This window comes from Eriocheir sinensis, chromosome 34 (assembly GCF_024679095.1).
Source record: "Eriocheir sinensis breed Jianghai 21 chromosome 34, ASM2467909v1, whole genome shotgun sequence".
NCBI classification, from domain to species: Eukaryota; Metazoa; Arthropoda; class Malacostraca; order Decapoda; family Varunidae; genus Eriocheir; species Eriocheir sinensis.
Window position 1 is genome coordinate 2,951,006 of NC_066542.1, and position 72,089 is coordinate 3,023,094.

Sequence of the window (72,089 nt, forward strand, 5' to 3'; positions counted from 1 at the left end):
TCAGGACAGCATGTGGGTAGTTTTAAGCCACTCGGCGGTGACTGAAAAATCCGAGTGGTAGCGTGAGGATTCGAACCCGCGTCGCCCATCACGCGGCGAATGTGGGTCCAGTACGCTACCAGTTCGGCCACCGCCTACCCATGAACATTAACATACAACATGCAGCCGAGGAAGAGGTCAGTAAAGGCCAATATCCCGCGGCGAGTTCCAGGAAAACCGGTGCGGCGGCTCTATGGAAGGAGAAGAGAGGTGTAAAGAGAGTGGATGAATAAAGGAAAGGGAAGAGAAGGAAAAAGACAGAGGAGTAAACGACGTAATACGAAGAGCAAACAAGAGGAAGAGAAACAAGGAACATTAAGGTAGAAGACAAAGAGGAGATGTTTAGTGTTAAAGAAAAGACTGCTGAAAGAGATAATAAATTAGAAGACACTTGAAGAAAAAGAAATGCAAACAAAGAGATCGGGAAGAGGAAAGACAAAAGAAATGCTTATAAAAGAAAGAGAAGAAAGAGAGAGAGAGAGAGAGAGAGAGAGAACATAAGAACATAAGAACGTAGGAGTCTGCAAGAGGCCGGTAGGCCTGTACAAGGCAGCTCCTTTGAACCTCAGCTCCCGTGTATCCATCCCCACCTAATATCGCTGTCCATGAATTTATCTAATCTATTTTTGAATGTGACAATTGTATTGGCACTCACCACATGACTGCTAAGCCTATTCCACTCAACCACAACCCTATTAGTAAACCAATTTTTGCCTATGTCCCTGTTGAATCTGAATTTATCCAGTTTAAACCCATTACTTCGTGTCCTACCCGGTTATCTTACCAACAAAACCTTATGAATATCCCCCTTATTAAAGCCCTTCATCCATTTATAAACCTCTATCATGTCTCCACGCACCCTTCGCCTTTCTAGAGAATGCAAGTCTAACTGTTTGAGTTTTTCCTCGTATGGCAAGTTTCTCAACCCCAGAATCATCTTAGTCATCCTCCTCTGCACTGATTCTAGCATTTTGATATCCATTCTATCGTAACCGCATGGTCAAGATGAGGTCTAACTAATGCTAAATATAGTTTGAAGAAGACTTCGGCGCTTCTGTTGCTTACGCTCCTTGAAATAAATCCCAGTACCCTATTTGCTCGATTTCTAGCTTGAATGCATTGTGCCCTTGGACGGAGATCAGAGCTCACTAAGACCCCTAAATCTCTCTCGCACCCAGACCTGCTTATGGGAGTGTCATTTAAGCAATAGTTATGAGAGGGGTTGTTCCTACCTACACTCAGAATACTGCACTTCCCTACATTGAACTCCATCTGCCATTTATCCGCCTAGTTATACAATCTGTTTAGTTCATCCTGGAGAATACTAGCGTCCTGATCCGACTCAATTACTCTACTGATCTTGGTATCATCTACAAACTTACTGACATCACTACTAATTCCTGTATCTAAGTCGTTGATATAAATAATAAACAAAAGTGGACCTAATACCGAACCTTGTGGGACCCCACTCGTAACACATCCCCAATCAGATCTTTTACCATTGATTTGTACTCCTTGCTTCCTATTGCTAAGCCACGCCTTAACCCAGTTCAAAACTTTACCCTCTACTCCGTGAGCCTGTAATTTAAGCAACAGTCGTTGGTGAGGATCTTTGTCAAACGCTTTACTAAAATCAAGATAGATTACATCATAATTTTCATCTCTGTCTACCGCCTCAAATACTTTATTGTAGAAGGACAAGAGATTTGGTGAGGCATGACCTATCTTTAGTGAACCCATGCTGCGAGTCGTGAATTAAGCTATGTTTCTCTAGATGCTCCCGAATGTTCCTGGCTATTATGGACTCCAGCATCTTGCCTATAACCGATGTTAAGATAATTGGGCGATAGTTTGAAGCAGCTGACCTGTCCCCCTTTTTGAAAATCGGCGTTACATTAGCTGGGCACATAACCAGTATTTACCGACATCTTAAAGATGTCGGTTAGTGGGTCACTGAGTACATCACCTAATTCCTTTAATATCCTCGGAAATATCCCGTCAGCACCTGGCGACTTATTCTTCTTAAGCTTATCTATCTCATACTGAACTACCTGCCTGGTAATGATTATATCCCTCAATTTATCGCCATCCCCGCCCTCGTACACCTGAACCCTTTCCAGAAGAGTCGTTCGATCCTCTTGTGTGAATACTGAAAGGAAGTAGTCGTTCAGCAATGTGCTCATATTTTCGTAATTTTCCACTAGCTCCCCTGTGTTTGTTTTCAGCGGTCCAATTTTTCCCTTGTTTTTGTTCTATACATCTGAAAGAAGCCCTTAGGATTACTTTTCGCCTAATTTGCAACTTTGATCTCATAATTCCTTTTTGCTATCCTGCTGTTTTTCTTCACTAATCTAGATAGTTCGACGTACCGGCCCCTGAGATGTGTCTCACCATTCTTTATTTTCTGATAAATTCCCTTCTTTAACCCTATCTTGTGTTTTAGCGCACTTAGGGTCATTGTTTTCTTTCTAAGTATTCGCTGGGTATATGTTGTCCTTGCCCTTTGATATTACTCTAACTAAATTATTGTAAGACATTTCTACCTGGTTCTCTTGGCTCTCCAACCCACAGTTCTGGCCCTCATGAATCACTAAATTATCCCAGTTTACCCATTCAAGATGTCTTCGAATCCCATCTTAATTTTCTCTTTTAAAATCTAGCACTAACACTGGGTTTGGTTATCGGGTTACCGCCCAGTCTAAGCTAAAACGAACCGTTCTGTGGTCACTATGTCCTAACTCTCCGCCCACCTTCAGCTCATGTAGCAAGTTTCCATTATTAGTTAGGACTAAGTCTAATATGTTATCTCCTATGTTAGGCTCAGGAACTACCTGCTTAAGGAAATTATCTTGTATAACTTCAAGAAAATCCTCGGCTTCCGGTCTTCCCAGTCCATATTCCTATAATTAAAGTCTCCCATTACGCAGACATTTTTACTCCTACTCGGCCTGCCAATCTCCTGTAGTAATATACTCGTGTCCTGCCTGTTAAGGTTGGGTGGCCTGTACAGAACTCCTAGAGTTAGTTTTTCTTTCCCTTTGTAAACGTCCACCCAAACTGATTCTGAATCCATGTTAGTTTTGACTGAATTGTTAACTAAACATTTAAGTGAGTCTTTAACATATAGCGCAACTCCACCTCCCTTTCTGCCCCTTCTGTCTTTGTGAAACATCTGATAACCCGTTATTTCAAATTCCGATCTAAAATATCTATTGGCAGTGTCTATCCATGTCTCAGTGATCGCTATTATGTCTAAATTTTCTGAACAAGCTTCACCACTTAGTAAGTCTATCTTGTTTCTGAGGCTCCTGCTGTTAGTGTAGAAGATTCTTAGCCCGCCCTCTGTTACTCCCCTATAATTACTTCTAAGTTGCCTGGTTGTATTATGAGCTAGATGTCCTCTCTCATTACTCCTCCCCCCCTCGTCTATACTAAAAAATCCCTCAGGGCACTAAGTGCTCGCTCAAGGGAGTCTGAGAGAGCCTCAACACCCTTGAACGTCAAGTGTAACCCGTCACGGGGTAGAGGGCGTCGTTGCCAAAGAAGAGGTCCCAATTGTCGACGAACAGCCACCCATTGCGTTCGCAGTGCTCAGCAAGTCTGCTGTACACTGCTATCGCCCTGGACAGCCTTCCCTCGCCAACGCTCCTCCTTGGCAGTACGCCACACACTACTGGCGACCCACCAGCGTCTCTTATCCTACCTAACAATTCCTTAAAACGCCGGAGAAGGTCCTCGCTTGGCACACGGGAAACGTCGTTTCCGCCACAGCTGAGAAAGACAATGGGGTTCGATCCCTCGCTTGCCATACACGCCTCAATCCTGTCTGATATATGGTCCACCCCTGTCCCTGGAAAACACACCCTCGTCCTGTTCTTATCCTTGGAGTAAAAATACCTGTCAACATAACGCACCTGACTATCACCAATGACAAGCACCCGGTGACCAGGAGAGGGACCAGAAGGAGGGGTGGGTGAAGGGGGAAGGGGAGAACAGGAAGGGAGGGGAGGGACCTGCTGTGAAGAACGAGGAGAAGTTGTGGAAGAGGTAGAAGGTGGAGAGGAGGAAACATGGAAACATGGAAATGCAGGCAACAGAAAGCCTATTGGCTCATTACGAGGTTGCCCGCTTTGGTGATTTAATCTGCTCGACAGCCACTTGGGGCCTGGGGAGCAGATGAAAGCACCTCGACATTGAGGAGCAGATGAAAGCACCTCGATATTGAGGAGCAGGTGAAAACACCTCAATATTCATTTTACTCCCGACGCAGAGAGGTGACGGTCGATTCTATATTTGAAGGAGTTGATAGTATTCGCATTTACTACTTCTGAGGGAAGATTGTTCCAGTGACGGATGACTCGGTTTGAGAAGAAACTCCTTCCGATGTCTGTATTACATCGACTAGACTGAATGGGTAAACCGTTATTTCAAGTTCTTAAGTTGGTTTGCAGTTCAAAGAATTTGGAGTAATCGACGTTATTGAATTTTCTCAGATACTTGAAGACTTGAATCACATCCCCTCGTAGGCGTCTTTTCTCCAATGTAAAGAGATTGAGTCGCTTGAGTCGTTCCTCGTATGGTTGAGCCCTGAAGGTTGGTATCATCTTCGTGGCGCGTCGTTGAATCCTTTCCAGTAAACCAATGTCCTTTCTGTAACTAGGAGACCAGAACTGTACTGCATACTCGAGGTGCGGTCTTACCATGGAATTTTACAAAGTTAGCATCACCTCTGACGTTTTACACTCGAAGTTCCTCGCTATGAACCCGAGCATAGTGTTGGCTTTGTTGTATGCTTTTTTAAAGTGATTCGCGTGTTTCAGGTCACTGCTGATAGTGACTCCAAGATCCTTTTCCTCCTGCATCGCTTGCAGGAGTCTCCCATTCATGATGTATGTGTGGCTACTATTTCTGGACCCAATGTGCATGACTTTGCATTTGTCAACATTAAAGGACATTTGCCATTTTTCCGACCATTCGATAATGTGATTGAGGTCTTTCTGAATGGTTTCGCAGTCGGTCTTTGTGAGGGTCTTTCCCCCCACCTTGGTGTCATCAGCAAATTTCGATATTGTCGATTTCAGTCCTGGTTCGAGGTCATTGATATATATGAAGAGAATGGGTCCCAGCACTGACCCTTGAGGCACTCCACTAGTGACTGGAAGCCAATCTGAAGGCTGTCCGTTGAGTAGTACTCGTTGTTTTCTGTCGGTGAGCCAATCTCTTATCCACGCAATCATGCCCGCCGAGTGCGGTTTCTTAAGGAGTCGCTCGTGCGGTACCTTGTCGAAGGCTTTCTAAAAGTCCAGATATATAACATCACTGGGGATGTGGGCATCCCAGTTCTTATATATGCCTTGGAAGAAGTCTAATAAATTCGTTAGGCAGGAGCGCTTGTTTCTGAAGCCATGCTGGGTGTCGGAGATTACATTATTGTCTTCTAGAAACTTAACATGTTTGTCTCTAATAATCTTTTCGAATATTTTTCCTGCCACTGATGTCAAACTTATGGGCCTGTAGTTTAATGCAACGCTTTTGTCTCCTTTTTTGAAAATCGGTGTTACGTTCGCCATCTTCCAGTCTTCCGGGACCTTGTTCAATTGAACAGACTGGTTGAATATGTTAGTGAGTGGCTGAAGCATTTAATGTTTAAGCTCTTTTAATAACCGCGGGGACAACCGTCAGGTCCTGTTGACTTGTTCGTGTCGAGTTTATCCAAATACTTTTTCACTTCTTGGTCGCATATTGAGTCAGTTTTCAGGGGCGTGATTCCCCTCGGCGGGTTAGGGCTCTCGGGCATGGTTTCGATGTCCTCGACTGTGAATACGGATTCGAAGTTACTGTTGAGGATTCTGGCCATCTGTTTACTGTACTGAGTTACAGATCCAGTCTCGTCTGTCAGGGGACCAATATTGGATTTTACTTTCTTTTTCGATCTGATGTATGTGAAGAACTTTTTTGAGTTTGTCTTGATGTCACGCGCTATTTGTTTTTCGTAGTTGCGTTTACTACTCCGAATAAGGGTGCGACAAGCTCTGAGGCTGTTTTGGTACTGTGTACGGGCTTCGGCCGTGTCATTCTCTTTCATTAGTTTATAACATAGCTGGGCGTTATCGCGATAAGTTATCGCGATACTTTATCGCTGATAACGAAATCGGGTTATCGTCCATCCGCTACTTGTTTAAATATATATCGGTATCTTCGATACTTTTGTAACCAAAGTTGCGATAATCGCTACTTTTTTTCGCCTCTCAGAAAACAAACGTTGTCTCCTCCCTACTGCGCATGCGTGGCCCGGGCGCCCGGTGTTGTATGAAAAAACTTCGGGGTATGAAATATCTTCGGTGCAGAGCTTTCATACTTAGATCATCAACATTAAAACACTAGGTTATTTTTTAATGTTTGACTCAAAAACAATATATCAAAGAGAAAAATCATTTAACTTTGCCCCAAAAATTATTATTCACTGCCTCAAATTTGGTATTCCATATTCGTTTGTGAGCATGCCATGGTATTGAAGGCACCCGGTGTTATGTTATTTGGTGCTTTTGTTTACAAACACTTGTCTCTCGTGAACTACGCATGTTCAGACCAGTAAGCGTAGCCCTGTACAGTCTCACGAAGCTTTTTAACACATTAAGAGTTGCTGGAAGGCTGAATCAGACGTACAGTACCACCATCCTCGCTGTTTCTAGAACGACACTCTGTACATATAAATACAACTCTTACAGAGTGTCAGTCTAGAAACAGCGGGGATGGTGGTAGTGGTACTGTATGTCTCATTCAGCCTTCCAGCAACTCTTAATTACGGTTAAAAAGTTTTGTGAGACTGTACAGGTCTACGCTTGCTGATCTGAGCATGCACAGTTCACGAGAGACCAGTGTTTGTAAACAATTGACGGTGGGGACGCCAAATAACACAACACCGATTCAGGCGTTTCTAGTATTACCGTCCATAGGTACATGTCAACGTGTGGTTTTCAGGTTTTGTAAGTTTTCTAAAATACAGATAATTAAAATTTGAATTCATCTATGTTTTTTTATTTAAAATATCAATATAGCATTGTTTTCGCCTATCGGACTTATCGCTAGTTAGTATCGAAATTGTGGATTAATATCGGGTATCGGTTATCGGTTATCGCCTATATTTGTGATTCCAGTTAACGAATATCGGTTATCACTGATAAGGTTTTCCATTATTAGTTATCGGTTATCGGGAATAAGGTTTTCTGTTATCGTGCCCAGCTATGGTTTATAATTCCTTTTTTTTAAGTTTACCGCCCTTTTTATTTCTCTGGTCATCCACGGTGGATCTACGGCACCATTTACTCGCCTGGGTTTCGTAGGCACTGTAGCCTTTTCCACTCCCAAAAGCTTATCTTTGAAGTTGTTCCACACGTTGTCGATTGTATTGTCGGTTAGGTGAGGTTAGTCTCAGGTCGCAGAGGGAAGCAGCTCACGGGCTAGGTTGAAATTTGCTTTTTTGTAGTCTGGTATCACTGACGGATTGCCTACGAGTTTGTGACTTATGTTGACATTGAAACGGATTAAGTGGTGCTCGCAACCGTTAATTTTTTCACCAACTTCACAGTCGCGAATGAGGTCGGGGTCGCTTACTAATACCAGATCCACCAGATTGTTTTCTCTTGTTGGTTGAGTTACAACTTGAGTGAGGAACGAATCCTCCACCATTTCTATAAGCCTGTTACCCTCTTGATCTCTAGTCAATTGTCCCCATTCAATGTTAGGGCAATTAAAGTCCCCAATTATTATTGCTTCTTTACTTTGTGTTAAAGAGTGAAGCTCTTCGTATTGGGTAGTGTCGTCTGCTGCCTGTTGTTTTGGAGGCCTGTATACGGTCGCAAGTGCTAGTTTCTTATTATTCGCAGTTATTTCCACATCGACGGAATCGTAGTTCTCTGCGTCCTGTTTGTCTATTTTTATGGCAGGGAGCGTACTTTTTACGTAGCAAAATACTCCTCCTCCCTTCTTGTGCATTCGATTTTTTAGGAAGCTTTCGTACCCGGGAAATGACAGTTCAGATACTAAATGTGCAGAGTTGGCCCAAGTCTCTGTGATGGCTACCACATCTGGTTTCTCAGTTGCAATATACGCCCTAATTTCGTCCTTTTTGGGTAATAGACTGCGTGCATTTGTGTACAAAATGGAAATGACTCCTGGTTTGGCCGCGTCGTGTTGTATGAGTTCGCTTGTCGGAGACGTCGTTGGTTACAGTTTCTTGCAAGCCGCATCGACGTTGCGGTTCGGTTGATCAAGGGTTGCCTTTGCCTTGCCCTCGCCTGCAGTTTTTTGAATAGCTTTTCGAGAAGCTTTCAACTGCCTCGTTCAGGAGCCTTCCAAGCCGCGCCGAACCAACCTCGTTCAGGTGGAGTCCGTCCTCCCAAAACAAATCTGGGCGCTGGTTGAGGTGATGCCATGCGTTCGTGAACCCTACGCCTTCATCGTTACATAACTGCTTTAGACTAGTGTTGACGCCGTACGCTTTACTGTTGTTGAATCCGGCGAACGTACTGACTCTCGGTAGAATCCCAGAGACGATGATGTGAGGGGACTTGGTCTTGTATTTCCAAATGACTTGACGGTATTTTGATAACAGGTCCTGAGATTGAGTTGACTGAAGGTTGTTGGTTCCCGCATGGATCAGATACACTGTGTCGTCCTTCGCATTTACTGAGACTGCATCGACAGCTGATTCAATATCGTCCAGTTTGGTTCCGGGGATACAGAAACGCTGCCGTGTCAATGTATTCCGTCCGCAAAACTCCGTAAGTTGGCCTCTCACCACACTATCGCCAAATAAGTTGACACTAGTTGTCAGTTTGCCCATGCCAGGAAATAGCGTCTGGTTCGTACAAGTGACAGCTGGGAGAATGGTCTTGTGATTTCTTTTGGAAGGGCGCGAGGTGCAAGAGGGACCGCGGGCAAAGGTGGGTTTGGAAGTGGTGGTGGTGACAGTAGTGGGTGGTTGGGGAAGGGTGGAGGGTGAGGTGTGGATGGAGGAAGATGTGGTATCAGAAATGGAGGAGGAGGAGGTTGACCTCGTGTTTGAGTTCGTGTTGGAGGTGGAAGGGGAAGATGGATTGGTGATGAGGATAGGGGAGGAGTCTAGGGTGTTGGAGGGAGAGGAAGGGAGAGTGGGAAAAGAGGTAGTGGTACTGTGGATGGAGGTGGATGAGGTAGGAAGGAAGGTGGATGGGGTGGAAGGAATGGTAAGGGTGGAGGCTAGTTCAGGCGTGGCAGAGGAGTGGTGTGGCTCAGGCGAGGCAGAGGAGATCGTGTTGGAGGTGGAAGGGGAAGATGGAGTGGTGATGAGGATAGGGGAGGAGTCAAGGGTGGTGACGGGAGAAGGGGGAGTGGTACTGAGGATGGAGGTGGATGAGGTAGGAAGAGAGGTGGATGGAGCGGAAGGAATATTAAGGATGGAGGCGGGTTCAGGCGAGGCAGAGGAGGAGGAGAAGATACGTGATTGGGTCAGAACGTCAGAATATGAGTTTGAGGAGGAGGAAGCAGAAGTGGGAAGGGCGGGGAATTACGTCATAACTTCCCATATCAGTGCATTTGAGCGTTTCAGATCATCGTTTATTGAGCTAAGTGCTTGGAGGAGGAGGAGGATGTTGGGGAGGAGGAGGAGGATGTTGGGGAGGAGGAGGAGGATAGGGAGAAGGAGGAGGAGGAGAAGGAAGAGGAAAGAGGAGGAGGAGAAAGGGGGGTTGAGGGGGTGGAGGGAAGAACGGACGAGGAGAGGGAGGAGAAAGAGGGAGAGGAGGAGAAGGAGGAGGAGGAAGGGGGGAGGGAAGAGGAGAGAGGGGGGACGGAAGAGGAAGGCGAGGAGGAGGAGGAGGAGGAGAAGGAAGTGGGAGAGGAAGAGGAGGATGTTGGGGAGGAGGAAGGGGAGGGAAGAGGAGAGAGGGGGGACGGAAGAGGAAGGCGAGGAGGAGGAGGAGGAGGAGAAGGAAGTGGGCGAGGAAGAGGAGGATGTTGGGGAGGAGGAGGATGTGGAGGAGGAGGAGGAGGAGTAGGAAGAGGAAGGAGGAGGAGAAAGGGAGGCGAGGGGGAGGGAAGAACGGACGAGGAGAGGGAGGAAGAGGGGGAAAGGGAAGGTGAGGAACAGGTGTGGGAGGAAGGGACGAACGAGGAGGCGGAGGACGAGGAGGAGAAAAAGGGAGAGGAGGAGAAGGAGGAGGAGGAGGAGGGGAGGTGGGAAGAGGGGAGAGGGGTGACGGAAGAGGAAGACAGGGAGGAGGAGGAGGAGGAGGAGGTGGAGGAGGAGGAGGAGGAGGAGAAGGAGGGGTGGGAAGAGGGGAGAGTGGAAAAAGTCGAGGAGGAGGATGGGAGGGGCTGCTGTGTGGAAGAAGAGAATACCAAAGCCGGTGATGGAGGGGAGGAGGACGAGGAAGTAGAGGAAGGGGATGAGGAGGAGGCGAGGCTTGTTGCTGCTGTACTAACTAATAAGTCTACCTGGGCGGCGAGAGTCGTAACCCTATTCTGTAACTCTATGATCCTCTGATCATCCTTCTGAGTCTTAACGCAGAACGTACAAACGTCCTTGGAAAGAAAGTACTGCTTGGCCATGCGTAGGCCACACCCGGAACAGCGCTTGAGGGACGGCATGGTGAAGATATGGGAGAGGCAAGACGAAAATAATTTGGCGCGTTAGGACAATAACAAAAGTCCGCAGCTGCGGTGAGGTCGTCAGGTCAAATCTCTTGGGAAAAACGTGTATCTAGGAAGACAAACCAGCAGCTGCTGTCAGGTCGCAGTCAGGTCAACTCCCCGGGGAAAAGGGTGTGGCTAGGAAAAAAGGCGCGGTTATTTCTACCCACCAAGACAAAACACGTGCCTATAATATTATACTGAGAAATCACTTACGTAAATAAGATATTAACTGTGTTCACCTGGTTTGCGTGGAAAGGTGAATTATCTAGTGTTTTGTGTGGACTTAGAAATTAACGTAGTTTGGTGCGCCTGATTCACGTGTTCCTATTATCACAAAACAGTAAAGTATCCTAATAGTAGAAGGAAAAGAAAACACAAAACCAATATAAAACCGTGTAGCACTGAGTTCGCGTGAAAGAGTGTTGAAGTTGGTGTAGGTGTGGGAAGCTTAATACACGTGGCCTAAAAGTAACTGTGGATCACTGTCTAACTAGGTAAATACTAAATCAGAACACTTAGCGGTCTGTAGTATGCAGATAGTGGTAGTCCTCCTGATTGTGTAGTCCTCCAGCACAGCACAGGATCCCAAGCACAGAACGCCTCAAAGCACAAAACAAAAGCAGAGGAAAAAGTCTAGTTGGCACCACACAGCAGCGGAGCAAAAAGTCAACGTCCTAACCTTAGGAAGGTCAACGTGAGACTGAGGAAGGTCAACGAGAGAGAGAGAGAGTTTTTTTTTTTAAATATTTGACTTTAATCTTTTACTTAAAAATAAATGCAGACTCAGATCAATGTATAAACTGAATATAGGAGTTATGTAATGATAACGGTTGCTTTATCCTATCCAGGAAAGTTTTCGTATCATTCTTTAGTATAATATTCATATGTAGTGCAAGAAAAAGCTACGCGTGTTACGGCAGCAAGCGAACAGGCGAGCTGAGATCGGCGAGCTGGCAGGTGACTCCCTCCTCAGGTGCGTCTTATTTAACCAGCGGAATCCGTAGGTAGGCGAGCGATGATTTGCCTCCACGATAACGTGCTGCCGAGGCGAGGCTGTGTGAGGACAGATTAGGCTTTGTATTATACGTGTGTTTGTGTGTGTGTGTGTGTGTGTGTGTGTGTGTGTGTGTGTGTGTGTGTGTGTGTTTGTGTGTGGAGGATTTACATTTTACTCAAGTCTTCGAGTCTAAGATATACTTGTGCCATTATATTTGAAAGCCCACCAGATTCCATTTCTATAATAAGTGTCGCCACCTATGTATAAACATTATTGCCATTTACAATACCTTGCCACCCCCAACACAACCTCTATCACCCGCACCAGGACAGAGCCACATAAGGTTTTAATAATTTTCACGACACTCTCTTTATCAATGTATTGGAGTATTATTCTTCACAATCCAGGCGGAAATGTTTAGCACGCTCACAGATCAAGTAACAACAAGTAACATATGGTAAACAACTCAACCAGAGAAATAACTCCACACGAGCCTGTTTAATTTGCTAAGATATGGACTACGTTGATGCGAAGGTGTCATACGGTGTATCAGGGGTGAGAGTTTACCAGGCAAGAACAAATGGGGAGCCATTAACGCAATGAACGATCTAAATAAACCTAACAGATAAAAAGAGCAGACAACACAAAATTAACGCTACCGTAACCTCAATACCAGAGGAGAGGTATAATTGGTAAGGGCGGTTTATGTGAGGCAGATGTGTATAAACTGTTTATATAAAGCAACATCTAACAAATTCTGTTATCAGTACAATGAAACACCAATACAATGCACTTACCGTTGGATGGTACACCGCTGGTACCTCTTACTCTTTCACCCAGTTTCCCTCTGGTCATCGAGACTGAAAATTAGGCGAGATCACGAACAAAACTTGACAGAAAATAACTTATTTCTGCATTTAATTTCCTTCCACACATCCCTCCCCCACCAATTCAATTAGGTTTGTTAATTCATGATGTAACAATAATATAATGTCGCTCTACTGGCATGACCTTCCACAAAGGGAGTGCACACGAAATTTTTGAAGTACTCATGAATAATATGTGTAGCTGGTTAAACAATATTCCGTTCCGCCTATGTAATCATTTTATCAATTATGTTTTTTGTGTATTTACGGACAAGGTGGAGAACTCGAACTCGTATGCCCCGCGTGCCAGGATGACGGTGAACCTTTTGGCAGATACAAAGGTGGATGGGTCGTCTACAAGTTGCATGAATGTGTAGCCAATGTTCTTCAGCGCAGGACCTCCCCCCGACACACACACTTCTTCATACTCTCAGTGACCACATAGAAAGCCTTCCCAACACGGCAGCCAATCACAAAACACTATACATTCACGGTTAGGAGACTCACCTCACCTCCCATCAGGACTCAAAGGCTGCTTACCGTAAAAGACGCGGCGGTTGGAAGTCTGCGGCATAAAGCAGCATCCAGCCGTGTGTCCCTTGCTGTGTGTGTGCGTGTGCGTGCGTGCGTGCGTGCGTGCGTGCGTGTGTGTGTGTGTGTGTGTGTAATTCACCTCTTGGTTTGCTGCGGGTCTCTCGAGAGACAGCCAGCCGTTCCCCTACGGGAAGCATAGCTTATAGTACCGACCTTTGGGTAGGATTGAGACCACTCACACACAACACACCGCAACAACGAGGTCACAACTCCTCACCTTACGTCGCGTTCCTACTCACTGCTAGGTGAACAGGGGCTACACGTGAAAGAAAATACACCCAACTTATCTTCACCCAGCCGGGGAATCGAATCCCACTCCTTCTGGTTGTGAGGCAGACGCTCTATCCACTGAGCTACCGTGCCGTGTATGTGTGTGTGTGTGTGTGTGTACGCGCCCTCACCAGCAGCTGGCTCACCTTCGTCACAATGAAGCACCTGCCGTCCGTCACTTCGCGCCAAGCCTTGCTCATACATATACAGCAGGTGAATGTTGAGATGTTGGCTTCCCCATCCCTCACTTCCGCCCTCAGCCACCCCCTTCCCCTCATTCTCCTCTCTCTCAGTCCTCATTCTTCTCCTCCTCCGTCTACTTCGCTTCCTTCTCTACTTCTCCTCCTCTTCATTCTCGTACTTAATGCTTCAAGTTTTATGTATTTCCTTTATCAGTTTTCTTTATTTTTTTGTATCTTATTCATCCCCTTTTGTGTAGTATTGAATTTACAGCACTGACAGAGCCATCCCTTCTTATTTTCTTCTTCTTCGTGTTCGTCTTCTTCTTCCTCTTCTTCTTCTTCTTCTTCTTCTTCTTCTTCTTCTTTTCTTCTTCTTTTCTTTTTCTTCTTTTGTTTTTGTTTTTCTTTTCTTCTTTTTCTTTTCTTCTTTTTTTCTTTTCTTCTTCTCTTCTTTTTTCTTTTTCTTCTTCTTTTTCTTTTTCTTTTTCTTCTTCACTCTTATTCACTTTCGTCTCTTCTCTCCCTTCCGTTGCCCATCGTCCTTACCTCGACCCCTGCTTCACTTCGTAAGGATACAGCGTCGTGCTGCGGGACTGTGTTTGATTTGTTTGTGTTTAGAGAGCTAATCTAAACTACAGTGCCCGCTCTGTGAGGTGGTTTGTGGGTGTCGCTTCAGTGACCTGGTGCTGCGTGGGAACAAAGGATGCCCAAAGTTAGGGTTACCGTCTAGTCGGTGTAGTTTATGTCCTACTGTTCAAGCTGCTAAGTTTCTCCTGTATAATGTGAGCAGCTTCCCTTAATCTTGTGGTGAATGGCTGTACCCTAATCATACGGTGCTGTGCTTCTGTGTTATACGTCTACAGGTAATTTCTGTCCGGTAACGAATCATTGTTTTGCAGTATCCGTAGTTGTAATATTCTCATGTGTGATGCCAAGTTTAGTTTGAGGCGTTCTGTAAAGTGCCACATGTTCAGAAATATAGGGGCTGCTTTCGCCTTCCTCTCCTCTCCTTTCTTCTCATTTTCTCCATTCCTTTTCAGGCTCTCCTCCATCCCTCCTTCCTCAACTCCTTTTTCGCAATCCTTTCCTCCATTTCCAATTCCTTCTGCCCCGATCCCGCCCTTTCCTCTCCTCCGTTCCCCTCCTGTTCCTTCTCCCTTCCCTGTCCGTCTCATCCCTCAGAACCCAACCCCTTACTTCGCTTACCTCCCTTCCCTTCCCCTCCCCTTACTCTAATCTTCAGTCGATACAAACTGCTCAGTTTATTAATCCTCCCGTGAGCTCTTATCATTTTCTCTCGCCATATTATCCTTGGCACTTCCGTCTCCGCCTTCCACAGTACGTCTAAGCGGAGACGATTAATGAGTTCTAGTGGATCTCAGCAGCGATGTAGGTGGGTTTTTTATAGCGGAAATTTAAGTATAGCGGATTTTTATTTTTTTTTGTACTTAAGCTGCATCCTTTAGTATAAATAAATGATAAGGGGAGGAAGAGAGACCAAGAATAGTGAGCAGAGGTTTCCGCACAGCTCTGTTCTTGGACTCGCGGTGTTTTATAAAGAGGATTCGTTTTCCTTAACATCTTTACAAAGGGCAATATGTAAAGTACTTCCCATTAGATCAAAGGTGCTGCTTGATAGACTTACACTGATGTTAGCACAAGGGTTTCATCACGAAAGGGTGAGTGATGAAACATATGCTTCGTAGTTCAGTGTGTTTAACTTACCTCCTATGTTTGAAGCTGTCAGTGAGTGTACTATAAAACCCAGTAACAAGAACGATTTTAATTTCTCAAAGTAAATGTTAAACGAAAAGTAAACGTAATGATACCACAACAATCAGCAACGCGACCAGTTATTTGCCTTTGATCCAAACGTATGCAGACCTACCACAGATGAGGTTCGTAAAAATGTCCTGTGATTGTTCCAATTTTTTATTTATATCGTGACACGGAAAGGGTTTTCTTTGAAATACAACTGAACTAGACTTTGCACTCGACCCATCAGGTGACTTATATTTTGGCAAGTGGCCCATTGAAGGAGGCAGCGGACAAGCTACGGGCTGTCCTACCGGCTTCCTCTGGCGAACAGTGTCTGTTAGTGAGCCAACTTCTAATTGAGAGAATTGCCCGGCCCCCCTAAAGGACGGAGGCGGTTGTAGCTCTATAGTGTCTGGTAGTGGCTCCACCTCACTGCTTGGTGCGGGTGGGGGCTGAAGTTCCCTCAGAGATACTTGGAGTTCTTCAGAAACTCTGGCCTGTGCGGGCGTTGTCTTGTAACCTTTGAATGCTGGAGCCCCATGCTCTGAACATGGTGGTCTGGGGGCAACACTCGAACCCTCCGCCTGGCGGTGGGAGTCGACAAAGCCAAGTCGTGACTGAGCCTCAGCACTCGCTCCCGCGGCCTGAGATACGGGACAAGATCCATGATGATGAAGAATCCCACTGGGCTCCTGAGGCTGACGGCCAACATAGGGCTGATAAAGCCTAGGATCCAGGCAGTGGGGTTGGGGCTGGGGCTGGGGCTCAGTGCATATGGCCTGAAGAAGAGGCTGGGTGCTAGATGATCGGAAATGCAAGTGGCCGCAGGGCGAGTGCGGTTTTGGCAGTGTGATGGGCGTCTGTGATGGAAGCTGCGTCCCCTCCGTGCACGGCATTCGATGGTTGACCGGGGAGAGACTGCTGAAGATTGGCGTGGCTTGCAGGTCCCACGGAGATGACCCTGACGATGAGCGCATCAGGCGAAGCTCTTCTGTGGTTATCGAAGACTGTAGAGGAAGTCTGAGCTCCCCTGATGAGGAGCCAAGCGGCCACGTGCCAGTGCCAGGAAGTAGCCTCAGCTCTGTGCCTGAATAAGACAACTGTCTCACATCCGCTGACGTCAGCAGCTGCCTAAAGTCTCTGGAGAAGATGAGAGGGTGTAGCTCTTCCGCCGAAGCCGTCTGGTGCCGCAGGTCCGCCGAGGAGGAGGGTGAAAGCTGTCGCGGGTTCCGAAGCAAATAAGGGATGCGCTGAATCATACCGTCGGGAGTCGCTACCACCTGGGACACCTGACACGCTGGCAGCTGTAAGTCGAGTGGAGAGGATGATAATTGGTGGATGTGCCTCTTTACCCGCGGGAGGGAGTTCCTGGACGCTGGCGGCAGGGCGGCGGCCGCCCGGCCCGCCGCGGTCAGGTCCGTGAAGGTAGAATCAGAGTCCGAGTCGGCCGTCTCTTCACTGTCCCCGAAAGCACTGTTCTGTGGAATAACAGAAGCAACCGTTAATGCCATTTGAAATATTTACATTTAGAATGATTGTATAAGTGTAAGGCTTTTGTGATGGGACTCACTTCACATAATTATACACGCCATATCAGTGCATCGAAACAAACAAGATATTGACCTATTCCGAGGAATTAATATTTTTTTCAAATATTCATTCCGAGATTCGAACCCTGGCCCCTGAAACGGGAAGGCAGACACTCTAGCGCCGAGCCAATGGGACCCCGCAGCCAGTGGCCTTTCAGAGTCTTTCCGTGTCTCGGATCATCACACTATTTTCCCTCCTCCATTTAGATAAATTTATGTGTGTATAATTGAGATCCTCATCTTACATTATATACTTATCTGAGAGACTAGGCCACTCACTTCCCTGTTCCCAACACAGGGGAAGCCAGCCAGGGAAGGAAAGGATCCTACCGCTGCCACCAGTTTGACGGAACTCGCTTCCCATCATTACATACGACATCTCAATGTCACGACACACGAAAAATTGATCTGTTCGGTAGAATAAATCATTTTTCACAAACATCAACTCAGGATTCGAACCCGGGCTCTTGAGACGGGAATCAGATACTTTAGCGTCGAGTCAAAGGGATTCCCGTGCCTTTAAGACTTATGAAGATTTTCTGCGTCACGGGCTATCATTCTTTCACTTAACAAAGAAGCAAATTTAACACCAACACACCACAGGGAGACGTGTCCATCCCCAGTCCTCACCCGCCTTACCTGTCTGTGGAGGCAGACCCCGCGGGGGAAGGACGTGTGTGTGTTGCCTTGGTTGTTGTCGTGGCTCCCTGCCACGGCCTGCCCTTGCTCTCCTTGATGCATGGTAGCCTGCGCAACGGTGAGAGTGGTGGAGGGCGTGGTCTGCTGGGTGGGGTCTGAGTTGGGCAGGACATCCAGACTGTCGGTAGGGCGACACAGGGAAGACACCACGTCAGGGTCGTAGGTGTCGGGATCAGGGACGGTGATTGTATTAGTGGTGGTGGTGGTGGTGTCGGTAGTGGCGGTGGGCGTCATGATGACAGTGTGGACGTGCGTGGGCGGCGGTGGACGCCTCATTTGTCTGGCCACGATCACGCCCGTGATAAGGATGAGGAGCAGCACTGCGCCCACCCCCACCAGGACCCCCAGCAGCGGCGGCACGCCCAGAATGCCCACTTGAGTCTGACAGGAAAACACACTTTAAATCTTCGCCGAACAAAACTTTTTCACCCAAAGCTGCCGGGCAAAACTTATTTAATTAACGAGGCGAATGTGTTGCCTGTGCTGCCAAAGTAATTGCCTGCGCCACCGCCTCGCTTGTCGCCTTTAGAGTGCATGATGATGCCATAAATATGCCCTAATAGCCATAGCAATTATTTTATTATTATTATTATTATTATTATTATTATTATTATTATTATTATTATTATATTACTCTTATTATTATTGGCAGTAGTAGTGGTAGTAGTGGTGGTGGTAGTAGTAGTAGTAGTAGTAGTAGTAGTAGTAGTAGTAGTAGTAGTAGTGGTAATAGTAGTAGTAGTAGTAGTAGAAGTAGTAGTAGTAGTAGTAGTAGTAGTAGTAGTAGTAGTACTGCTACTACTACTAGAACTACAAGATTTCCCTTCTTCTCTTCCCCCTGCCCTGCCCCTCTTCATCCCTTCCCCCCTCCCCCCCTCACCTCTGACGGCGTGTTGCTTGATGCTGGCGGTGTGTACCTCAAAGCGCAAGGCGTCGCTGCGGCCCCGTGTGTTATGAGCCGCCACCCGCAGCGTGACGCCCACCCCCGGCCGCAGCCCCGCCACCACCCACTCCGGGAACATGCTGCGGCGGGGGTTCGGTGAAGAGAAGGGAGAAATATACACGTGTTGGGCATTGGATAAAGTTTGTGTAAAAAAAAGGCATTCCGAGTATCTGCCCTAAAAATAATTAGTTTTTTTTTTCATCGCCAATGAGTTATTACATACTTCGTTGTCATCTTTTTGTGTACATTTCAAGTTCAACAAGTGCTGGAGAGTCAAGAATGGACGGTAAGATTTTCTGAGAAGCAAATTTGGTAGAATTAAAGAAAGCCGCTCTGTAGTTTTACATGATAACTACTTTTTTCCTCATTTAGTGACTTTTACCTGTTTTCGTCCGAATAAACATTTTTTCATGGAAAGTTACCGGAACAATACCAAATAATAGTGACCCAAATATATGACCTGAAATGAACAAACAATCCCTGGAAATGACCCTTCCCATGCTGTGATCGCCTGAAGAGTGTCGTGCTCACCTGGTCATGTTGGCGACTAGCTCGTTGTCCTGCCACGTCTCCAACGTGAAGTGCTGCGGGAGGCCGCCGTCAAAGCCCTCGAAGCAGGTGACCGTGAGGGCGTCGGTGGCGGGGCGGGCGTGCACCGTGCTGGGGTCTGCCGGGGACACGGAGCAGTTTGTGGGCGTGTCTGGCGGCCCCGCGGGCACCAAGGTCACCACGCAGGCTTCGCGCTGCTGCCCCACGCTGTTGGCGGCGCGGCAGAGGAAGCGTCCGTAGTCCTCGGGCGTGATGGGCATGACGATGATGCTGGAGGACAAGCCATCCACCCGCACGTCGTCGTCGGGCAGCTCCTCCACCGTGCCGTCCGCTCGCTTCTTGACCCACGACCACGTGACGTCCTCCGCAGGCTCCGCCTCCACCAGGCACTTGATGGACGCCGTGGAGCCGCGGGCCGCCCCCTGGGTCCTCTCCCGCCCCGTCCCGGCGCACACCGGAGCGTCTGGGGCAGCGGGGAGAGAGTTATGATAACGGGGACCTGCGTCATTGTTTATCGCTGTTGTTGTTACCGTTTGTGTTTGGTCGGTGTCGAGAATTTGTGTGTTTGAGCCGTAGATTGTCTTCTTTACGTTTCTTCCTGCGTGCATTCCCAAATGAGTTTGTGAAGGAACTTGGAGAGAGAGAGAGAGAGAGAGAGATTTGATTTGATTAATTTATTACGCCGTGAGCGTCAAACAAGTATACAAAAGTTGTGGTATACAGTAATTTGGAGGCAGGACACAAGATTATTGGTAAATGGACAAAATATAGATGCGAAAGTTACATTGGAAATAAGATATCCAATAGGTAGCACACACACACACACACACACACACACACACACACACACACACACACACACACACACACACACACACACACACACACACACACATATACCCCCACACACACAAAAACATAGAAACAAAGTCCTTCAGTACCCACCAAAGTGAGGATATTGCACAAGAATCTCGTCCAAATTGTCATCTTTTAACAAATATTTACAAATAGCAATCAAATCTTGGCCCCGCGGCATCAGGTGTCGAACAGCTGTACAATCTAAGCAGTAGTGGCTGATGGTGTTGGCTGCCGGAAGGTCACATAGTCTGCACGAGGAGTGGTGGGGCACATCCACCGCCTGTGACACCTGCCACAACGGTCGGTACCCCAGCCTCAGTCTGGCACTCACTACATTATGGCGTCGCACCATGAGGCCGAGGCGACGGTACTTGTGGGGACAGTTGACAAAATTTTCAAAGTGTCGTATAGAAACACTGTCACCTCGTTCAGCGTTTCTTCGTTCCACTACTAAGGCCTGTGAAGCAGTGTTCAATACACGTCTATAGCATTGAAGAGAGAGTGGGGCAGGCGCATTAGGATCGCGTAAGGCACAAGCAGCCTTTGCCAGGCTGTCTGCAGTTTCATTTCCAGCGAGTCCAACATGAGAGGGTATCCACACAAAAACTATCACAAGAGAATAATCGCGGGCCATGGCTAACTGATAAAGTATCCTATTCACTACACTGAGGCACACGGGTCGCGGAGAGGAGAGCGCATGAAGCGCCGACTTGGAGTCGCAGGCAATCACACCATTCAGTCTTTCCTGAATAAGAAGAGTCACGGCATCCAGGAGGCCATTAAGCTCACAATAGGTAGAACTAGACGCATTGGCGAGTCTGCGGCCGGCCCACCTGCCACCTCCTGGCGGGCCAATGGTGGGAGAGAACACGGCACGCTGCACTCCCATCTGGCTGCACGGATCCGTCAACGTAGAGATGAGGAGCAGAAGGAACAGTATTGGCCACACTGGCGATCGTCTCCAGGGCCAATTGTTTCTGCAGGGCCGGAAGATCAGCTTTTGAGGCAGGAGTGTAGGAGACAACTGGTAGAGGCACACGCCAAGGCGGGAGAGTTGGGCCGACGTCTGCAGCAGGAACATTAATGTTGAGCCTGATTAGCGTGGCACACACCCTCTTGATGAGGTTGCGGCCACCCGGTCGAATCAGGTGTCCTGGTGCGTTCGGGACCAATGCTGCTCTGATGACGTTGGAGTAGTGAGGTGCAAGGTGGGGAAAGCGCAGACACTTTACGGTGAAGTAGGTGGCATTAGTGTAGATTCGGTCCACAAGGGGTGTCAGGTTGAGCTCAGACTGCATGTTGACAACCCTGGTAGAGACTGAGCAACCGAGAATAAATCTCATGACCCTGTTTTGGAATCTTTCAAGTGGCTCAAGTGATGATGGTGGAAGCTGACATAACGCAGGAGAAAGGTAGTCAACAACAGAGCGCAGGAACAGTGTGTAGATGGTCTTGGCTATATGAATGGAGATTCCAGTGGCATTGTTAGCAAGCCATTTAACGGGAGCGAAGCGCTGCTGCAGCTTGTATAGGAGGTCTTGAACGATGGGGTGGATGCGTTGCCGCGCAGGTATGGCTGGGGTTATCCTAACAGGTGCCCCCAGGTAGAGGTACTGCGTGCAGCGAGGGACAACTCTACCTCCCAATGTAAAATCTGGAAGTGCTCTTGGGATACGATATGAGAAGATTCTGCTCTTCTCTGGAGATATGACAAGTCCACATGTAGTAGATGCATCATTGAAACTGTTAAGGAGGAGCTGGAGATCTTGTGGAGAGGATGAGTGAATGCAAAAGTCATCGGCATAACAGGTCACTGTAGTTCCCGGGATGTTAGGCAGCAGAGAGAGGACGCGGTGCATAAGAACATTAAACAAAAATGGACTGAGAACACCTCCTTGGGGAGTGCCCAATTCGTAGCCGCAAGGTGTGCTGCACTCTCCTTTGAAAAGGACTCGAGCAGTTCTGGTGCAGAGGTACCCTCGGATCCACTTCAGCAAACGTCCTTTCACGCCAAAGTCAACAAGTTGATCAAGGATGATTTCTCGGTTTGCAATATCAAATGCACTCTTCAGATCCAGGAATGCAACAACACTGGTGGAGGAGAGGCGGGAGTAAAGCTCTAGGAGGCAGTGGTGAGTCCCTCTCTGCGGCAGGAAACCATAGAGTCTGTTAGAGAGGTTGGGCTGGAGACGGTGCATTAGACGGGCGAGGAAGATACGCTCAAGCACCTTGCTGAAGCACGACGTCAGTGAGATAGGACGGAACTTGTCAGTGCCAGGCTTGGGGATGGGTACAATGATACTGGAAGTCCACGCTGGAGGCACGTGTCCTCTAAGAAAGCAGAGATTGTAGAGGCGAAGAAGAGGGTTGCCAGGGACCTGCTGGAGAAGACGCAGAACAGCGTATGTGATGCCATCCTCCCCCGGGGCTGTTGACTTGCCTTTCAGGAGGGCACGCCGGAGCTCATCGTCGGTGATTGGAACATCATCATCTTCATCTGTGCGCAACAGTGCATCCATCAGGCGTAGGGAACGAAGGCAGGCTCCAGTGGCGAGAGCGTCCCGAACAGGCGCAGGGAGGCTGGTGGTTCTTGACTGTTCGGACCAAGCTTCATTAAGGGACCGAGCATACTCAGCTGGGGAGTGGTGGAGAGCAGTGGGGGCTTTCTTCTTGACGAGCTTATTGATGAGGTGCCACATGGAACCCACGCTAGTGAGGTGATTTAAGCTGCTGGTGAGTGACTGCCATGAATCTCGCTGAACACACTGTTGTAAGGCCACAAAGTCGTCTCTGGAGCGCTGGTACTGATAAAGATGGTCAGGGTTGGGTGTCTTTGAAAGGCAAGGCCATCCTGCACTGCCATCTGTTCAGCCTGAAGTAATCGATCATTGAACGTCTTGGTGGCAACTCGGGGGCGGCTTTTAATGTGTGGTCTGGTGACATACTGGCTGTAGAAGTCATGCGTTGACCGTACAAGGGAAGAGTAGAGTTCATCAGGGGAGGCAAAGTTGAAGGTAGGAAGCAGGGCGGTCACGTAAGATATGTAAGTGGGACAGTATTTAGGGGGAATGGTGACGCGGGTACGAGTGTGTGGGACAGGTAGTGTGGACGGCAGTGAATAGTGAAATCTGAGGGCAACATGGTCTGAGAAAAGCACAGGGACAGATGAACACTTGACATGGGACGCCACAAGACCGGATGTGATGATGTAATCCAAGGTTCCCCCGTGTGAGTGGGTGGCCCCGCCAGTGTCCCAGCGGCTGAGTCGGTGTCTTCTGATGTAGTTGAGAAGGCGGGGCCCATTTCGATTCGGGACTGGGGAGGCGTCACCAAGGTCAGGGTGACGGGCATTAAAGTCGCCCATGTATATCATGCCGTGAGGCGATGGAGGCGGCAGGTCATCCAATAGTATAATTCCTGGGGCGGAGTACACATTACACAGGCGAAGCTTGCCACTCCCAAAAGTTATTTCCAGCAGTTGGTATGTCATGTCCGCACCCGCTGATGTTCGTATGAGTTTATGAGTGACAGAAGCGTGAACGTAGCTGATGAGTCCATTCCTTACCGGGTGGACATAGGGCACGTAACCAGTAAGCGGGGGAGCATTTCTATCACCCAGCAGAGGACCAACAAACGCTTCCTGAATAAAGATGACCGATGGATGATGTTGGTATACATAACCCTTCAGAGTAGCGAGCCTTGCCACGTTCCTGATGCCACGCGCATTCCAAGAGATGATTTCGAGATCCATTGTTCTATTGAGGTCTACTCTTAGGATGTCGGGAACCATGTATGGTGGGGGTGGTCAGGCGTGCCGCAGAGCGCTGTGCTCCACGTGAAGGAGGAGGAGGCTGCGCCTTCTCATCGGTCAGTCTCTCTACGGTATCAACGAGTGTGCCGACCCTCTCGGTGAGGGAGGTGACGTTGGCGATCAGGCTCGTGTGGGCATCAACAAGTGTGTCGAGCTTGGCTTCTGCGGCGGTGAATTTAGTTGCCAGTTCATCCAGTCGAGACTCGAGGGAATCAATCCGCGCTGTTACGCTGTTAACTTTCGATGTAAGGGAGGACACGGCGTCACGAAGGGCAGCAACTTGGGCATGGTGTGCGGTCGAGGCTGAGGCGCTTGTAGCAGCAGCGGGAGCAGAGCGGACCAACGGTGGCGGGGGAGCGGGAGGGGAGGCAGGGCTGACTCGGCGCTTCGCACATCCATGCCACACATTCACCCCCTTTTCATGGCACCGAGGACATTCCCAGTGAGCGGTGTCGGGCGCGGACTGCATGGGTGACTCATTGGTGGCTGATGACGCAGAAGAGGGTGGCGGCGGAGGGGCACTGTGAGGGCAGGTGCGCGTATCGTGGGCTTGAGCACACCAAGCACATTTCTTGGATGAAGAGCAGTAGCGGGAGATATGGCCAATCCCCCAGCATCTGTAACACGTTGGTTTATCATTTTCCAGTCTGCGAAGCTCACAGGCAGGAAGGAAGGGTAAAAAACTGAACTCAACGGAGGACGGAGGAGGGGAAGGCAGACTCCAGGTGGCCACGATACGGTTGATGGGCTCCCCATTTACATGGAATCGTCGAGTAGAATGGACTCCGATCAGTTCCTTGGCCAGCGATGGTGCGACTCCAACCGGATACCTTGTGACAAGGTAGCTAGGATATTTCCTTGGCCTTTCAGGGGAGTCCTGCATGTCAAGCTTTAGGGACAGAAACTCTCCAGCCACGACTCGCCCTATGATGTCCTCGCGCTTCCTTGAGATGTAGACGAAGCGCGACGTCACAGCAGACATTTTCACCTCAGCCAGACAACGATCTAACTGGAAGACTTTGTTGAGTTCTGACAACCACCGTAGTTTCGTTTCCACCGACGGGTTGCCTGGGAAAACGAGCTTTGCATAGTCTGCTCGCGGCGCAAACGCTGGTTGGACAGGGGCAGGTGTACTGGGAGGTGGTGGCGGCAGGGAAGAAGGGGTTAAGGGGCCAAGGGATGGGTGTGGCGGGCCCTTAGCAGGGGGGAGTGCAGCGGCCGCCTCGCGCGTGTCAGAAGTGGATGGTTGACCTGCAGGCGATAGTAAGGTAGGTGACTGATGCGCAGGGTGCATCTCGTTGTGTTTCAGAGTCTTGAGGGCTGGGGGGTTCAGTGAGTCGGTACTGGTGTCGGACGAGGAGTCGACACGGCGCTTATTGGCGACGGCAGTAAGAGGGGCGTGAGATTGGCTCGGGCTCGTGGGGGTGGATGACGTAGCGGCAGCCTGATGGTGGTCTAAGGGTGGCCAGTGACGTTCGGCGTTGACATGGGCCATACTCTCGTCGTCGTCACTGAGAGCAAGGTCCATTTCTAGCTGGGTCAGCGTCGCAGGTCCCGTATACTCCATGGTGGGGCGTGGGTAGCGACGTCACCAGCAATGAGGCAGGGACAGCGTTGCCATGACGACGTGACGTCACACTACCCTTACTGCGCATGCGCAGTGGCCAAAGGACCGGCCAGGAGGGGCCTAGGACTTAGCGTGTGAAATATAGGCCAATCTACAGGCTATGTCCAGACCCACTACATCCAACAACGTAACGTACAAGCTCTCTGGGTCCTACTGGAGTTCTGGGCTTGAGCTTGGCAGGGGCAGGGCACCAGGTCCTCCAGAAAAGGCACAAAAAGCAGGAGAAGGCACAGAGGCTCGTAAACAAAAGCCCTCTGGCGGAGATCTGAGAGAGAGAGAGAGAGAGAGAGAGAGAGAGAGAGAGAGAGAGAGAGAGAGAGAGAGAGAGAGAGAGAGAGAGAGAGAGACTATATTACGAAGATGATTGCAGTGGTGCTGGAATGTAGTTAGGGTATCTTTCAATGCCATATTCATTACACGTGTGATTTAACTCAAAGTTGCGGTGCATTCTCGACTGCTACAAGGTTGGAACGCTAAGTATGACACTATTTGGTTTACCTTTGTTCCTGCCATCTTAGGTTGGGCGTTATCACCCCTCAAAAAAATAATTAGTGTCATTTTAAGTCGTAAAATTAATAAGGTGAAGTCAAAAGTAACAACCATCTCGTCATTAATGGTCGGTGAAGCGAACCATGAGTCAAGGTGCCTCGTATAAACAACTCTTCACCCTCCTCCCTCCCTCCCTTCCTCTCCTCATTTCAGGACAAACAGTTACCAGTAACATCCTGCTTCTCGGTCATGTATATCTATATAATGTACTCGACTGTGATACATAATAATACATGATCAAAGACCACACGAATCAAATTTGCTGGGTCTCATGTCGTTACTAGATCGCAGTTTAATTCATATCTTCTGAAACATTTATTCCGTCTTCACTAGGGGGTTAAAGTTTTCAGATGTTGCCACAGTCACCTTTATTTTGGTGTCCACTATTCAAGAAAGTTAATGCCGTGTGCTTATCACGATATTCAATCCATAAATATTCCATATCCAAAGAAGGCCTCGGGTAACTTTATTCCACGGTGGGAGGGTTCACCCGTCAGGCTAGCAGGAAACCTACCGGCGGGGCGCGCGGGAGCCCGGCAGTGTGAGTGAGCACATTAGCTATAGTCTCGGCGGAGGTGTGCGTAGTGACCTGTGTTGTACATTCCCGTGCCGTGTGTCCCTTTATTACGTACTGTAACAAGAGTGTGTGTCCTGTCCGTGTGTCGCGAGTAACCTGCAGTTAGGCACAACGACGGAGGGTCAGCCGGAGAGGCCGAACACCGATGGTTGGTTAGTGCCCACGTGTGTTTGTCTCTCGTAGCAGCAGGGGCGACTAGTGATGTTTCAGGGATGCGAGTGTGACAGGATAGTCTTAGTACAGCCTTTAGTGTGCATCAGTATGTGTAGTTTGGCTTACAGAACTAGGGAGCGCAACTGTAATGAGCCAGTTTTGAAATATCTCTAATTTTAATTTTGAATGCATCACACAACTATAAGGTATTTAGTATCTACGTTTTTGATGTGTCATAGCTGTTATAGCATCATGTAACATTATCTTCCCTCATATCATGCAGAGGTATGAAAAAAATGAACCGTAGTTACGCGACATGAGGGTCTTGGGCACGAATTTGGTAGTGGCGTTGGCGGTGGGACAGTTTCGAGTCACCCTTTGCTGAATAATACGGACGGCAGCGGGGAACAAACGAAGCATGGAATAAAGCGAGTATCTTTTGCTGTAAAACATATTCATTTTAAAGCACCGAGGACCAACTGTAACTCACAAGAAAGACTAAGACACAAAGATAGACAGACAGGTGAGACCAGCACTTACGTTTAATGGACAGAATGACGGCATTGCTCGTGTTCTGCCCCTCGTGGTTGGTGGCCCCGCACGTGTAGGTCCCCGCGTGTTCCCGCCTCAGGTGCTGCAGGACGAGGCTCTGTCTGCTCACGATCACGCCCGAGGTCTGGTTGTGCGCCACCACCGAGCCCTGCACACCAAGGGAAGGGAGTCCGCGGGGTGAGTGAGGTAACGCGTCAGGGGAGGAAGAGACGTATGAACATGAAAAGTGTTTGTTCGTAACCTGAATTTGTTCGCTGAAATATGTGAAGGCTGCGTGGAAGGGAAGGGGAGAGGAAAAGAGAAAAGAAAGGGAGGAGGAGGAGGACGATGACAAAGTAAAGTAGATCATTATCTGACCTACAACCCTTTGTGAGATGAGGGGAGGGATGGGAGGAAGAGGAAACGATAGAAGTAAAAGAATGGAAAGAACGATGCAGGACGAAGAAGTGAAATGAAAGTGAACGTGAGCAATACAACTGACGTCTTAACATTACAGATGTAGGAGTTATCGCTGTCGCAGAAGCGGGAACACAGGATAGTTGTTAGCCTCACGAGAGAGAGAGAGAGAGAGAGAGAGAGAGAGAGAGAGAGAGAGAGAGAGAGAGAGAGAGAGAGAGAGAGAGAGAGATTATTATTGTTGGTGTTCTTGCTGTTGTTGGTAATTGTCTACATTTTCTTCTAATTCCTATGTATTTTCACTACTAACCCCATTATTACAATTACTCTATTACCACCATTGTAATTATTGTTATTGTTCCCCTTGTATTTTAGTGCTCGTAAGCGTTCCTTCTTCACCCTACTGAGACGAGGTTGAGCATTTGAGAAAGGGAATCGTGTCACAGTTTCGTTAATTAGCGCGGTGAGAGGAGACGATAATGCCGGGTTCTTATCGAGAGAGAGAGAGAGAGAGAGAGAGAGAGAGAGAGAGAGAGAGAGAGAGAGAGAGAGAGAGAGAGAGAGAGAGAGAGAGAGAGAGAGAGAGAGAGAGAGAGAGAGAGAGAGAGAGAGAGAGAGAGAGAGAGAGAGAGAGAGAGAGAGAGAGAGAGAGAGAGAGAGAGAGAGAGGGGAGAAAGAAAATGAGGAAGGAAGAAAGCGGGATGCATGGAAAAATATAAGAAAAGGAAGGGAAAGTAAAAGCAAGCAAGGAACGAAGGAAAGAATTAAGGAAAGGCGGATGTAAGAGACGAAAGAAGGAAAGACGGAGAAAAGAAAGAAACGGAAAGAAAGAACACTGAAGCGACCGTTCTACAGAGGGGCAGAGCATCATAAATATCTATGAAAAATTTAGACGCAGCGACGAAAGGGGCAGCAGGCGGAAGCTGAACCCTGGACGACAAACTTAGATGAGAGAACAAAACTTGGCCACGTACCTCAACGTTACTATAACAAGATACAGCGGGCCACTAACATGAAATTAGGGGCGAGAGATGGGAATAGGGAAGCTGATTGCAGAAGAAAGGAAGGCAGGAAGGAATGGCAAATATGTGAGGAAAGGGCAGGGTGAAGAGTAGGAGTGAGACGAAGAGGAGGAGGAAGATAAGAAGAATGGAAGAAATGACAGAGGTGACAGTAAAAGGGAAGGATGGCGGAAAGGAACTTGAGGAAGAGGAGGAGAATAGAAGGAAGCAACGTAAGGTAATGAGGTGGGTGTCTTAAGTGGCCGCGAAGGTGATGTAAAGTGACCGTGGAGCGTAGTGTGTTAAGGAGACTTTTGATCACAGTAAGGAAGAAGCCATTAGAAATTGATTGACGGGCAGGTAAAGAGAAAGACGCCAAGGATGTTTATGAAGACAGTGAGGAGGAGGAGGAGGAGGAGGAGGAAGAGAAGGAGGATAGAAGTTTGAGAAAGGAGAAGCGGAACTTATTAAAAACGAATGAAAGAAGAACTAAGATTAAATTTTGATAAGTGAGAGAAAGGTGTAATTACGAAGCCTTAAAATGAGAAGTGAAGACTAAAAAGCAAAAAGATGCAAGAGACGAAAGCCTGCACGAGAAGGAAAAGTGAGTGAGGGAACGTCAAGGTGTTAGCGGGACGCATATTTACGAAATGTTGTTGGGATTTTGTCGCGCGGAGGCTAGCCCCACCCCCTGCAGTGACGTCACGCTTTGATACCTCCTGATTGGCTGCTGCCTCCCTCCCTCTCTGCCTTGCTCTCTCTCTCTCTCTCTCTCTCTCTCTCTCTCTCTCTCTCTCTCTCTCTCTCTCTCTCTCTCTCTCTCTCTCTCTCTCTCTCTCTCTCTCTCTCTCTCTCTCTCTCTCTCTCTCTCTCTCTCTCTCTCTCTCTCTCTCTTAGAGACAAAATTGTGAGTTACCTTGAAAGCCACTCATTAATTGGAGACTCACAACATGGCTTCCGAAACAAAAGATCCTGCCTATCAAATCTATTAACCTTTTATAACGACCTCTTCACTGTTTATGACGTAACCAAATCACTGGACGTAGTCTATCTTGATTTCCAGAAAGCGTTTGATAAAGTCCCGCATCATAAATTACTTTACAAATTAAAGCAAATAAGTATTGACGGTCAAATAAACCAATGGATCGCGAATTGGTTGAGTAACAGACAACAAAGAGTAGTGATTGGCGGATTTAACTCAGAGTGGGCGGCGGTCACTAGTGGCGTCCCTCAGGGCTCGGTTCTTGGCCCAGTGCTCTTCATTATTTACATCAACGACGTGGATGTTGGACTCAATAACCGCATTAGTAAATTTGCAGACGACACCAAGATTGGTAACTCGGTTCTCACTGACGAAGACAGGCAAAGCCTCCAAGAGGATTTGCACAAAATTTCAGCTTGGTCGGATAGATGGGAGATGCCCTTTAACGTAGACAAGTGCCAGGTCCTTCAAGTTGGAACGAGGAATAAGTTCGATTACGAAATGCGCGGCGTTGAACTCAAAAGCGTTCAATGCGTCAAGGACTTGGGGGTCAAAATCGCGTCAAACCTCAAATTCTCACAGCAATGCATCGATGCAGCAAATAAAGCGAACAGAATCTTGGGCTTCATTAAAAGAAACTTTTTATTTAAGAATAAAGATGTAATACTCCCGCTCTACAACAGTTTAGTCAGACCCCACTTGGAATATGCGGTACAGTTTTGGTCTCCCCACCATGCAAAGGATATTGCTAAATTAGAAGGTGTTCAGCGTCGGGCAACGAAAATGATCCCTTCCTTGCGCAACAAATCATACGAAGAAAGGCTTTCTACCCTTAACATGTTCTCTCTTGAGAAACGTCGCCTCCGAGGAAAACTGATCGAATGTTTTAAAATACTTAATGGTTTCACGAATGTAGACAGATCAACATTGTTTATGATCGATGACACTTTGCGCACGAGGAACAATGGCGTAAAACTCAGATGTAGACAAGTAAATTCAAACTGCACCAAATTTTTCTTCACCAACGTTGTAGTGCGAGAATGGAATAAGCTCCCACCATCAGTGATCCAGTGTAACACGATTGACTCCTTCAAAAATAAGCTCGACCGTCACTTCCTTCAACTTAATATCAACTAGAGTAGAAATGCAACGTTTTGGAGTCTTCTGATTAATGTAAAATCACTTAGGTTTAAGGACAGACCACCAAGTCTGGACCATGGGGTCTGTGTGGTCTGATTTTCTATGTAAATCTATGTAAATCTCTCTCTCTCTCTCTCTCTCTCTCTCTCTCTCTCTCTCTCTCTCTCTCTCTCTCTCTCTCTCTCTCTCTCTCTCTCTCTCTCTCTCTCTCTCTCTCTCTCTCTTCAGAGTCAGCGCCCTGCCCTCACTCCGAGAGGTCAAACCGCACGCGCTCCCACTTCTGTGACCTCTCTCGCTTGCGACTCCACCCTCGTGTGCTGTACTGCACTGTACTTTAGATCTTGCTGTGCTGTGAGTCGTGTGCTATTTCGCGTTGTGCTGCGTACTGCTTATTGTCAACCGAGTTAGCTGCCTGCAGAGGTGTGCTGTTTGCTGTGCGACCATGTGCTTCGCTGGACAGGATTAAGTGTTGCCCCTATTTTTACTACTTTTCTCTGCCTGTATCTACCCTCTCGCCGTAGCGCCCTGTAAAACATATATACACAAAACACAGTGTTACACTCTTTCCGCCACATTCTTTATATATTTTCAGATTCTACTACTACGCCACTCCCTCAGAGGTGTGCAGAGTTACCTGACCTGACTTGACCAGAGTATTCCCCCGAGACATACTAATCCTCTTAATTACTTTCTCACCTGCGTCTCTCCCCCTCTCGTCCCTCGCGTTTCGCTCCTCCTCCTCTCTCGCCCCCCTCTCTCGCCTCCCCTCTCCATTGCCCCCCACCTCTCTCTCTCTCTCTCTCTCTCTCTCTCTCTCTCTCTCTCTCTCTCTCTCTCTCTCTCTCTCTCTCTCTCTCTCTCTCTCTCATAACTACCCCCCACCTGCCCCTCTCTATCTCTCCTTCCTCACTCCCTATCTCGTTCCCACCCTCTCTCTCTCCCTCCCTTTCCTTCGCCCTCTTCCTCCCTCCATCCCCATCTCCCTCCTACGCCTTCCCATCTCTCTCTCTCTCTCTCTCTCTCTCTCTCTCTCTCTCTCTCTCTCTCTCTCTCTCTCTCTCTCTCTCTCTCTCTCTCTCTCTCTCTCTCACACACACACACATTTCTTCTCGCTTATTCACGCGCGCGTCCCTCTGCCCTACGAAAAAGAAAAAGAAAAGCAAATATATAAATAAACACTACTCACTTGCTCTCTCCTCCTTACCAAGATGGCGCTAAAGAAATGCTCGACTTGCACAGGAAACTTCTCTGGTCATTTCTTCTCAGGACACTGCAAGATCTGCCTGTTGACACAGCAGATGGAAACGAGACTCCTTCAACAGGACGAAAGGCTGACGGCTGGCGAGAAGATCACCGAACTAACAAGTACTGTTGATACCTTGCAGGAGTTTATCCAGGCCAACATCGTCGCCCCTGCTGCAAGTGACGCCTTATCACCCTCCGCACCTGCACTCGATGCCCAGCCACCTTCCGAAGAAGACACGTCACAGGGGACCGGTAGAGCTGACGCTGAATGCTTCACCCCCGTGAGAGGAGGAGCCAGACCCGCCCCTAGAGCCATTTATCCTACTCATTGCTACAACAGATTTGCCATACTGGAGGAGGAGGACGAGGAACAGAGCACCTTCTTTGTCGGTGACTCTATGATTCGCCATCAGGTGGTTGAATTATGTGGCAGAGTCCCCCGTCGTAGGCGTAATTACTGTTATCCTGGAGCTGGTGTTGACGACATCACAGCTGCCCTGGACGAGGTCTCCGCTGTGGCCTCTAATGACTCACTCTTTGTTCTCCACACAGGTACAAACGACATCACCACGACCCGGTCTGAGGAACTGCTGGACAAGTACCGTAGGCTCATCCAGCAGTATAAGTCTAAATCCCCTAATATTTTGATTTCAGGAATTCTACCACGGACGTGGGATGAGGGCGACTTCTACAGTAAGGCCTTCAGCCTCAACAACCGCCTGCAGACTCTCTGCGGAGAGCTTGACGTCGAGTTCTTTAACGCCTGGAACCATTTCTACGGCCAGAGTAAACTTTTCCATAGGGACGGCATACACCTGTCCCCCATCGGAGTAGCCAGATTCGGAAGGCTCCTCAACGACGCCGTACGTAACGCCCGAACAAGAAAAAACGACTCTCAGCCACGTCCTTCCATTCCGCCCGTGTAAATAGACACCATACACCACAACAAACTCGTAACACTGAACCCTCCAGTACCACCACCTCTATTACCAAGCCTCAATATAACCTAAGAGTCCTTAGTTTCAATGCGCGTAGCCTAAGAGACAAGTTTGATGAACTGCGATGTCTTGCTCTGACAGAAAACTTTGACGTAATTGCTATAACCGAAACATTTATCGACACCACTAATATTGATTTAAGTTCCGAACACAACATAGATGGCTACAGACTCTTCAACAATGATCGTGTAAACCGTAGAGGTGGCGGTGTCGCCCTTTTTGTCAAAAGCTATTTACAACCCACTGACAAAACACCAAGAAACAGTAACGTTGAACATTTGTGCGTGCGAGTAAACACTGTAAAGGTCAATTTAAATATATCTGTCACTTACAGGCCTCCGGGGCAATCACTCGATGCCGATCTTGAAATGTACAGCGTCTAGGCAGTCGCTTAATAACAACGACTCACTGATACTAGGAGACTTTAACCTCTCCCATATCGACTGGGCGACACTGTCGGGTACAGAAGGTGAGTCCCACAGAATGATCGAATTTTTAGAGGAAAATTATCTAAGCCAAATGGTTTCTGAACCAACTCGACAAAATAACATACTTGACCTTGTTATAGCGACCCAAGATAACCTAGTCAGTAATGTCACGGTAGGAGAACACCTCGGTTCCTGCGATCATAAACTAGTGCGCGTTGACATTAGAGCTCAAACATCGGTGACTGAAAATAAAGTAAAGGTGCCCAATTTCAAAAGAGCCAACTTCGTAGAAATCCGACGAAAACTAATAGATATGCAACTATCAGATGATGGCAATGTAGAGGACGCCTGGCTAAGCTTTAAAAATCACTTACTCACTCAGCAGGACACATTTGTCCCCTTGTGCGAGAAGCGACTTAACATTAATAAAAGCCCACCTTGGTTTAATAGCGAAATTAAACACTCAGTCAAGGAGAGAAAATTGTTTTACAGGTTAAAGAAAGAACAAAGCACGCCCGAAAACATTAGACTCTACAATGATGCCAGGCGACGAGTAAACAGATTAGTGCGTCAGGCAAAGCGTAGATATGAAGAAAATATTGCAGCCAACTGTAAAAATAATCCGAAATCCTTCTTCAGTTACATAAACAACAGAAAGGCGATCAGAAGTGGAAATGGACCCTTAACAAACAGCGACGGTGCACTAGTGACTGACAGCCAACACGTTGCAAACCTATTGAACAATTGCTTTTCCTCGGTGTTTAATAATAAGAGTCCTCCCACTACTACCACCAACACCAGTACTAATGTAAATCCCGAGCATACATTGCCTAACTTTGAAATAAATCCCGATGAAGTCCTTAAAGCCCTCAAATCACTTAAAACAAATAAAAGTCCTGGACCTGACAAAGTATATCCAACTCTGCTGAAAGAAACAAAGAGCGAAATCTCTCCTCCCTCACAACCGTATTCAATATGCCCTTGCGACAAGGCATCGTCCCTTCAGATTGGAAAAAGGCTAACGTGACACCGATTTTTAAGAAAGGAGACAAAAAAGTACCAGGTAATTACAGGCCCATTAGTCTAACTTCGGTTGTAGGTAAGCTACTTGAGGGCATAATTAGAGACAAAATTGTGAGTTACCTTGAAAGCCACTCATTAATTGGGGACTCACAACATGGCTTCCGAAACAAAAGATCCTGCCTATCAAACCTATTAACCTTTTATAACGACCTCTTCACTGTTTATGACGTAACCAAATCACTGGACGTAGTCTATCTTGATTTCCAGAAAGCGTTTGATAAAGTCCCGCATCATAAATTACTTTACAAATTAAAGCAAATAGGTATTGACGGTCAAGTAAACCAATGGATCGCGAATTGGTTGAGCAACAGACAACAAAGAGTAGTGATTGACGGATTTAACTCAGAGTGGGCGCCGGTCACTAGTGGCGTCCCTCAGGGCTCGGTTCTTGGCTCAGTGCTCTTCATTATTTACATCAACGACGTGGATGTTGGACTCAATAATCGCATTAGTAAATTTGCAGACGACACAAAGATTGGTAACTCGGTTCTCACTGACGAAGACAGGCAAAGCCTCCAAGAGGATTTGCACAAAATTTCAGCTTGGTCGGATAGATGGGAGATGCCCTTTAACGTAAGCAATTGCCAGGTCCTTCAAGTTGGAACGAGGAATAAGAAGTTCGATTACGAAATGCACGGCGTTAAACTCAAAAGCGTTCAATGCGTCAAGGACTTGGGGATCAAAATCGCGTCAAACCTCAAATTCTCACAGCAATGCATCGATGCAGCAAATAAAGCGAACAGAATCTTGGGCTTCATTAAAAGAAACTTTTTATTCAAGAATAAAGATGTAATACTCCCGCTCTACAACAGTTTAGTCAGACCCCACTTGGAATATGCGGTACAGTTTTGGTCTCCCCACCATGCAAAGGATATTGCTAAATTAGAAGGTGTTCAGCGTCGGGCAACGAAAATGATCCCTTCCTTGCGCAACAAATCATACGAAGAAAGGCTTTCTACCCTTAACATGTTCTCTCTTGAGAAACGTCGCCTCCGAGGAAAACTGATCGAATGTTTTAAAATACTTAATGGTTTCACGAATGTAGACAGATCAACATTGTTTACGATCGATGACATTTTGCGCACGAGGAACAATGGCGTAAAACTCAAATGTAGACAAGTAAATTCAGCCTGCACCAAATTTTTCTTCACCAACGTTGTAGTGCGAGAATGGAATAAGCTTCCACCATCAGTGGTCCAGTGTAACACGATTGACCCCTTCAAAAATAAGCTCGACCGTCACTTCCTTCAACTTAATATCAACTAGAGTAGAAATGCAACGTTTAGGAGCCTTCTGATTAATATAAAATCACTTAGGTTAAAGGACAGACCACCTAGTCTGGACCATGGGGTCTGTGTGGTCTGATTTTCTATGTCTCTCTCTCTCTCTCTCTCTCTCTCTCTCTCTCTCTCTCTCTCTCTCTCTCTCTCTCTCTCTCTCTCTCTCTCTCTCTCTCTCTCTCTCTCTCTCTCTCTCTCTCTCTCTCTCTCTCTCTCTCTCTCTCTCTCTCTCTCTCTCTCTCTCTCTCTCTCTCTCTCTCTCTCTCTCTCTCTCTCTCTCTCTCTATATATATATATATATATATATATATATATATATATATATATATATATCTTAGATGCAGAGAGAGAGAGAGAGAGAGAGAGATAGCTGATGAGAATGACGCAACTCTCTCTCTCTCTCTCTCTCTCTCTCTCTCTCTCTCTCTCTCTCTCTCTCTCTCTCTCTCTCTCTCTCTCTCTCTCTCTCTCTCTCTCTCTCTCTCTCTCTCTCTCTCTCTCTCTCTCTCTTATAGGTGCAGAGAGAGAGAGAGAGAGAGAGCAAGAGAGGAGGTAGGCAACAACCAATCAGGAGGTATCAAACCGTGACGTCACTGCAGGGGGTGGGGCTAGCCTCCGCGCGACAAAATTCTAACAACATTTCGTAAATATGCTGGCGGCATAGCACAAGGCGCGTGTCCATAAGGAAATCAACAAAGCCTGAATAAATAAAAATCATGACGTCAAGAAAAGAGGACGGAGAGAACAGTAAAAACTAAGTGGAGTCGAAACTGAAGGAAGGTAGACAAAAGGAGTATTAAAAAGAGGGAGGAAAACAAAAAAAGAAAAAGGGTGTAACTTTAATATGGAATTTTGAAACCAGAGCGCAAAGGAATATGTGAGCAGGAAACAGTTGAGGTTGCTGAAGAAAAAAATAGAAAACAGAGAAAAGTTTGTGAAAGAGGAGAGACAGATGGAGGAGAGAGGAGCAGAAAAGTAGAGTGAAGATAATTATATAGACAGCGAAGGACTGAATGGAAGGCAGACGGAAGAAATAATGGCAGAGAAGGGCGTTGAAGGGACAGGGGGAAAACCAAGTAGGTAACGGAAGGGTGAAGGAAGGATGGCAGAGGGAGTTTTAAAAATGAAATTCGGTATAGAAACAATTGTATATTTTTTTATTTGTTTTAGGGAACGGGGGACTAAAGGAAGGAGAAACTGTAGGAAGAGACGAGAAATACAATAAAAGGACCGAAATATAGCGGCAGTAATGTTGAGCATCTCGTGTACTACTCACGTTGTGGTACCAGATGACGCGCTTGTACGGAGGGTTGGCGGTGATGCTGCACTCGAAGTAGACATCATCCCCCTCCTTCAGGCTGCTGGGGTTGACGCGGCGACCCATCGACAAGCGGACCTCGGGGGCGTCTGTGTCGGGGAAGGGGAGGGAGGGAGAGTGGCAGACTATCAGTAAGGCTCCGTCTGTCCCTGATCCTGCCAAATTAGTGTCGTTAAGAGAAAGAGAGCTTTAGTTTTTTTTTTATTGTTTCAGTGTTGCGTTGTGCTCACAGTGGACAAAGGAGAATATTGGTTGTAGTTTGGAATGAGCTCTAAATTCCAGTTTTCTTTTTCCTCGTGTTTTTTTTTTTCCTTTTGCACATAAACACAAAGGGCACGAACTATTTTACTGGATATACAAGTTCTAATATTTGAAAGTACTTGTCTGTCCATTTTTTTTCTTTCTGGACGCCCTTGCTCGGTGGTCCTGTTCCTGGCTCAATAATATCCAAGCGATGCTGGCACAACGAGAGGCACTAGGTCATAAATCTTTGATGTTTATTTATTGTGTGAAAAAGCAATGATTTACACCTAAGTAATGATACATTCATGAGTCTATATATATATATATATATATATATATATATATATATATATATATATATATATATATATATATATATATATATATATATATATATATATATATATATATATATATATATATATATATTCACTTGTATAAAACCTTCCACAATAATTACGAAAAAAAAAATATTGTTCACGCAGTAAACGCACCAACATCAGACAGATATTAACAGCTTCTAGCTGCAATGTACCGTCATTTCTGTTAAGCATTCGCGTGTCCTTTGCCAATGAATAATAAAAGTCTTAATCTTTTTCCCATTACTCGTAGCTGCAATTTGTAGCTTTTATTATCGCATCGCGACATCTTGTGTCTTCCCGGTACCAGTGAAAGGGAAAGACCGAGGCCAGATGAGGCCACAGTGCTGCCGCGGCACAAGCGAAGGAGTATATTTGCTTCCTGTGTGATTATTCGATTATAGCACTTGATATATGCGGGCGCGTATAAAACTGTATACAGGAGGTGGTGGCCGTCTTAAGCAAACGGGAATCATGTTAATGCCATATTGCCTCCTAGTACAGCCAACAATTGTCTAATTTTCAACCACAGCCTATTGTCAAATAACACCGTAGGCTGTCCACCACCTACACCATCACCACCAAGCACCACCACCACCAGCCATATCACACCATCACACATCACCATAAGGCATGAAGCCGGAAAGCGTCTGCCGTTGCTAAACGTGACCTTAAACAAAATTGGTCTCGTACTTTTCCTTGTAATTTCTTTCTCCGTTTTCTAATTACATCAGTTCCACTGGAGAGAGAGAGAGAGAGAGAGAGAGAATGCAGCGGTGCGTTATGATTACAAGCCGCCGTACATTCCTCACTAACACTGAAAAGTAAATACGTGCATGAGCCGAGCATCGTGGGCTTCGGTATTTCATTTCGGTGAACATTCTAGTCAACATATTTTGTCTCTGCGTGATCAAAATATTTTTCAAGGCTCCATTAGAGAGTGAAGTGCATGGACGCGGTACTTGTTTTGATAGGAAAGAGAACTACGGTATTCAGTATGCTTCAATATCTCCCCGGCAAAAAGCATAACTTGAATATTTATATATTATTGTGTTCGCATTCTATTTACGTCCTGCTAACCATGCTTCCGGTGTTTTCGCCTCGGTTTTCCACACACACACACACACACACACACACACACACACACACACACACACACACACACACACACACACACACACGCACACGAGCGTAATGCCCAGGCCCTGTAAAACTACAATTAGGTAAATACACACACACACACACACACACACACACACACACACACACACACACACACACACACACACACACACACACACACACACACACACACACACATTGTATTCATTATCTCCCGAATAATCTGAAGTAGTCCTGCTTCCCTTACTCTCGTCACTTCGTCTTGCTTCCTTCATTACATCAGGGAAGAGGATTACACTGATGGGCGGTACAGGTGAGAACACGGCGCGCGGCGTGAAGAAGGATGGGATGGTTGGCTAAGGAAGGGCAGCAAAGGAGGGCACCGGCAAATGAGATTGAAAAGGTGGCGAAGAAATAAGAGAATATTGAACCAGATGCTGAAGGGTGGGAGGAAATGATTATTCGAAATTAATCTCAATTGGAAGCACTGCGGGTGAGGGGTTTATTAGCCGTAATTAGCCGCGGAGTGCACCTGTTAGTTTTCGAGTGGTTGATGCGGTGCCTGCCATGCTTTAGTGGACTACCTTTAGCATTTTAAGCCGTGATTACTTAACTTTACAACCCAACCAGCACTGATGTAATTGGCCACTATGGGTTCAGAGAGTGAAATGGATGTTGCTTTTGATGTTGAATTACTTGCTCTTCTTGTTAAACAGTGTTCCTGGTATTCGCAATCACGTGTACAATACAGCTTTAACATTACTAGCGTCTTAGGGTGGACAGAATGATCCACGCTTTACGATCTGTGTTTTACATGTTAAAGCAATTATCTACACTCGACATCGCCGTCACCTCCTCGTCGTTATTAGTGAAGAACACAATAACCTTAACAATATTCACCTTCATGCTACCAGTTATTGTGTTGATTTTATTCGGTGTTGAGTGTGTTATCAGATTGCCTCATATGCCTGGGAGTTATGTAACAAGCTCTCTCTCTCTCTCTCTCTCTCTCTCTCTCTCTCTCTCTCTCTCTCTCTCTCTCTCTCTCTCTCTCTCTCTCTCTCTCTCTCTCTCTCTCTCTCTCTCTCTCTCTCTCTCTCTCTCTCTCTAATATCAACTAGAGTTGAAATGCATCGTTTTGGAGCCTTCTGATTAATGTGAAATCACTTAGGTTTAAGGACAGACCACCTAGTCTGGACCATGGGGTCTGTGTGGTCTGATTTTCTATGTAAATCTATATAAATCTCTCTCTCTCTCTCTCTCTCTCTCTCTCTCTCTCTCTCTCTCTCTCTCTCTCTCTCTCTCTCTCTCTCTCTCTCTCTCTCTCTCTCTCTCTCTCTCTCTCTCTCTCTCTCTCTCTCTCTCTCACACACACACACACACACTATGGTTAACAGTGTAGGTAATGAATGATAGGTCAATTTTATCATTAGACAGGCGTAGTTGACAGTAGCATTTCATTTACGCATTAGGATAAAATGTTATATAACCAAAGAAACAAACTGTATACGTGTTTTGTCTCTACTCTTATTTGTTTGTATAATGAACATGAACAAGTGCTTTGATGTTGCTCTTCTCTGTATCAGTTTCTTACGCTCTGTGAGATTAGTTTAGCTTGTTAATTGCCATGCTTTGATGTAAGACATGCACACCCTCTGATACTCTCAACATAAAAGGCTATCTTCTGTCTTTCCCCTTGTCTCGGCTGCTTATCTCCTTTTCTCCTTGCTCACCTCTCTCTCTCATTTCTCTTTGGTCTTTGTTTGTAGTTTGTGTCTCTTCCCTTATCACTAACGTTCTTATATCCAGTGCTCCTCATGGCTCTTCCTTCTCCACCTCGTCCCTCTCCAGCACACCACACACCCTGCATCGCTCTGCCCTCCTGTTCCCGCTTGCCACACGTCTTGTCACCCACGTGTCAAGTTAAGTCTATATTACTTTCCCGTCTATTTCCTAAAGGAGGAGAGAGATCATATCGCAATTTTGAGTTGAGATTGAAACTTTGAAAAAGAATGCATCCGTTTCAGTAACAAAAAGTTCGGATTAGTAAAACGCATGAACCCAAAACACTTACTTCAAAGGCCTCGGCAAAGCTCAGGCGAACAAAAGTGGACAGAGCGGCGGCTGCAGGGAGGTTTCATATTGTAGCTCTTATATTATGCACGTGGATTCACCGCCTAAGACCCGTGAAAGGCGTCATGTGACGAGATTTGTCCCGGTGTTGATTGTACGTGAATAATTGTTTATTATAGGACCGTGAATTCAGATTATGCACCACTATGAGTGCAGTTAGTGTGTCGAACTCGTTTATAAGATATTGAAAAAGTGAAAACTTGGGATTGATTTCACTCCTACGATAAAAATTAGAGGCGTCTTTTAGCTTCTGCACCCTAACTTCACAAAATAGTCTAACACCTCTCTCTCATTATCCTCAACTTTCTTATTCAAACAACCTCACTCGCTCACCCTTACGACAGCACAGCTTGGACGCGGTCTTCACACCAACAAACTCTTAGTCTAGCGTATCTTCATCCCCGTAAACAACTTCACTTCCTCACCTTGACCCCATTGCAGACTTAGAGTACAAAACTCACTCTGATAAAAGAAAAACGCATGACACACTCCTCTTTCTTCCCCTCACACTTTCCCTTCCCCTTCCCGACAAGAACAGTGACGCACTCTCACACCAACGGCTCACTCCATCTTTCACCTTTACACACACAGGTTGCGACCTCCACCATAACACAGACACACAACAACACACATTTATCAAGCTAATTAAAGAGAAAATACTGCCATTAGTCCCCTTCCTTTCAAAATGCCACCATTCCTCACAGTCCATTCCTCAGTCACTCCTTCCTTCACACAACATTGAGTTTTCATCACTTAAGCTGACACTGTAGCGCCCTCAAACTGACACAAGAAGCAAGACTCCCTCCCTCTAGCACAGTTTCCCTTTTACTCACAGTAGACGCTCAGCTTGATGGAGTCTGACAGGTGGCGTTCCCCGGGCAGGGCGGGGTTGGAGGCGGTGCAGGTGAGCGTCGCCCCATTGTGTTCCCGCCTCACCAGCAGCGTGAGCGTGGCGCTGGTGACGTTGCCTCCCGCCTCCACCTGAGGGCGAGGACGGCAAGAAGAACAAAGCGACTCACATTCTCCTCTCTCTCTCTCTCTCTCTCTCTCTCTCTCTCTCTCTCTCTCTCCTGGACGCTAATTCTTATTACTCTTAACTCATTTTCACTTAAATTCTTTATTCAATTCTATTTCTGTCTCCCTCTCCCTCTTCACTAATAATCTTATATTCCTTCCTCAATGTCGCACTCTCCTTCCCTCCTACTCTCCATACCGATTTTGCTAATTTTCCTTTTCTGTTGTCCCCTCTCCCACCGCTCACCTTACTATCCCTTCACTTTACTTTTTACACCAATCATCGTCTTTCCTACCTTTTCACACCTTGCTGGCATTTCCCTCCACCCCACGATTGCCGTTACCAGAGGAAAGAAACAGTACTAGTCGATTACGAAACTGCAATCATATTATATATTTTCTCCTTTTTCCTTATTTTTTTTTTGTGTGTGTTTCTTTTCTTCCTTTTCCCTTCCCTCCTTTTCTTCTTATTCTACAATCTCGGACTTGCCTCGCCTCTTCCTTGCTTCCCATTTATCCAACAATTTTCCTCTTTTCGTCCACAAACTTGTGCCGTTAGTGTAGTTTATAGAGCAGTGCGCGCTCCGTATTCGACAGAACTCGTCTTGCCGCTCAGTATTTCCCTGTTTTTCTCTTATTGTTACCATAATTTTATCTCTCTTCGCTTTGCACATCACATTTCATTTAGCGTGCGTTGGGTAAAAGTTTCTGCTGCCTTGTTCTGCTTGCGTGAAAGTTAATAATCATCTTTCCATCAGAGTGTACGTACCAGACCAAAACTTCCTTCCCCACATTGCACCCAAGTTCCCTCCTCCAGCCCTCCCTCCTCATACTTACTCTCGCGTATGTCCCGTCCTGTTCTCGTCCCCCGTTTCTTTATCTATCAGTACAACGGCGTAATGAATTATCATGCCACACTAGTAGATAATTTATGTTAACAAAGGATGGTCGTGTGCGTCGAGAGGTCACTATATAAAAATAAAATAAAAAACACTGGAGGCAGACGACGGAAGAAGACACGACACTTCCCAAACCATACACAAATCAAATGCTACTTCGTCTCTTCCTCCCTCCATGTACTCCTTCCCGTTCCTCTTCCATCCACCCAGCTTTCCTCTTTTCTCTGCCTTGTAATACTTACTGCGTAAGACACCGGAGACAGCCGCTTGTGTCCGTTCCACCAAATAATGAGGGCGGGGGGGTGGGAGCCCGCAGCACGGCAGCTAAGTCGCAGCTCTGTGCCCGCCGAGGCTGCCGCACCGGGGCTCAAGATCCTCACTGTCACCGGCGGCACTGTAACAGCATAGAGAAACAGAGATAGATAGAAGTTTAGAATGAGGCTGTCGTAAAAAGATAGTTAATTTATTGATCTTAAAATATAATACAGTACAATCGTAATGTATTATTTTGACCTATGAAAAATCCATGACCAGCGATGTCTTTTTAATTGATGAAATATGACCAAGTACCGAAGAAAATCTGCTTTTTATTTTTTTTACTTTAGTGTTGTATTTATGGTGTCAGTATCCCCAGAAGTTATTTGACTCGTGTTGAAAACGGTCTTGAATAGTTTCTACGTCGAGCTTCTTAGCGGTGTTTTAGCGACTAACAAGCACTGTGTTTCTAGTGTTCTTCTGTATCGTTTTCCAAGTAGGATTCTTTACTTGGAATGTCTTCTCATTTTATTGGCTCGCACCGACGCGCGTAATTAATTCTTTTAGTTCACGGAAAGCGAATCTCAGGACCTCCTTTCAACTTCACAGCATTCCACCCGCGTGGTTGTCGGGCTCCCGGACCATTTGAGGTAGGGAAGAGGCGGGGGCCGCGTGGGATGGTTTTAGGCGAACATGTGCCGAGGGGTTGGTTTCCTCTTTCACCGGAGTCCTAAAATTTGTTTTTTCTTATTAATGAGAAGCATTCATTCAGTAACTACATAAAGCATTCACGCTACACTTTCCACCCAGAGTTTAAATAAGACTTCTATAGTAAAAGCAACGAGATCGACTGTTCATATAATTAAAGTCACGACATCGGTTTTTTGAATAGTTGAGAAAAGAATATCGACTTCTTCAGCTGAATTAGCACAGGTCAGGCTTCACTTAAGAAGCAATTGCGTGCGCAGTTATTGAAACATGACTCAGCCTTTATTTCTCACTGTCATCAATTATAGTTTATGTACAGTTCCATTAAATCTACTGCACATTATTACGTCCAACTAGTATGAATGTGACCGCTGTGTGCTACCTCGCGATGCAGGCCTTATCATTCACACACACACACACACACACACACACACACACACACACACACTAAAGACATGCATCAGCTCGCTGTGCGGCAGGCAAACCGGATTTTTTTATATTCATTCTTCCCTTTATCTGGTAAACTCAGGAACATCATTCACTTGCCAACATTCCTATTTCCTACAGCTGAAATACGTTCACGAAGGGAATATCATTACATCCCCAAACCAGACTGAATACTTCTCTTAAATTTCTCTTGTACCATTCTTTATAGGAACATATCTTTGATGACTTTTCCTGCATGTCTGTTTTTCTCATGGCCTGCCATCTTTAATGTTATAAAATGAAGAAAAAAACGCACGCAGTCAGTAAAAGAGACGTGCTAAGTGAGCAGAGCAGCAAATTTGTAAACAAAAGCATGTCACAGTAACGAAACTGAGCTAACGACGAACATCGAGTTAGATAAGTAAATCGGCGGCCATTAAACGAAGGAGAGCGACATCCCCGTCTTAAAGCCGTCACTAATGGGTATGTGGACGACCATGCCTGTGTGTGTGAATAAAATAGAATAGAATAGAATATATTTATTTGCTCAGACTCTTACAGAGTATGGAGCACTGCTCCTAAGAAATGTAAAAAAACACAAATTCATCTAAACAACCTTAACAAACCCTTAATAAATTTTGCCAAATTCGTTAACAACTCTAAATTTTTCCTCTGCATTAAATCAACAAACTTATCTGATTTGAGCGTATTATGTAGTATTCCGTTATATACATATTTCTTAACTGAACAATATCTTGATTTTGACACTGTAATAAAACATGAAATTCATCCCCAATTGTCTATCATTACATTTGGTGCAATACCGCTCTTCCCTACTTATTTGGCTATGTCTACCTGTAATAATTGGTTGTTGATTGTTTCCAATGTGTAGTTTGGTTATATAAAGTCGATTACATTTATTAAGCTTGACTAGGTATTCCTCCATCCCATAAATCTCTTTATTCAGTTTATAAGTACTACAGCTACCTCTACTTGTCACATTACTATACCAAGTTGTTATCCAGATATATCGTAATTTCTGTTCCACTGCTTTACGAAACCATGTTGGAGTGGTAATAGTTTGCGTCATCCACACTCCTGCCATACCACACTCAATACATATATTCTTAATATATTTCAACCAAGGAGACATATAGATCCCGCTCGTGTATAGCTGCAATAAACAATTATACATCACGATACATCACCCGTATCTGTTCTTGACCAGAAATTCATCAACTTACATTTAACAGTTATTTTCAGTGGATACACCCCTAACTCCCCATAAACAATATCTGTTCTCGTATATATGTGGACATATAATACATGCTTTATAAACTATTATCACCCCAGATTTCACAGCAATAAGTTAATACAGGTACAACTATAGTTTTAAACAATTCAATCTGGATATCAACAGGCAAATCATATTTACGAGCGGTGCCGATGAGTGAATATAAGGCCCTGGTTGTTTTTCCTACAAGTTCCAACTCCCCCTTTCTGAATCTCCCGTTATAATTAAACAAAATACCCAAATATGTGTAATCGTTAACCACCTCAATTTTCTTACCTCCCAGATTAAACTCAAAATTGCTTGTTTGCACTTGACCTCTGCTGAATATAACGATTTTAGTCTTATCACAGTTAATGTCTAACTTCCATTCAGAAAAATACCTATGAAGAACTGTTAGTGTCTGTTTGATATATGACTCACTGTCATAAAGTAATACTGTGTCATCTGCGTACATTAATACTAATAGACGCAAATAACCATTCATTAGATCGTTATCAAAATCTAGAAATTTACAATTGTTCCATGAGTTTTTCCAGCTAATCATTTACAAAGAAAGCAAACAACAAAGGCGACAACTTTTCTCACTGCCTCACACCCATGCTGCACATAAACGTGTCAGACATTTCTTGAGTTACCATTACGCATGACTTAATATTATTATACATACTGTGAATTACTTTGCGAAATTTACCATTAGCATTATCTCTTACAAGTTTCCACCATAACCCTTCCCTCCATACCTTATCAAAAGCCTTTTTATAATCTACAAATAAACAAAACAATTTCCTCTTCCTCCACTTAAATAAGTCAGTAATACATATGAGCAAAAACATATGGTCCAAGGTAGAATATTCTTGCCGAAAGCCTGCCTGGGTTTCATTTATCAATTAATTATCCTCCGAATGCTGGTTAAGGCGGTCATTCAAGAAGGAAGTAAACAGCTTTCCCATGCAGCTCAGGAACGTAATGCCTCTAAGTTATTCGTGTCTTTAATGTCTCCCTTGTTCTTATATAATGGTATCATTACACCAATTGACCACTCTGATGGAAAAACGCCTGTATCTAAAATCTTATTAAATAGTTTAACATATAAAGGGCACAGTAGGTCTTCAGTACATTTTATGTATTCATTGATAATAATGTCCACACCAGGAGACTTATTGTTTTTAAGTTTTCTAATACACCTTTTGATCTCATCATAAGTAATAGGGTCATTTAATATAGGTGAGTTAAAGTCAATTGTTATTTCATAAATAATACCCTTGTTATAATCATGGTCATCGTCGGTAAATAACAATTTAAAATGGTCATAAAATTTGTTGAAGGGCGATTCCATTCTCTCTGTTGCTGTGTTCACCTTTTAATATTTTCCAGTATGTCTTTGGATCTTTACTCTTGTCTTCTCTAAATTGTTGAACAATATCAGAGTTCTGTTTGTTTTTCACCCTTGTTATTTATTTCTTATATATTTCACTTTTCTCAACACGTATTAACACTTTTATGCTTATTATGCTTGTTCTTTGCTTTGTGATATTCTTCTCCAGCGGTGAAACACTTTTTATCATATCCTTTCATGTTGGCGTTGCTACTTTTCTCAATACATTTGCTGCCACTAGACTTGGGAAACAACTTCAAAGCAGGGTCTAGTAGTACAAGTTTTATCTGACGAGTCATGTCATCCACAGTCATGTCAGACTCTGTCAAGTAGCTCATCCACTCTGCTAACATCCACACTACTCATATACTCATTCTTTCTTTAATTCCTCCATTTCCCTGGGGAACCACGATGTGAGACCTGTGTGAGGTGGTCCTCAACTGAAGACCACCTCACACAGGAAAAATCTAACATGGTGTGAATGTCACAGTGTACATCTGAGAGCAATGGATCAAAGTCTAGTACTTTTTTTTTCACATGTTTGACAATAGCGCACGTACCAACAACATAATCAGTAATTGTTTTATAAGTGGTAGTATATCTTCCAATTCCCGTAGCTTCACCAACTCTTCCATTAAACACAACTACATTGTTGTTTTTACACACTTCCATCATTTTCTTCCCGTAAGAACTTCTGTCCGGTGCAATATCTTGATTACACCTACTCCCGGCACAGCCTGCGGAGCTTAAGACGACATTAACATCGATGCCTGTTGGTAAAACAGGTGGAAAAAATTAAAGTACTACCTGTGTCCTGGGTAAATTTAGCAACGTCAGAAAAAGTACCTGTATGTGTTAAAATCACCACCCATAACGTGAAAACAATCAGTATAAGACAGAAAAAAATCATCTACTTCATCGAAGTGTTCCGGCTTGCCATATTGAGAGTGACTAGGGGGAATGTATACACACGTGACTAATAAGTCTTTCTCTAAACCAATATCCCGCCCATTCACTCGAACAGATAGCAAGGTTTCATCACTAGTTTTTACCTCTGTCCACCTTACATTCATCTTGGTTTTAACCATAATTACAATACCTCCTGATTTATATCTACTTAAGGTGCTCCTATTCTTATAAACAATATTATATCCATTTTTTCCATCACATTTCCCATATTATTCATGTTGGCATCATTACATCTTGTTTCACATATACATACTATATCATAGCTCGTAATAAACTCCATAAACTCTATCAAAGATAACTTCGATTTTAAACCACAAACATTTGTTACCATAATATTTATACTTAAACTCAGTGTTCATTATGGTGGACGCAGGTCCTTGAGTGGTAGAACAACATGTGTGTGTCGAATATTGAGTTAGTGTTTCACTGTGTGTGTTTTGAACTTTTGTTTGTCTATGAAGATATGCTGCCTTTCTGAGGTGTTATGTTATGTGTTACTGTTGTATCTTTTGTGGGTGTTATAGGCATTGTACTACGCGTAAGTGTTATGGTTTGTAAAGATGTTGTTTGCGTACTTACTCTGTTATATGCAGAGTACTGGTCTAACAAGGGATGGTGCTGTACTGCTTAAACAGGTGATCCAGCTTAGACGCCTCCAGTCTGATGAGTCGATGTCAACTTTATGGAGATCTTCAGGGGTAGTAATCTCCACGGGTCTCTCTTTGTTGTCGAGCCATGCCAGTATTCACCCGTCTCTTGTGGTAGCGTTCCTCACTTCCTCTTGTTTCTCAGTAATTTTCAGCAGCGTAGACCTTAGGAGTGTCAAGTCCTCATTGATGCATATTTTCTTGTTCTTTTTCTTCAACTCTTTTCTGTTATTCAGCAATGCATTTATTTTCCTCCTGTGGCAAAATCGCACAATCACTAGTCTGCTTCTGTCCCCAGTCCTCCCCAGCCGATGGGCGATGGATATATTGTCTGCTTCAAGTTTCACTCCAACATCGGCTGCAACTTCCAGAACTTTTGCTTGAAACACGTCTTCGTCCTCATCCTGCTGGTCTTCCTCAATGCCACATATTATCAGGTTGTCTCTTCTTGTATATTGTTCCAGCCGGTCGTTGTCGTATCGATGAAATAAACTGATTTTTTTGTTACTCGGCAGAACTCATGTTAGCTTGTCAGTGATGTCCTTCACCACTGTTGACACGGTGACGGTGACAGTCACAGATATTACATTTGCAATACCTGGCATAATGGAAGCAGCAACTTCCTTGACAGTTTTGCTTCTCCTGGTGGACTCTTTCCCAAGATTATCAAGCTCTTCTTCCACATTCTCCTTAACTAGCTGCTCCAGGTTTGAGCAGAGGGGCTGCTGCGCCATTTCCCTTGTTAAGCGTTGATAGGTCGGTGTGAAGGACGAATTCAGGAGCTGTCTCGGACACGTCTTGCCTCGACCGCTGCTACTGTGTGTGTGTGTGTGTGTGTGTGTGAGAGAGAGAGAGAGAGAGAGAGAGAGAGAGAGAGAACAGACAGACAGACAGACAGACAGACATTAGAGAGGGGGACAAAGATTCCCATCGGTCGCGTAGGTTCCTCTTGATGGAAATCCGTAACCGGCGGCTTCCGGTCAGGCCCTGGACATCAGCGAGTAATGGAGGCTTGTTAAGGCTTATCGGACTGCGCGGAGCCTGACAGAGCTACACAGATAAGGGTCGGCCTTCAGAGCTTCCTTGCGCATTTTCAAAAAAGGTCGAATCGTTTGTACTATTTTTTTTTTTTTTCGTAGCGATGTGGTGCGTAAAATTGTTATGTTCTGGTGGAACGAGGGTCTGATGGGATGTTTCAGTGAAATGTGAAAATATAACGGATTTGTAACCACAGAAAAGTATAAACTATACTTATTCGCGTAAAAGAGAAAGACTAATGATTTGTAATGGTTGGGAAATTGAAACAGTGATTATTCAACACTTCAAACCAAATGAGAATTTTGATTCATAAATTTAAGATATAATGGTGACGTTTGTGACGCCTGGAGTGTGGAAGCGATGGCTTCATAGGGAATGAAATAAACAACGATGACTGATCTGTAACGAGTTCGTTTATGTAAAAGCGATTATTATTCATTTGCAATTCATTATGTATGTGATTTACATTTAACTCTTTGAATGTAAAATGACGACTGCTTTACAACGCTAAGGCCTAAATATGAAAACAATTATTATCTAACTCTGCGTGTACTCACACGTGACGTTGACGATGACGGAGGCCGTCTGGACCTGCGGGACGACAGTGAGGGCCTGGGCGAGGGAGGGCATGTGGGCGTGGCAGGACAGCGTGCTGCCGAGGAGGTCCCGGCTGCCCACGATGGCCACGCGCGCCTCTACCCAAATGTTCTCTGCGAAGGAGGGAAGCAAAGAAGATAACTTATATTAAATCACAAGAAAATATTTAGGCCACTATGTAGCGAAGGCACTACTGCAACAGTGATAATCATTTTACATTAGAAATTTTATAACATTTATTATTACTAATACTCAGAGGTGGGCGCGGTACTGAAAAATCAGTAGTGCGGTTGTGGTAGTCCGGTCCCATTCTTTTTTTTTCCCCAGTGCGGTACGTGGTGTGCGGTACTGCGGTAGCGGTAGTTACTAGTGACAACAAAAAAATACTTCAGTGCCTATCCTGACTATCCATTGACTAACTAATAACTTGAGATACAAAAAAAATAAAGGACTTGGGGAGGAAGAGAGGGAGGTAAGGGAGGAGGAAGAGGGGGACAGGCCGGGGAGTAGAGGACGGTAAGGGGAGGAGTGGGAGGGAAGGGAATGCAACTTTCCGAGAGAGGAAGGAGGGGGTAGGGAAGGGCGAGGAGGAGATCAGCGTCTTGTGAGAGAGGAGGAAGTGGGGGGTAGGAAGGAAGGAAGGAAGGAAGGGTGGTGCAGCTGCAGGGTATGGGGAGTGAAGAGGAAGGATTAGGCTAGGAAGGGGAGCAATATTCTCAAGCGTTTGAGCGAAAACGAAAGATTACTTATATAGGAAAGTCATGACAGGAAGAGTGAAACATTATTCAAACTGTCCAACATATTACGACAAAACGCATCAACTGCAACTGTTAATAGCGGCTCCCGTGGGAAAACTGTAAGCCCTGGCGTCTCATGCCCCAGCGAAGAAACCACGTGGAAATTTCAACGAGTAGATAATAATAATAATAATGATAATAATAATAATAATAATAATAATAATAATAATAATAATAATAATAATAATAATAATAATAATAATAATATTATTATTATTATTGTGTGTGTATGTGTGTGTGTGTGTGTGTGTGTGTATAATCAAACAATTTTGATCTTGGCTACATTGAGAGAGAGAGATAAAATAAAAAAATTACAATGAAGTTAAAAAACAGATATAGTATGTACTATGGTCTATGTTAATGTTATGCATCGAAGAAAAAATTGTACGGGACATTAGACTGAGCGGCGATCATGTTAGTGTTTGCTTGTACTGTTGTACACTGCCATGTACACTGCACAGTGTACATGGCATTGACACAATCTTCAAACAACTATCCCTATTCTTTGACAACACCCAGCTATCACCTTCCTCAACACTAAACATCCTCGGTCTATCCTTAACTCAAAATCTCAACTGGAAACTTCATATCTCCTCTCTTACTAAATCAGCTTCCTCGAGGCTGGGCGTTCTGTACCGTCTCCGCCAGTTCTTCTCCCCTGCACAGTTGCTGTCCATATACAGGGGCCTTGTCCGCCCTCGTATGGAGTATGCATCTCATGTGTGGGGGGGCTCCACTCACACAGCTCTTCTGGACAAAGTGGAGGCAAAGGCTCTTCGTCTCATCAGCTCTCCTCCTCATACTGATAGTCTTCTACCTCTTAAATTCCGCCGCAATGTTGCCTCTCTTTCTATCTTCTATCGATATTTCCACGCTGACTGCTCTTCTGAACTTGCTAACTGCATGCCTACCCCTCCGCGGCCCCGCTGCACTCGACTTTCTACTCATGCTCATCCCTATACTGTCCAAACCCCTTATGCAAGAGTTAACCAGCATCTTCACTCTTTCATCCCTCACGCTGGTAAACTCTGGAACAATCTTCCTTCATCTGTATTTCCTCCTGCCTACGACTTGAACTCTTTCAAGAGGAGGGTATCAGGACACCTCTCCTCCCGAAACTGACTTATCTTTCGGCCACCTCTTTGGATTCTTTTTAGGAGCAGCGAGTAGCGGGCTTTTTTTTTATTAATGTTTACTTTTTTGTGCCCTTGAGCTGTCTCCTTTGCTGTAAAAAAAAAAAAAAAAAAAAGTCATCGTCAGAAACAGTCATGGTGCGCCGCCTTGGGTTGAGTGACGAACGGATTTACTCTGAGTTATTCATTTAGTATTTAATTTTGAACAATAAATGATTGAATCACTGATTCTGATGACTGATACCGATTGACTGATTGAGGCCGATTCACTGTAAACAAACAAACAAAAAAAAAAAAACATTTCTGTGAGCATGCCGCGCTGCAAATGTCTTCGATAGTTTTCTAAGTACCGCAAAAAGTACCGCAGGATTTTTTAGTGCGGTATTTTCAGAAAGTTTGCGGTAGTGCGGTACTTTTTTTGTGATGCGGTACTACCGCACTACCGCACTAAGTACCGCACTTGCCCACCACTGCTAATACTGCTGTTGCTGCTGCTATTACTACTACAACAGTTACTAATAATTATAATAATGATGATGTTAGTAATAATTGAATGCCTGGAATAACGGCACTCTGCCATGACGGAGTTTAATGTGAAGCTCACAGACATCCTAAATGTGTGTTACTTTGTGTGCACACACACACACACACACACACACACACACACACACACACACACACACACGTAACCATGTCATGTGAATTAAGAGCTTGGCGACGGCAGACATTGTTCCAAGAAGCCTCTGGAAACTCATTTCTAGTGCAGTTTACCATGCCGTTTTTATTAAGCAAAAACAATAGGTACAAAAAATATTTATCACTCTTGGACAAAACTCATGTACTTATTTTTGTTCATTGTTCTGTGCCACGACATTGCTCCTCGAATTATATGGTGATTTTATTTACAGAGTACTTTATCATCAAACATTATCAACTTTGGAAAAAATGTTTTGATTACTTAACTGATGGACTTGAGAGGCAGCTTTCCTCAATCAAACTACTCAAACACTATATGAGGAAGGCAGACAAAACGAAATAAGACGAAGACAGACAAGACAGACAAAACGAAATAAGAGGAAGACAGACAAATACATGAACAATCAAACAGACGGGAAGACGTACACATACTGACAGACAGGAAGGTTCTTGTGGTATGTATAATCGAAGACAATATTAAGTGGCCAAAGTTTTAAAAAAGACCCTCTTTCCTAAAACAATATAGGTCTTGAGTTCTCCTCTTGGAGGGTGAGGAAGAGGAGGAGGAGGAATAGGCGTAAAACAGGTCAGTGGGGAAGAGAAAAGGAGAGTGAGCGTTGGAAGGTAACTCACCAAGAAAGAGAAAAAAAGGTTTTTTACGTATTCACCTATGGCGCCGGTGAAGCTTTCTTGATGGGACCTGATGGTCGGCCCCAGCCCGTCGTGGCGCAGGTAAGTGTGTTTATAGTGGCGTCATCTTGCATTGGCCCATGGTGCCTCCCGGAGCTCATCTTTTATCCTAGAATCTAGAGTCCGGGTTGATAGGTGGTCTTCTGGCCAGCATGTGGGTATTCTTAAACCACTCGGCGGTGACTGAAACATCCCAGCTTGTGGCACTCGGCGGGGCGCGAACCCGCGTCGTTCCGGGCGTGGGCCGCCACGCTATCCACTCAGCCACCGCCTCCCCGATTAATAACTTCCGGAATGCTTTAATGCATAGTGCTGTTGGCGCATCGTGTAGCAGGCCTTGGAGAGACGTTTTCTTATTATGAGGTCGACCGTTCTTGAATGGTGGTTTGTTTTATTGCAAGGACATGGAAGGCGAGTGGGGACGGCCCCGGGTGGGAAAAGACACTCGGAAGGCAGAAAGAAAAGAAAAATTACTTGCATGTAAAGGCAGCACCTTTGGTTTTGGAAAGGAAAAAAAAGTGTGCTGTAAAAATACTACACACCTGAAAATCCTTTTTTATTGAATGGAAAAAAGCTTGATAGAATAAAATGGTGCGACTGGTTTCAGCTTCATGCGCGGATAAGAAAAATATTAAAACTGCTGAACAAAAGTGGACCATGTCACTCAGCTGGTTTTCTCTACCCTCTTTTGATATTTTCTAACATTCGATCTTTTCCATCACATAATTTCCTCATACTAAATATTGTAAATTACTAACCAACACGCTTCATGTGCCGGGCAGTCAAGTGATGCATAAGAGTGCTGAGCCAACCATTCTTTAATATTAAGGAGAGCAAAGTTGCAGGATTGTTCACCCGGTTGGTCGGTAAATGAAGACGCAAGCCAAAGCCAAAGGCGTATGTTAACTCTGACATCTCCGTAGATAAAAATTTCAAGGAAGGGTGAATGAGTCGAGGCCACTGCATGCTATTTTCATTCCGTGACGCGCTACACAAGGCTTTCCACTTCAGGGTCCTCATTTTTATTTTTTTCATTTTATTAGTTCACTAATGAACAAACTTCATGTTGCTGTTTATAACGGCATCACGAGAGAAGTCTGCGTTTTACTGTTTTCAAAGTGTGTGTGTGTGTGTGTGTGTGTGTGTGTGTGTGTGTGTGTGTGTGTAATAATAACTAATGATAATAATAATAATAATAATAATAATAATAATAATAATAATAATAATAATAATAATAATAATAATAATAATTAGGTAGAAAAATTGTGTCATGGAAAGCAACATTCAAGAAGAGACCACATTGAAAGAAAAAAACTGCAGCCCATCCATTTTAGCGAGAAAAAAAAATATTATTTTTACCAGACTTTGTGGCATCAGGAGAACAGCCATCAAATACATAGAAAAGTTGTAAACCCTCGTGAGAAACGTGCAGTGCTGTGTCCGTGGTGCGAGTATTTATCGGCGCGAGAATATGGAGACTCAGGAGGCAAAAGTTTTTCATTGTGTGTGAGAGAGAGAGAGAGAGAGAGAGAGAGAGAGAGAGAGAGAGAGAGAGAGGCACAGACAGACAGAGATAGACAGTCAGAGACAGATAGACAGACAGAAAGACAGAGACAGACAGACAGACAGAGACAAATAGACAGACAGACAGATAGACAGACAGACAGATAGACAGACAGACAGATAGACAGACAGACAGATAGACAGACAGACAGACATGCACACAGACAAATATAAACAAACAGACTTAAGCGTGGCGGTAAACGTACAGACAGACAAAGAAACAGACAGACAGAGTAAAGTTAGACACTGGACAGACGAACATGAACATAAAAAAAAAAACAAGTGGGCAGACAGACACACACACAGCGTGACAGATGGACAAGCAGACGTGCAAATATTAACTGAAGATGAAAAAGAGAAGAGAAAGTTCAAACCAAGCCCGGAAAGAAAGTGAAATACATACAAGAGAAAAAGCTAGGTCGACGCCGTTCAATAATCACTCGTGGGCTGTGATGCGCTGCCTTGGACGGGACTCACTAATTTCCCTTTCTCGTTGTCCAGGCCATTAATTAGTCCAATGAAGCTACCCTCGTCTCCCCTTGCCCATCTACTCCTTCCCCTGCCCTTCCACTGCTGTCTGTCCATCATCATCTCCTATTCCCACCTGATTCTCTTTCTTCCGTGTGTCTTCCCTATCTATTACTTCCGCTCCTCTCTCCTCCTCTCTCCTAACTCCACTCAAATCCGCTAGCTGCTGCTCTTTCTCCTCCGTTCCTTATTCCTCTCTTTTGTTTCTTCCCCCTCTTGTATTCCCTCCCCTCGTCTCTCTTTCCTCCCTTTGCTTCCTGGTTCATCACTCTCCTCGTAGCCCCAGCCAGTCCTTTTCCTTTAGTTCCCCCTTGCCAGTCCTTCACCCCATGATCCCCTTCTGCATTCCGTCGGCTTCTCCTGTCACCTTCCCTCACAGCTCAACCCTTCGTTTCATCATTATCTTTTTTCCTCCTCCTCCTCCTCCTCCTCCTCCTCGACCTTCTCCTCGTCCAGAATAGCGCCACTCGCCCTCACTTGTGTCTGGCCGGGGATTCCTGTATCTCAGAGGCGCACCTGCTTCCCTGTCGCCTCCTGCATATAGTGGGGAAACTGCTCTCACGGGAGCACGCCCGTACACACACACACGCACACACACACACACACACACACGCACCCACGCACGCACACACACACACACACACACACACACACACACACACACACACACACACACACACACACACCTGCTCCGAGACAAGGACCTACCAGCCGTGACCGACTCAGCTTGGCGCCATTTTGGACAGTGGGTGTCACAGCATCCCTGGACTGAGGTGCTCACAGCAGAGGACGTAGACGTCAAATGGGAAGCCTACATCAACACCATCACCCCAGCCTACCATCACTACATCCCAGAGCAGAGCATGCGCATCCACCCATTAGACGCACCCTGGATTACACCCAGGATAAAAAAGGCTCATACTGCAAAGAAATCAAGCTTTCTACAACAGCACACTGCAGTATAAGCCACTGCGCAACAACAGCATCAGGGAACTCCTCACAGCCAACGCCTCCTCCTACCCACAAAAATCCATGGCCTTAAAGAAACCAACCCAAGCCAGTGGTACCAGAAAATCAGGGATTTGTGAGGATTAAAGAACAACAGACAAGCCCCTCTCCCCTGCGTCGCACACCTGGCCAAGGAAGAGGCAGTGGAGACAATTAACACCCACTTCTCCAACATTTGTCAAACACTCCCTGCCCTCACCCACCTACTGGCCTACCTACCAACCCCTGAGCCTCTATTTGAGATCCAGGTGTTTGAGGTAATGAGGTCACTGTCGAAATGTGGCCAAACGTTCCACCACACCCCTCGACATACCAGTTAGGCTCTACAGAGACTCTCCGCCGAGCTAGCCACGCCCCTCTGCCCCATCATCAACGCCTCCATCCAACAGAGCCGGTGCCCCGCCCAATGGAAGACCGCATTTGTCACTCCCATCCCAAGGACTCCCTGCGGCCCAGAGCCATCACCCCCATCCCAAGCTTGTTATGTGAGGAGTTCATCTTCAAATGGGCCTACACACAACTTGGGTAGGCGGTGGCTGAAGAGATAGCAAGACGGCCCCGCTTTCAGGAGGACGCGAGTTCAATCCCCGACCGGTGCCACCAAGCTGGGAATTTTCAGCCGCCGCCGAGTGGCTTAAAACTACCCACATGCTGTCCAGAAGACCACCTATCAACCCGGACTCTAGATTCTAGGATTAAAGATGAGCTCCGGGAGGGCAGCATGAGCCAATGCAAGATGGCCTGCGCCAGAAAGGGCTGGGCCGATCATCAGGACCCACCGGGAAGAAGCCTTGGACCGAGCATCAGGATCCACCGGGAAGAAGCCTACCGGTGCAGTAGCCCAAGACGTAAAAAAAAAAAAAAAGAACATAGACGCTCAACGGTTCGGCAACGTTAAAAGCTCCTGCACCACACATTGCCTCGTCAGCCTCCTTGATTTCACATACAAAGACCTCGAGAAACGGAAGACCTCTGTAGCTCTTGCCTTTGTAGATTTCAAGAAGGCTTTTGACCTTGTTGATCACACCACAGTGCTCAACAAGGCCATTAACCTGGGGCTTCACCCAAGCCTGGTGGCGTGGATGGCAGACTTCCTCAGCGCGCGTCACCAGGTTGTCAGATTCCAAGGCAAGACCTCATCACCCAAGCCCCTCACCTGCGGAGTCCCCCAGGGCACAAAAATCGGCCCTATGTCATTTTTGATACTCATAAATGACGCGATGACCAACACTCCTTCGCGCTGGAAATACGTCGATGACTCCACAGTAGAGAGCACCATTGACAATGTACACCCTGACTACAGCCGCCTGCACAACACACTTGACGACCTTCAGAACTGGACGAGGCTAAACAAGGTGCCTGTCAACCAGAACAAGACAGTCCTCATGCACATCATCATGCACCTCTACTACAGCCGCACCTCCACCTGTAGTCTCCATCAACGGCACTCCGCTCCGAGTGGTGGCGACAACCAAGCTTCTCGGTGTCACCATTAACAACCGCTTGACGTGGAAGGAGCATGTCAGCCGCACCATCGCTTCAGCCTCGTATCAACTCTGCCTTCTGAGGCAGTTGAAGTCACTGGGGACTCCCACGCGTGAGCTGGTGGGAGTCTATAATACCTTCATCCTCTCCAAGCTCACTTACGCCTCCCCAGCCTGGTTTCCATCCCTCAACACCACCCAACGCCGCCAGCTTGAGAGGGTTCAGAAGCGAGCGTGTAGGCTTATCCTTGGCCCGTCTTACTCCACCTATGACGAGGCCCTCGACACCCTACACCTGCCCACACTTCAAGACCGCTACTAGCACCTCCTCCAAAAGTTTGCGGTACAACTACTTAATCATCTGCGCCACCGTGACCTGCTCCCAGACACTGCGCCTCTCTCTCGCCATGCTGTCAGACACAGCAACCTACTGATACCTATCCGTGCAAGGACGGAGAGGTACAGGAAGAGTCCCATCCCTACAATTGTAAATTTAATAAACAACAAATAACTTCATAAGAGCAATTTATCTGCATATTTATATTAATTTAATTTAGATTATACATTTTAAGTTCATATTCATTTTATGTACACCTATATATCTATGTTAACATGTAAATTTTCAGCCTCTGACTGCACACGCTATGAATAAACCATTTATTATTATTATTATTATTATTATTATTATTATTATTACACACACACACACACACACACACACACACACACACACACACACACACATACACACACACACATATATCTGGTTTTCTGCTGCTAATTCGGCATTCTTCATTCCATTGTTTCATTATATTTCGATTATAGATCACAACTGCTGTATATCTTTCTGGAATGATTTACGTTTTTGTTCTTGCATATTCCTGTCGTCACCCTCCACATCAGTAGTAATGTTTATTAATCTTGTTTATTTTACTGTTCTACGTATACCTCAATAAGATCATATATGCTCCAATCGTATCATGTACACTTATTCATGCTGTGTTTTGTAACATGTCCATTTTTTTTTTTTTTTACGTCGTGGCCTATTGCGCTTGGTAGGCTTCGTCCCGGTGGATCCTAATGGTCGGCCCAAGGCTTCTTCCCGGTGGGGCCTGATGGTGGGCCCAGCCCGTTCTGGCGCAGGCGAGTGTTTATAGAGGTGCCATCTTGCATTGGCTGATGCTGCCTTCCCGGAACTCATCTTTAATCCTAGAATCTAGAGTCCGGGTTGATAGGTGGTCTTCTGGACAGCATGTGAGTAGTTTTAAGCCACTCGGCGGCATCTGAAAAATCCCAGCTTGGTGGCACCGGGCGGGGATTGAACTCGCGTCGTCCTGAAAGCGGCGCCGTCACGCCATCCATTCAGCCACCGCCTCCCCCGCTAGTACATTATCTTATTATTTACATCAATACTTGACCCCACTCATATTTTGACTCTCAAGCATCTATCCGTCTTATGCAGTCTTATCTGGAGAGGGGGCATGGCTTCAGGTGGCCAAGTAACCACTAATAAAATTTTACGTTTCCATGCTCACATCAGTCATGAAGAGCTTTACATGGAATAGGAATAATGCCAAATAATGCTTACTGACACCTGCCTTACCTGTGTCTCGAGAGGAGGACGTGTTGGTGCCGAGCAGGGCAGGCGCTGGCCCTCCTCGTCCAGGATAGCGTTGGGGAGGCCGCCCGCCCTTACTCCTGCAGGTGAGCTCCGCCTCTCACCCTCCCGAGCGGCCCCACCACGTCTACCACCGCCCGCCCACAGGATCATGGGCGGGCAGGACTGAAACGTAAAGGGAAAGAGGATGATATTAAGAACAGAACAGATTTATACGAAAAATTATCTCGGGAAAACAAAATGTGGTATATGTTGAAATATCGTTCTAGTGTGACTGAACGACCACGTGTTGTTACTCTGGACACTCCATAAAAAGAAAATAGGCGATGTTAAGAAAACGACGTTACACGGAATCGATACAATTTAAATGGAAATGCCAAAGCCGATTCGGGCGTGAGCACGTTTAGAAGAAAATTAAATACTGCAAATAATGGCTTTCTTTGGATCGATATTTCATTCCTCTTTCGTTCTCTTCTTCTTAGTCTATCAACTTTATCTTTTGTTTCGTGCAGTTCCTCTTGTATACTTCTCTTCCTCTTTTTCTTTTTCCGTCTTGCGGGATCGCAAAGTAGATAAAAAAGACTTCATTTATAACAACTAATTAGGACAAAAAATCTATTTTCTCTTCCTCCTCTCTTCATTCCATTTCCTTCGTCTCATCATTGTTCAGTTATATTGTATGCCGCCCTCACTCCTACAGTTTAACCTTTACCTAATTTCTCCTACATCCCCGTCATTTCTTCTTTTCGTTCTCTTTTTCCAAGTCTATCAACTTTATCTTTCGTTTCGTGCAGCTCCTCTTGTATACATCTCTTCCTCTTTTTCTTTCTCCGTCTTCGTCTTCCTGAACATCGTCATCCTCTTCTTCGTCTTCATATTCCTTTCCTTCACGTCATCCTCCTCGTATGGAGTATGCATCTCATGTGTGGGGGTGCTCCACTCACACAGCTCTTCTGGACAGAGTGGAGTCAAAGGCTCTTCGTCTTATCAGCTCTCCTCCTCATACTGATAGCCTTTTATCTCTTAAATTCCGCCGCCATGTTGCCTCTCTTTCTATCTTCTATCGATATTTTCATGTTGACTGCTCTTCTGAACTTGCTAACTGCATGCCTCCCTCCTTCCCGCGGCCCCGCTGCACACGACTTTCTACTCATGCTCATCCCTATACCGTCCAAACCCCTTATGCAAGAGTCAACCAGCATCTTCACTCTTTCATCCCTCACGCTGGTAAACTCTGGAACAATCTTCCTTCATCTGTATTTCCTGCTGCCTACGACTTGAACTCTTTCAAGAGGAGGGTATCAGGACACCTCTCCTCCCGAAATTGACCTCTCTTTTTGGCCACTCCTTTGACCTCTATTCAGGAGCAGTAAGCAGCGGGCTTTTTTTTTTTTTTTCTTTACGCCCTTGAACTGTCTCCTTTGCTGTAAAAAAAATGCGCTCCCTGCGAGATTCCACGAAGGCACAGGATTGGAATTACTACTTTTGAGGTCAAACTTGTAATGTAATTAAACTGAATACCATTAATCTGGTTAGATTTTGTGAGCTGCCTCTCCCGCCCGCCAGCCTCAGTCTCTCCTCATGCCCCTCCCTCACGCATGGAAAAGGGCACGGAAGACAGATGAAAGCGAAGGAGTGAGGAAGGCACTAGAGGACAAAGAAAATAGGAAGGTGGTGCAAAAACATACAACATTAATGCTCGGGTAAGTAGGGTAGCGTGCATGGTGACAATGTGCACAGAACGCGGAGAAAAGCCAAGGAAGGGAGGGAAAAACAGAGTTCCAGATGACAAATAAAATAGAGGTGAAAGAAGTGGAGGTATAGAAATATTTGCTACGTAGTGGAGTATCATATGGAAAGAAAGAGAGGGGGAAGGGATGCCCAACAAGTCCATGCCCGGCGCCAGATAACAAAGAAAAAAGATAAAGTAAGAGAAAAATGCTTCACTAACGATCAAAAGGAAAGTAGTGTACGTGGAATGAAGAAAATACCTTGTTGCTTAAAGGAATATAATGAGCAACATAAGATGAAGTTAAGGGAAAGCCAGTCAGGCCAGGTAGGTGAACGGGAGGGTCGGCAGGGTATGTGCAGGGAGGGTCTGGCCTCACCTATCTCACCTGCTCATTAAACCGGTCATTATCTGGCACCTCACCGTAATCACCTGAGGCTAATGGTTTAATACTGTTAAAACATGGCTATTCAGTTTCCGGGCGAGTGCTTTCCGTCCTTTACCGTATCTAGGACGTAAGGCGACGCCCGGCACGAGGCAGTGGCGAGAAGGACTAAGTTTGTGTGGCGGGCGAGGCGCGGGGGAGTCGGCGACCAAGGCCCGTCTTGCCGCCCGTCACCTTCCCCGAGGGTGAGGCGTGTGTGAGGGGCAGGCACCGACACGTGACTCTCGGCAAATGGAAAAAGTTTGGGGGTGAAAAATATTCAAGTATAGGGGTTTTTTTTTTTGGGGGGGGCGGGGGGGGGGGAACAAACGTAAGAAAAAAAAAAAAAAAAGAGTCCAATTACTGATCGTTTCACACTTCGGTTGTTTTTAATGGCGGTTGGAGAAACATGTCGGTTTTAACACATTTTCCAGCGTGACCCTCAAAAAGCCTAAACTTAACCGCACGATAAATTAATTGGTATTTATTCTGCAAATTAATTTCCCCGAGTGAAAGCCACAAAAACATTCACCATATTATCGCGCCGCTTCACGGTCCGGCACATCGGCGCCGCGGGGGCCTGCTGGCGGAGGCGGTGGAGGGGCGGGCAGGCTTGCTTACCTTTACCTAATTCATAGTTATTCTGTACGTGCGTGGGCCTGACATACTGCTGCCCCGTCTAGTATGCTGTACCTGTCCGCTCGACATAACAATTTTATCTGTCCAACTGAGTTTATGCAGCCGTGTATCGAACAGAATATTAATTTGCCTCAACCATGATACAGAGACTAACATGACCTTTGCAATATTTTACATACTCATATGCAATTTGCTGACATCTGAATACACCTGCACGGAATTACCAGTCCTTGGCTGATTTCCATACTAATTTTCATACTCTGTTTTAGGTTTTGCTTGCTTTCAATCTAGGCTATAAACAGATACAGAGAACATCCCAAACACTAAGCACTTCAATGTAGTTTAATACACACAGAGATTGATGACTGCGTCTTTTTTTCTATTCCAGCCAAGAAACACGCTCATTTTTTCCATTCTCACTCTGATTCGTCTTCTTCTGGTCTCGCGAACAACGTCGTCATATATTTCGTTACACATACGTGTCTTATACCTTTTCGTGAATATCCTAACAAAGGAACTACCCAAAGGGGACCAACCTTCCCTACCCGAAATATCTCACATGCTTTTTTAGATATATTTCTCAAACTCTCTAAAGCGACTGCTTTAGACTTGTAGGAAAACACCTAATCTCGTTAGTCAGTTAAATCTTTAGACTTTATAACCTAAAGGTGTTGACGTAAAAGGCAAGGGAATGCGCAAATTGGGAGAATGGAGTAAGAACATAGGCTTCGTACATACTGTGCTTAGGAAAGCGTACTCCCTTGGAAGCTGCCAGAAAGACTAGTTTAGGAGGATAAAGTGAAGCGTCAATACTACAGAGGCAGAGACAGAGACACAAACAGAGACACAGACAGAGAGATACAAAGAGAGATTCAGACAGAGATACAGACTGTGATACAGACATAGAGAGACACAGGAATAGAGATAGAGAGGCAGAGACAGTAGAGAGAGAGATATAGAGAGAGAGAGAGAGAGAGAGAGAGAGAGAGAGAGAAAGGAGAGAGAGAGAAAGAAAAGAAAAGAAAAAGAAAAAGAAAGAAAAGAAAAGAGAGAAGAGAGAGAATTACAAAATTACGTAGGAAATCAGACCACACAGACCCCATGGTCCAGACTAGGTGGTCTGTCCTTAAACCTAAGTGATTTTACATTAATCAGATGGCTCCAAAACGTCGCTTTTCTACTCTAATTAATATTAAGTTCAAGGAAGTGACGGTCGAGCTTGTTTTTAAAGGAGTCAATCGTGTTACACTGGACCACTGATGGTGGGAGCTTATTCCATTCTCGCACTACAACGTTGGTGAAGAAAAAATTTGGTGCGGTCTGAATTTACTTGTCTACATTTGAGTTTTATGCCATTGTTCCTCGTTTGCAAAGTGTCATCGATCATAAACAATTTTGTTCTGTCTACATTCGTGAAACCATTAAGTATTTCAAAACATTCGATCAGTTTTCCTCGGAGGCGACGTTTCTCAAGAGAGAACATGTTAAGAGTGGAAAGCCTTCCTTCGTAGGATTTGTTGCGCAAGGAAGGGATCATTTTTGTTGCTCGACGCCGAACACCTTCTAGTTTAGCAATGTCCTTTGCATGGTGGGGAGACCAAAACTGTACCGCATATTCCAAGTGAGGTCTGACTAAACTATTGTAGAGCGGAAGTAATACATCTTTATTCTTGAATAAAAAGTTTCTTTTAATGAAGCCATCCATTCTGCTCGCTTTATTTGCTGCATCGATGCATTGATGTGAGAATTTGAGGTTTGACGCGATTTTGACCCCCAGGTCCTTAACGCATTGAACGCTTGTGAGTTTAACGCCGCGCATTTCGTAATCGAACTTCTTATTGTTTGTTCCATCTTGAAGGACCTGGCACTTGTCTACGTTAAAGGGCATCTCCCATTTATCCGACCAAGCTGAAATTTTGTGCAAATCCTCTTGGAGGCTTTGCCTGTCTTCGTCAGTGAGAACCGAGTTAGCAATCTTTGTATCGTCTGCAAATTTACTAATGCGATTATTGAGTCCAACATCCACATCGTTGATGTAAATAATGAAGAGCACTGGGCCAAGAACCGAGCCCTCAGGGACGCCACTAGTGACCGGCGCCCGCTCTGAGTTAAATCCGTCAATCACAACTCTTTGTTGTCTGTTGCTCAACCAATTCGCGATCCATTGGTTTACTTGACCGTCAATACCTATTTGCTTTAATTTATAAAGTAATTCATGATGTGGGACTTTATCAAACGCTTTCTGGAAATCAAGATAGACTACGTCCAATGATTTGGTTACGTCATAAACTGAGAAGAGATCGTTATAAAAGGTCAGTAGGTTTGACAGGCAGGATCTTTTGTTACGGAAGCCATGTTGTGAATCCCTAATTAATGAGTGGCTTTCGAGGTAACTCACAATTTTGTCTCTAATTATGCTCTCGAGTAGCTTAACTAAAATTGAAGTTAGACTAATGGGTCGGTAGTTACCTGGTATTTTTTTTGTCTCCTTTCTTAAAAATCGGTGTCACTCTAGCCTTTTTCCAATCCGAAGGGACGATGCCTTGTCGCAAGGACATATTGAATACGGTTGTGAGGGAGGAGAGTACTTCGCTCTTTGTTTCTTTAAGCAGTATTGGATATACTTTGTTGGGTCCGGGACTTTTATTTGTTATAAGTGAATGGAGAGCTTTAAGGACTTCGTCGGTTGTTATTTCAAAATTAGGCAATGCATGCTCGAGATTTACAATAGTACTGGTGTTGGGGGTAGTGGGAGGAAGACTGTTAGTATTAAACACCGAGGAAAAGTTATTGTTTAAGAGGTTTGCAATGTGTTGGCTGTCAGTCACTAGTGCACCGTCGCTGTCTGTTAAAGGTCCAATACCAATTTTGATCGCCTTTCTGTTGTTTATGTAATTGAAGAAAGATTTCGGATTATTTTTACAGTCGGCTGCAATATTTTCTTCATATCTACGGTTTGCCTGTCATATTAGTCTTTTTACTCGTCGCCTGGCATCATTATAAAGTCTAATATTTTCGGGCATGCTTTGTTCTTTCTTTAACCTGTAAAACAATTTTCTCTCATTGACTGATTGTTTAATTTCGCTATTAAACCACGGTGGGCTTTTATTAGTGTTAATTCGCTTCTCGCACAAGGGGACGAATGTGTTCTGTTGAGTGAATAAGTGATTTTTAAAGCTTAGCCAGGCTTCCTCTACGTTGCCGTCATCTGATAGTTGTATTTCTGTTAGTTTTTGTCGGATTTCTACGAAGTTAGCTCTTTTGAAATTGGGCACCTTTACTTTATTTTCAGTCACTGATGATTGAGCTCTAATGTCGACGCGCACTAATTTATGATCGCAAGAACCGAGGTGTTCTTCTACCGTGACGTTACTGACTAGGTTATCTTGGGTCGTTATAACAAGGTCGAGTATATTATTTTGTCGAGTTGGCTCAGAAACCATTTGGCTTAGATAATTTTCTTCTAGAAATTCGATCATTCTATGTGACCCGCCTTCTGTACCTGACAGTGTCGCCCAGTCGATATGGGGGAGGTTAAAGTCTCCTAATATCAGTGAGTCGTTGTTATTAAGTGACTGCCTTAAGACGCTGTACAGTTCAAGGTCGTCATCGAGTGATTGCCCGGGAGGTCTGTAGGTGACAGATATATTTAAATTGACTTTTGCAATGTTTACTCGCACGCACAAATGTTCAACGTTACTGTTTCTTGGTGTTTTGTCAGTGGGTTGCAAATAGCTTTTGACAAAAAGGGCGACGCCACCGCCTCTACGGTTTACACGATCTTTGTTGAAGAGTCTGTAGCCATCTATGTTGTATTCGGAACTTAAATCAATATTTGTGGTGTCGATAAATGTTTCGGTTATAGCAATTATGTCAAAATTTTCTGTTAGAGCAAGACATCTCAGTTCATCAAATTTGTTTCTTAGGCTACGCCCATTGAAACTAAGGATTTTTAAGTTATCTAGAGGCTTGGTAATAGAGGTGGTGGTACTTGCGGGATCACGGTTACGGGTTTGTTGCGATGCACGGCGTCTATTTACACGGGCGGGGTGGAGGGACGTGGCTGAGACTCGTTTTTTGATCGGATGTCACGTACTGCGTCGTTGAGGAGCCTTCCGAATCTGGCTGCTCCGATGGGAGACAGGTGCAATCCGTCCTGTGGAAGAGCTCACTTTGTCCATAGAAATTGTCCCAGGCGTTGAAGAACTCCACGTCAAGCTCCCTACAAAGAGTCTGTAAGCGGTTGTTTAGGCTGAAGGCCTTACTGAAAAAGTCGCTCTCCGCCCAAGTCCGTGGTAGAGCTCCTGAAATCAAAATGTTAGGGGATTAAGACTTGTACTGCTGGATGAGCCTACGGTACGTGTCCAGGAGTTCCTCAGATCGGGTCGTGGTGACGTCGTTCGTACCTATGTGAATAACAAACAGTGAATCATTAGTACCCTGGGGGGAGATCTCTTCAAGAGCAGCAGTTATATCATCGATCCCAGCACCAGGATAGCAATAGTTCCGTCTTCGACGAGGAACTCTGCCGCAGAACTCAACGACCTGTTGGCGAATCATGGAGTCACCCACCAGGAAGGTGCTCTCCTGCTCGTCCTCCTCCTCCAGAATGGCAAACCTGTTGAAGCAATGAACAGGATAAATCTCTTGTCTGGCTGGTTTGGCTCCTCCATTCACGACGGTGAAGCCATCATGGGCGTTGCCACTAGCATCCTCCCGCTGCGTGGTGTTGTCCGCTGGTGTCGACGGTACCGTTGAGGGCAAGGGGGCGGTTGGAGAAGAGTTTGGCACCATAGCAACGTTAGCCTGGATGAACTCCTGCAAGGAGGCAACAGTGCGAGAAAGCTCTATTATTTTATTCTGACCTGCTTCCATCTTCTCTTCATGCTCCTGCAGTCTTGTCTCGAGATGCTGCCTGGTGAGAGAAAGCTCTATTATTTTATTCTGGCCTGCTTCCATCTTCTTTTCCTGCTCCTGCAGTCTTGTCTCAAGATGCTGCCTGGAGAGACACAGTCGACAGACAGCAGAACGCCCTGTAAAAAAGTGAGCTGAGAAGCTACCGTTACAAGTACTGCACTTCTTAGGCGTCATCTTAGCTGAAATGAAAGAGATAAAAACCCAGAGTGAAGGGGATTAGGAAAGGGGGTGAGGTGTGTGAGAGGTATTCTAGTAATGGAGGAAAAGTGAGAGAGAGGAGGAGTAGGAAGGGATGTGAGGTGAGTAAAGAGGGGGAAAGAGAGGCGGTGAGTGAGGTGTGTGAGATCAAGGAGGGTTAGGAAATAGGTGAGGTGAGTGAGAGGGAGTTTGGGAAAGGAGGTAAAGTGGGAGAGAGGAGGAGTAGAAAGGGATGTGAGGTGAGTGAGGTGTGTGCGATCAAGGAGGGTTAGGAAAGAGGCGAGGTGAGGTGGGTGAAGGAATGGGTAAATAGGCTGTGAGGCAAGGTGAGTGATGGGGGGGGAGGGCTTAGAAATATGTGGAGGTGAGGGAGGAGTAGGAAGGGCTAATCCTCTAGGCCCTAGTCTAGGGGATTTGTAGTGAGGAGGAGCAGAAGGGAGGTGAGGTGAGCGAGGGTGGGGGGGCTTAGGTGAGGTGAGGAAAAGGGGGGTAGGAATGGTTAAATCCTCTAGGGGATTTAAAGAGGGTGTAGTGAGGAATAGCAGATTGAATCCTCAGGGAATTCAAAGGGTGAGTTGTTGACACACCCAAATCACGCGTGAAAACACTCGGGAACACAACAACACACTCGAAACACACGAAACGCTCAGAAACTCAAACATAAGCACGATTAAGCACACTCAAGTCACTCGCAAAAACACCGGAAACACAGCAGCACACTCAAAACACTCTGAAACCCACGTAGAACACTTGGAAACAGCCAAATCACACGCAAAAGCACTGGAAACACAACACACTTGAAACACTCTGAAACCCACGCAGAACACTCGGAAACAGCCAAATCACACGCAAAAACACCGGAAACACAACAGCACACTCAAAACACTCTGAAACCCACGTAGTACACTCGGAAACAGCCAAATCACACGCAAAAACACCGGAAACACAACAGCACACTCAAAACACTCTGAAACCCACGTAGTACACTCGGAAACAGCCAAATCACACGCAAAAACACCGGAAACACAACACACTTGAAACACGCTGGTTGGTATTATAAGACACTTTCGCTTCTCACATCAGCTATTTCTAAATGCCAAAGAGGGGTCAGTCGTGTTCTAATGTGTTTTCTTCAGGTTCATGGTACAGAGGAAGGGTCAAACTACCATCAGGGTCATAAAACTACTACTGAAAATGCCCACAACTCCCACGAAAGCCTTGTCAAATAGGTGTTCTTGGGCGACGAAATGTCTTATAAAACGACCCTCTGAAACCCACGCAGAACACTGAAACCGCCAAATCACACGCAAAAACACCGGAAACACAACACACTTGAAACACTCTGAAACCCACGCAGAACACTCGGAAGCAGCCAAATCACACGCAAAAACACCGGAAACACAAATCACAGAGGCAACCACAGACAGACACATTCGCAGAAACCACAAACGAACACACACTAAACACGTGTCGGGAAATCACAGGCAACACACAAAGTCCACAAGCGAGAACACACAAACACACGTGAAAGCTAACGCAAAGCTAAATAGCACAACGAAAACACAGGGTTGCCAAGGCGTGCAGCGCGGGTAAGCTAGGCTGTGGTGTGCAGCGGGGAGGACACGTCCGTCTCTCAGGAGAGGTCAGGAGTGAATCTAAGAGAGAGAGAGAGAGAGAGAGAGAGAGAGAGAGAGAGAGAGAGAGAGAGAGAGATAAGGTATCAAGACACTTCAAAACTATATTAACATTGAACTCGCTTGAAACAGAAATATTTCATTCATTTTTAAGAGTAGAATCGAAAAACAGTATGTCTTACTTCCAATATAAAGACGTTATCTGAAGTCACTATAAAGTTCCCAGCGTCAAAGGAACTAATATTCAAGAGGGAGCATCAAAGCGTTAAAAAGTGAACCTATCATTTCATCAAATCTGCAAAAAGCTATCATTACAACAAATTTTCCAGATGCATTTACTTTGTCAAGCTGTAAATATTCAAGGATGAGTTTTATCCGTGTTCATTCCCATTTTCCAGATTGTTTTATCGTTGTAGTCGATCCACGTTAACACAGATCAGTTTGAAAATATAAAAAAGCGGTACAATGGCCCTGACGAGAAAAATGCTTGTCACGCTTTTTTTCTTTTTTTTTTTAAGTAAACTATCACATCCCTGAATATTACATCAACTTTTTATTTAGATTCTCTCCAGTCAGCAATAATGTTCTGAAGTGTCTGTTGGAGTTGTGTCTTCACATTTATTGTTTCGTTTCAGAGCGCGCCGTGGGCCTCGCTGCTGCAGGAGGGATCACTTCACCTGCAGCAGCAATGCGACACGTTCATCAGCCTCGCTACTTTGGAAGGTAAATAATGCTCTTTTTAATGTACAACTTTGTTTGTAGTTATGCAACTCGGCTTCAAAGTGAGCTGTGTTGATTACTTCCGCTGATGTAATTACTTGTTAAATGGTGAAAAGAGTGAGTGAGTGAGTGAGTGAGTGAGTGAGTGAGTGAGTTAGTTAGTTAGTTTATCAGCCCACCCAGACCGTATTATCCAGACTAAGTGATCTGTCCTTAACCTGAGTGAAATGCTATCAAATGGCCTCCAAGACGCTTCATATCTCCCACAGCGAATGCCAAGGTGGAGGAAGTAGCGATCAAGTTTACTGTTAAAGTTTTGCTGCACTGAACTACTGGCGGTGGGAAGCGTATCATATTATCGTATAACAGTGTTGCTGATAAGGAGTGACATTACAGCCCCGCTTCTGTTCGCTTTGAAACACTTTGACACTAAGGATAGCACTGTGGTGAGCCGCTTCCTTTGGACTCTGCGACACTCCTTCTCTGGGCGCATCAGTAAAGGATAAGGGGCTTGGGCGGCAGCGGCTTAGCAAAATGAGAAACTGCTTTGGACAGGAAGTCGGGGAATCCGCCCTCACAAACGGTCTGACGAGCTTTTGGAGGAAGTCATAAGACGGGTGTTCCCAGAGGCCTGAAGTCGGGGAAGTTTCTAACGACTCGGCTGCATTCTTTTGGGTCGAAGATAGTGGTTGGCTCGGCGGGAGGAAAGAAGCTTAGTCTTGCGCTTGTCCGGGTGACGACGCGGCGAGGGAAGTGGAGGGTGGTCGAGGCTCCCGCTGGGCATTATCTTGTGGCCAACAAAACGCCGACGCAGCAGGCGAGGAATCGATGGCGAGGCGGACGATAGCAATTATATGGAAAGATATGAGTTAGTAAGTCTGACTGTGAAACGGCAAAAGACGATTTCCGCCAGGAGGTGTTAGCGTAAGGAAAGAATTTTATCATGTAAGTGTGTGAGTGAAACATTTCGCTCTTTTTCGTCTGTGTAGGACAGAGAAGCAAACAAAGTGCGGGTTTGTTCACCAATTCTTAATATTACCAAAATAACGGTAATATTTCACAACAGTTGTAGCAAAGAAGCATTTTTTTATGATTTCTGTGTATGTGCTTGCGCGCGCGTGTGGGAGGGAAGGCTCGACCTGACTTCCGATGCTTTATTCGGAGTCAATCACCCCGGTTTGAAAGTAGATTAGAGCACCAAACTACCCCACAGATATGTACTGCTCTCCAAAAGGCCAACGAACAACGTTTTTTCGACTTAATATATATTAGTTCAATTTGACAAAATATAATTAATATGGTATAGAGGAAGAAAAAGGCTGGAGTTAAAAGTTGGTACAGCTATTCAAATCGACGGTACCGAGTGAGCTGAAGCTTTCCAGGACGGCCAACCCTAAATTCTTACTCCATGGAGGCGCACTTGACCCCTCCCCACACACATCCCTCATGTAAACGTCAAGCATTTCTTCGCGAGAGGCGGGTAAACACAAGAATAAAACTATTTTTCTCAACAAACGAATAAACACGGGCGTCAACTGGCAAGGTAAACATTAGACAGATAAAGTTATCAAGAAAGAAGAAAGAAGGATCGAGGGCAATAAAGAAGAACGAAACTTTTCCCGTTCTCAGGAAATGCGTCAAGCGGTGAGATTCCAAAGTCATGCGATGGTCTGTCTAAGCTGCAAGTCTCAGAAGCTTATATAGAAGTGACATTTTGCCTCCTTGTTGATTGATACAGGAAACTTGACTGTCCGTTTTTACAAAACATCTCCTCTAAATGAGTGTTACCTTTGTAAGTGGGCGATGATTATTATGATTATGGGTACTGAGATTTTGAGTGACATCAGTCTCGTCCAATATACCGGGGAAAATGACGTTTGAACAAAATATAAAATGTGTAAGTTCGAGAGAGAGAGAGAGAGAGAGAGAGAGAGAGAGAGAGAGAGAGAGAGAGAGAGAGAGAGAGAGAGAGAGAGAGAGAGAGAGAGAGAGAGAGAGAGAGAGAGAGAGAGAGAGAGAGAGAGAGAGATATGCGTGACGAACTAAAAATAAAGCTGAAATACAACACAGCCCT

At 45.5% G+C, this 72,089-nt stretch overlaps 1 protein-coding gene across 1 annotated transcript; it reads right to left on the reverse strand.

Annotated features, from left to right (window-relative positions):
- Window positions 1–15,475: 15,475 nt before the first annotated feature.
- LOC127007182 (uncharacterized) lies at window positions 15,476–43,301 on the reverse strand. The gene is made up of 8 exons (XM_050877896.1): window positions 43,171–43,301; window positions 41,849–41,996; window positions 37,117–37,247; window positions 27,276–27,435; window positions 19,143–19,623; window positions 18,556–18,691; window positions 17,609–18,049; window positions 15,476–16,858 (listed from the first exon to the last, which is right to left on the reverse strand). Exons 3-8 carry the CDS (start codon window positions 37,222–37,224, stop codon window positions 15,476–15,478), a joined length of 2,709 nt encoding a protein of 902 aa, XP_050733853.1. The 5' UTR covers window positions 37,225–37,247; window positions 41,849–41,996; window positions 43,171–43,301.
- Between the last annotated feature and the right edge of the window lie 28,788 nt (window positions 43,302–72,089).

What these genes read in the sequence shown, in the direction of transcription:
- LOC127007182 (XM_050877896.1), bottom strand. Translation starts at nt 37,224, where the DNA reads ATGGGTCGCCGCGTCAACCCCAGCAGCCTGAAGGAGGGGGATGATGTC. An exon ending in CGTCATTCTGTCCATTAAAC is followed by an intron (nt 19,624 to 27,275) that starts GTAAGTGCTGGT and finishes CCGCTGCCCCAG; the next exon opens with ACGCTCCGGTGTGCGCCGGG. An exon ending in CCAGCATCAAGCAACACGCC is followed by an intron (nt 18,050 to 18,555) that starts GTCAGAGGTGAG and finishes TTTTCCTGTCAG; the next exon opens with ACTCAAGTGGGCATTCTGGG.